Source organism: Amblyomma maculatum, chromosome 1, assembly GCF_055883805.1.
Source record: "Amblyomma maculatum isolate TAMU_Amacu chromosome 1, ASM5588380v1, whole genome shotgun sequence".
NCBI classification, from domain to species: Eukaryota; Metazoa; Arthropoda; class Arachnida; order Ixodida; family Ixodidae; genus Amblyomma; species Amblyomma maculatum.
In genome coordinates, this window is record NC_139344.1 from 211,277,088 (window position 1) to 211,349,176 (window position 72,089).

Below are 72,089 nucleotides of genomic sequence, written 5' to 3' on the forward strand. Positions count from 1 at the left end.
CAACCAGTTAGCTCAGCACAAGACGGAGCAGTTCCACTTCGTCGTCGTTTCCCAATCGCCCGTTCAATTCTCCGTCTTCTTTGAATGGCATGTGTCAATATTACAAACAGCGATGGAGTAAGAAAACTGCTAATGCCATATACAGGGTATTTCATGGAAGGCATTAAATAACTTTTAGATATGGTAGATTCAAAATAGAAAAAAAAAAAAAAACATTTTCACGAACTAACTCTCTGCCCCGGCGGGCATGATATGCTGCGAAACTCCTCTAATTGTTCATGTAATAAACAAAAACCCACTAAATAATTTTTTAACTACTGTAGTTGGCTGGTTAGTCCCAATGGGTAGTTTAACGCCGTGACCGAGGCGATATCATATCAGTTTTGGAAACGAAGAAAAACTAATTTTCTAGAGAAACCCGACGCTTTTTTCCGCGCGCAACTGTAACTGAGCGCACGAGGAGCGCCGGGAGTATATGGCGAAAGCGCAACGTCGGCTGGTGACGTGTCGTAATAAATGCAGCGCCCAGTTCGAAACCCGTGTGCTATTTTCCCTGGCTAGGGATCGCCAAGCTTAGACCGCGACCGGCGTTTATTGTCTGCTTCGTCGCTCGGCGTAAGAGAAAGAATTGACGATGTCACCTACGGGAAATTCGCTTTCAGGAACACTGATAAGCACTGGCCCAGTTCTCTGCCTGTCCGGTTACCTCCTGAAAGAGTTTTATTATTATTTTTTTTTTTTTTCAATTTCGTGGCTATCTTTGTGAAATGAATAACGCCACGCTTCTGTGACAGCGTGCAGATGGCTGTTTAACGCTAAACGCGGCCAGTATACAGGATGTCCAAGCTAACTTTTGCCAAGATTTAAAAAATGAAACGTTTGAGATAGGCCAGAGAAACCACCTGTATACAGCTGCCAGCCATCTGGTGCACCACAGGCAATGTTTTATTTTGCAATTAACGAATTAGTAATTAAGATACTTTTTCTAATTTACTAACTATTGCCTTTAGACAACAAATGTGATTTGCAGAGTTGGAGAGCATCATCTAAAACCCCTATTCCATCTATTTCCGATAAAGAACGCCTCACGTGTATCGTTTTTCCAAGCCTTAAAGAAAGCCCGAGAAATACAAAAAATATCACGTGACTGACGCATTTGTGAGCCACGATTGTGCTGCTCTCAACCTGGCTTTCACTGAACGAAGGCTCTACTTGTTATTTTAGGTTAATTTTTATTGTATTTTATTTTTATTAATTTATTTCTTCTCGTTTTAAAATATAATTTAGCCACAAATTTATACTTTGTAAATTTATTTTTACGCAATATTGAAAGCATATTTTACCCCTAAAGAAGAATGAGGCTATGAATAGTTATCAAATATGCCCTTCTTAGACACTATCGCACCTTCATACTTCTACAATACTAATTACAATACTCACTCAATATTACCAACATAATGCAAGTTCAAGCAATTCGAAAAGTTGGTTTGAGAGTTCATAGTTCACAGATAAAAACAACGGATGTACGAATATACAAATATAAAACTGCAGGGAGCCAACAAAATGCTGTTTAAAGGTCCCAACAACTTGCCTTCAGATTCTTGCAAGATGAAAGTGTTATGTTGGGTCAAGGGTGCCCATATTCTTACAATCTGTCAATTTTCACCTCCACTGAAGATACCAGGGCGAAAGGTACTGGTATTGTTTTGAAGAACTAGAATATATATATATATATATATATATATATATATATATATATATATATATATATATATATATATATATATATATATATATATATATATATATTAGATACTCCCCAGTCGTCTTGTCGCTGTCACGATCACGAGTGCGCCAAACCACCAACTAAAAGTGGCTACTTGCAGTTCACCCCTTTGTCGGGAACGTCAACACCGGCGCTACCCATTACTGAGATGATCGATCTGTCTTGACCACGACCTGGCTGAAGTGCGCGTAGTCGTTTTATTCTAGGGGTTTGTTCCGGCCACGTTGTGTGAAAGGTGTCCTCGCTGATGAGGGTGCACGCCGCTCCGGTCCGGTATATCCATCTCGAACTGCGTCAAATGATGGCTCATGATCAAGTGAGCTCTTACTTGGACCGCGTGCAGAGGTTAGGAACGATGTCAAGGTCATACAGCACTGACGAAGCTGACTGACGTTGTTACGTCCCAAATTGTGTAACTGTGAAGCGTCTGCGCTGTAGCTGCGTAAAATAGCTGCTTTACCTCTCTTCTTTATAGTGATGCAGGCCTTCTCCATGTGTCCACGCTAGTAGCAATTAAAAGGTGCACGTAACTTCTTGAAACCGGCGTGTCTGTGGATTTTGTTCATCACAGCTAGCGCCAACAGCGGTGAACTTTTGTAAATTTTTCGAACTTACCTTCGTGTTGCAGCTCCGGTTGTTCTCATGGCTTGTCTGGTGCACTGTCTTCATGGGTCGCCTCATGCTTTCTAGAACGCGAGGTCTTTTCAAGCGAACCGGCCCACTTTAAAGGCAGCATGACCTCCAATTAGAACATAGTGGGGTTAACAAGCGATAGCGATGAAGCTGCTCCGGCTGACTGTTCGGTGGCTGCTGTGTTCGATCCTATAGGCAGTGTTCCAAAGTTGCAGTCGGCAGCCAGTTTGAAGTTCTTCCTCCAACTAGTATCGTCATCGGAAGCGAGCCGGCTGCTGACTTCGGATGGCCGCGGATTGAAATACTTCTGCAGTGCAGTGTAGATACGATACCGTATACTAGTCTAGTCGACCACGGCAGCTGGCATGCTTGACTGGACAACGGCGCAGACGGTCTCGCTCGTCTCCTTCCCGCACAGCATGAGCAAATTTGGGTTCTTTTCTGGGCGCTCTCCGTGACACAAAAGCCCAAGTAAAGCTATTGAATTCCGGTATCTGTGCGGGAAGCGCGAGCGTAGCCAAGGTGTTGCACGGGCATAGCATAACGCTGGACTTGGATCTGCTTCCTCGTCACCGCTGTTACAGTTCTCTAGAATATTATAGAGCACCATGCCACTGTTTTGTCTGCCGTTGACTTTACAGCAGGCGTTTTTCCGACGCGACAAAACTATTTATTTACATGCGGCTCGACGGAACGGAGAGGAGAAAAGCGCATTCCCCAAGCCGGTTTGGGTCGTCGTGCGGTTGCGGGTGAGGCCGTGCGCGTACAAACTCGACACAACATATCCGCCCTCCCTGCGCCCCTTCGTCTGGGCCCTGGTCCTGCCAAGGAGGCCAGTTGCCGTGCCCTACGGCGGCATGAAGGAAGGCAGTCAGACATGGCAGTAATTGAATTACAGTAATGAAATTACTGTAATTTAATTACTTTGTTCGGTAATTTGTAATGTAATGAATTACTTTTTCAGTTTGGTAATTTAGTAATGTAGTGAATTACTTTTTGGTAGTAATTTCGCAGCAAAGTAATTAATTCCTCTCGAAATTACTTTTACTAAAGTGCGCCATCACTCTTTCAATAGACAGCAAAGTAGAGTGCGCGAAAGCAGGAACGACGTGCTGTAATCCGAAGCCAGCGTAACGGATTGGCAAAAGGAGACAGAATTGAGCAGAACTATAGTCAACTAGAATACTCTGGAGAACAAGTTGTTGTTTTCTTTAATGGCTTTACTTAGTTTTTGCAATTATGGAAACTATAAAGTAATTTCAAAGTAATTGAATTACTCAGTAGAAGTATTTGTAATGTAATTTCATTATTTTTGGGGAGCAGTAATGAGTAATGTAATTTAATTACCTTTCTGCGATTTTCAGCAAAGTAATTAGTAATGTAATTTAATTCCTTTTCAAAAGTAATTTTGCCATGTATGAAGGCAGTGCAAGACATGAGTTCTCGAACACTTGCGCGCGAGCGGCGCAAACTCGTTCACATTTTGTACTTTGTAAATAATGTGCAAAGCTCCCCCTGTCCTTTCTTGATATCGCCCCCCTCTGTACATCTCCTTGGTATCCTCTCCCTATCCCTTTTATTTCCCGCCAGTCGCAGCTCGCGTGCTTAAGATATTAGACAGTAGTTGCCGCGACCAGCAACATTCTTTTTCTTCCTTTATGTTTTGTGTTTTAATGACCCACTACTACCATACAAGCAATATAAGCGCACAACCAATGCCGCTGCTTCAGGAAGCTCTTTGCGGCATATAGTTGCAATGAAGCGTTGCTCCAAAAGCTTTATTCGCGCCTGAAGTCGACGGTGCACCGCTGAAGCAACAGCGCAGAACTGCAAGATCGTGCCAAAACAGCGAAAAACTTCCACAAAAGTCGACCCAGCTCCACAATGGAAGAAGCAAACTAGCGGTCCCTGGCTAAAGCGGCGTACGCTGCATATAAATTTTGAAAGACGCGGATACAGAGGTGTCACGTTTTTTTTTTTTTTTTTTTTGTCATTGTCGACGCTTACACTGAGTACCTAGAGGTGAAACGTTCATTGCAGCGTTCACTGCAGTAACGTTCATTAATTGGCAGGTACGTGTCACTGATGCGCTGAGAGTATTGAGAGCATTCAAACACTTCAGTGGGCAGAGCACAAGACACGCCTGCGCAGCTTGTGCTCTCCCGTGAGTTGTGAATACACATAGTGCTGCAGTTCTTCTGAAGCCTCCGCCTCAAAATAGCCAGCAAGAAGATGGCCTTTCCGCGCTGCCGTGAAATACAAAAGGAACAGCGTTTTCGCGCGTCAGTTCCACGGAGGACAAGCTTTGGCGCCAGCTGTAGTAGTTAGGTGCATTGGGAAGATGTCTTGGTTGTATCTCGTTGATATTTCAGCAAGCTCCGCTCTTCAAAAACGCTGTTAACCACCCCGGCACTTTGGTGTCCGGGCTAAAGACCCCGTAGCGCGGCTTGGGAGTCGGGATGTCTCTGCCGAAGACTCACAGTGCGCGAGCTGCAGCCCTAGTATAAAAGCGCGGAATGCGTTTTCTTTAATCCTCTCCATCTCGCGGAGTCACTTCCCTTCTTCTTCCCATCCCATTTGTCCCTGTCTCAGGGCCGCCGGCCTCCGTCTTTGGATCGGGCCGACAAGTGGTAGCAAACAAGTGCCGCCGATTCAAGTCGAGTGCAAAATAGTTTCCTTGTGTCTGCAAATGCCTTGTTTGAAGTCAACGGCGGATATAACAGAGATGATATTGGTTTTTGCAGACGCTCCTTATATATATATATATTTCGTTTTCCGAGGCTCTAGTTGAAGTAAAGATGTTTTGAAATTCGATGCGTCGAAAGATCGGCTTACTCGCACGCGTAACGTGTGGTGGCCTACCTCCAGGCCTCATTTTTTATTTCTTCGCCTTTTATTGTCCCGCCAAAAGAAGTTGATGAATATTTATCGTCAAACTGATGCATGTACTACTTTGGACATCACTTTCTCTGCCCTGCTAGATCGGGAAAGGGGTCAACGACTTCGCTACAGGGAGAGAAAGTAGGCAGATGACGATGGGCAGCCTTCAGAAGCAGCAAACTTATTTATTTATTTATTTGCTTCTTTTAAATACTTAAAAACGATTAGAGAATATATGCGAGCACGTAATAGCTAGAGCAAGGAAACCAAAAGTAAAAGTATATGAAGCGTGCTCTAATCCGCCAGTTTGCGGTTTACACTTGATAGTCCCCAAGCGCATGTATACCTACGTAAGCCAACTGCTTGACTAGCCTCCAACTGGCCGCTAGCCTCTTACAAAGACAAACTGAGTATTACAAAATAAATTGTTCAACAAACTTATGCTTACCAGTATGCAAAACGCAGGGTATAAAAGCCTACAGGGTGTTTTAAACTATGCTAATCGCCAGTGAATGGATAATGGGTAAGGAAATGAAACGCTTAAAGGGCTTTTAATTGATATGAAATATATATTAAAAAAAAAAAAGAAACGTGAGTCCAAAAAGTATACACGCGAACAATATACACGTGAGCTGAGAAATTTCGCGCACGACCTGTTTCAATCTTCTGGGCTCCGCTCATCAACTGTGGTCAGTCATTCAAAACATTTTTGGGAGAATATTATTTTAGTTCACGCAGTGAAAAAGCTTTCAAACTGGCGGCAGTCCATGCTAGCTCATTTGCAACATATATCTACATTTTTAACATCCTAGAATTTGAGCGCTCATAAAAGTCTGATTTTTAGAGTGAGCGCGGTGGGAAAGCGGGAAGGCTGGGGGTGGAAGAAAAGCTGGGGGGACGACTGCCCCCCCCCCCCCTTTTTTTTTTTTCGGATTTCCTGAGGAATGGCAGTGCCGAAGGTCAAAAAAAAATAAAAAATATGCGGAGGACCTCCGTCATGCTGGAACCGATATTTTTTTTTTTTTAACTCTGAGGCTAATTCAGAGACGGCCCCTTTTAAAACGCAGTCTGCGCACTTTTTTCCCACTAAGGCTTCTGTCGATTAAGAAAGGACCGAAAATGCGGCCGTCATAAATGCCACAACAAACATTTGCTGAACATCTTACTCACGCTGCTTTCGCTGAGGTAGACAATGTGGATTCTTGTCGGATTAATAACGAGCAGTGTGCAAACTGACATTCGAGTCCCTGAGAAATCGGGCCTCGTCTGTACAAAGCACTTTATGCAGAAACGTTTTCATCACATTTAATTAGGCATCATTTGAAAAATCAAGACGTTTCGGAAAGTCATTAGGTGTCAGTTCTTAGGGAAGACGCACATGATGTGGATGGAGCGGCTGTGCCATGAAAGTGACTTCTAAACTGAAGCACTGGCTAATTCGTACGAGTTGGAAATTCCCTGGCCTGACACTTGCTTTCGGCTTGACAGAAACGTACTCGAGCAGTGGCGTAGCCAGACATTTTTTTCGGAGGGGGCTGACATTGCTGCTCAGCCTCCTCCGTATCGAGGTACACATCACCAACCTCACTTTTCAACTGCGCCATAAATTCTGCACGTCGGAAGGCAAAGATTGCATGGAAGAATAGTACCGCCAGGGGCTTTCGTTCCATCTAGTATCCTGCGTATGTATTGTTTCAGACGAAAATCATTCGTTTAACTTAGCTAATGCAGAACTGAAAATACATCATAGCCAGTTTTACAGCCATACATAACCATTAGTTCGAATACGTAGTCTTCTTGACGGACCCACAGATGAAATGGTTGCCTGCATTCTCTCCAGTATGCCTATACCTTTGATTATAATGCAGCTCCTGCACTCTAACAAAGTTGAGTGTTACGAACAAACGAGTACTCTCAGCAGACCACTTCGACAGACTTTCCACCGAATCATACATAGGGGCTAAAAACGCCGATATTCAGTGCGAACAAGAGGCCTGAGAGGGAGAAGAAAGCGCGGCGTCAGAAGATCGAGTTTAGCCTGCGGAGGCTGTGCATGTATCGTCACGCTCCCTCGTAGTTTTTTTTTTTTTATTATTATTTCTCCACGCATTCTATCTCTGCGTGCTTTGTCAGCTGGTCTGATAGGATGGCTTGTCTCTTTTGTATGGTCCGATGAACGATTTCAGAAAACTAAATGCGCCTTTCGCTTTTTTTATTCCCGTCAAAATCTCTTTTTGAGCATGAAAAAAGACATACTGGAGATAAAGTCGAGATTGATTTCCAGTTCAGGTGGCTTCTTTGGTCTGCGGTGTATGGCAGTACACAAAAATTTCGTGGGGGCTGAAGCCCCATAAGCCCTCCCCCTGGTACGCCCCTGTACTCGAGGACATCAATGTCAAAATCCTCGGTTCCACTCCCTTTAATGAACATGGTACTGCAGCAGTATTAAATATCGATATGAATGCGGGACGACTCGGCACACGACAACCAGGATGTTGGGCAGCGTACAGTCTGATGCAGCTCCGCGTCCATTTCTGCATTGATATAAACGATCACAAGGTCCACCTTCTCGGCGGTGGAGTATCGGTGTCGCCACCATTCCCACAGTTCACACGATGTGGAGTGACATTTTAATCCTAGTGGCCCTTTCACACATTCAAGCGATTTGAAACACTGGCACTGCAATGACCTTGTCATATACGTGCACCCCCATAACAAGCACGTCAAATGCAAACGTCTGCGCTTTTTGAGAAACAGGAGCTAACGTTTATAACAGCAAGAACTGTCTGATAGAATACAGCCACTGCCGCGCAAGCCCTCCTTGCCACGCGGACAAAACTTTTCTTTTGCGGACACGGTTCATGACATGCTGGGATTATCGAAAAAAGAATCTCAACTTAGTGAATAATGGAACGCATGATTACGCCTCATATCCAGCCCATCGGGCAGCCCTACCAGAAGTGGCGAATACAAAAAACAAAAAACAAAAAACAATCAACTGCGACCCTCAGGGCTTTCATAGATGACCATTCTTTTTCTTACGCCGAGCGCCGAAGCAGGCGATAACGCCGGCCTCGGTCTAAGGCACGAACCTTGCACCGTGGTCTAAGGTAAACGCGGAGGCTCTCTATTCAGGGAAATGGCACACGGGTTTCGAACTGGGTGCTGTATTCAATACACGTCATCAGCGGATATTGGTTGCACTTGCGTCTGCGCCATACTTCCGGCGCTCCTCGTGCGCTCAGTTTCGGTTGTGTGCGGGGAAAAGCGTCGGATTTCCTTGCGCTGCAAGGCTATAGAAAATGAGTTTTTCTCCGTTCCAAAAACTGACAGTATCGTTTCGTTCAGGGCAACAAATTCCTCATTGGGACTAACCACACGACTAGGGTAAATTAAATGTTAATTAGCAAATTTTTGTTAATTACATGGCAATTAGATGAAATTTTAAGCATATTATGCCCGCTGGGGCAGAGAGTAGTTCCGGCAAATATATGTTTTTTCTTTCTCAAACCATACTTATACTTAAAGTTACTGAAAGCCTTTTCTGAAAGACACTATACGAATCTGATCATTAAGTACAGATCTGCTCAATGAAATCTAATAATAATAATAATAATAATAATAATAATGATAATAATAATAATAATAATAATAATAATAATAATAATAATAATAATAATAATAATAATAATAATAATAATAATAATAATAATAATAATAATAATAAATCATTTTGAGGGCGCTTAAGCTCCACCTTTAAGGATATGACATGAGAGCGTTAATAGCGCGCGTTTTAGCATAGGAGGCCTTATCGGGTAAGGAGATAGGAGAATACAGGGGCGTGAGTGCATATGCGCAGAATGGTATACACTGAAAGCGCTAGAACCCTAGAACATCCTAATGGCTCCCATCTGCTGCTCCCCTTATGAATCTCGTTCACTCTTTTAATCACCAATCTCGACTTACGCACGTCACGCATATTCTTTAGCATACAGTGGTAAGCTACCACCTCATCTGGAAGACCACCCAACATAGGTACTGTAAAGCCTAGCTTTAAACAAGCCGTACTAATGTGCCTGCCTGGTCCACGGGGAGTTTGTCGGGATCCAAGGGTCCCGGATGGTTCGATTTCAATTTCAACCTTCCATCTGAAAGTCGCCGCCCTATAGTTGACAGCTCCTGCCAACTAATGTGGTCTCGTGACGTCGCGCAACCCGACCGCCAATCAGTGCCCGGCAGGGAAGATGTAAGGGGTGCAGACGGTTGCGACGCTAGCCTCCCCCCCCCCCCCCCCCTCTATAAACTCCAAGCGAAAAAAAAAAAAAAAACTGCGTAGGAAAACCATGATGAACCCCCCCCCCCCCCCTTTTTTTTTTAAACCGAATATACCCAAAACATTTCATGGTCATGGTTCAAATGAGACCGTTGCAGTTCGTCGATACCGCAAGCACGATTAGCATGCGAGCATTATGGACCATGTTACATCAAACCTCGATATACGCGCAATGTAGGTGCTGTCAAAAGTAAATGGAAGGTAATCTTACCGAAAAATGCTAATTTTGTTCCTCCATTTCATGCATCCTTGAATGGGTATATTCAGACTAATTTTCATTGCACGAATTACGCACTGCACTAATAAATCTAATAAATTCCGACCATTAAACTCTATGCTGGTCATATATGCATATAAACACAGTATTGTGCGTCTTTGTCATGGAAAGTTTCACAACGGTACTTACCTGGTTACCCGGTTGTGCCGTGAATGATGCAAAAACATAATCGTCTACGTCGAGATCGGCGAACCAAAACCCGATTCAGTTCTCAGTCGTACAGCGAGAAAACTATCTAAAGGGTGGTTTGCTTGCTATACGACTGAGAACTGAATAAGTACGTCGGACGTATACTTCCTTAAAAAATGGCCTGCTTAACCTCCAACGCGAAGACGCTGGATGACAACGCAAAACGGGCCTACGAGCCCCTCCCTTATAATGTCGCATAATTGTTGTATGGGTAAAATGATAACAGCAGCCATGTCTACTTATATAGGCGGACGATCGGGCCTACCCGCGCACCGCACCGCAAAGGAACGGATGAAGGAGGTAGAAAAAGTCACCGTAGCTGAGCGCTCCAGCGGTCGAGCTCCGATCACATCACAAAAATTGTCATAAACCAATCAGCAAGTCCCACGCCTATTGGTCGATTCTGACCGGCGAACCTGTCGTCCAATAGGAGCGGGGTCTGATTGACAGGCTTGTGACCGTTTTGAAGCGAAAGCTTCGATCACTACGCCACCTCGGGTCAAGGCCAGCGGGGGCTTTCATTTGACCTTCAAAGAGTAGGAGGACAAACTGTTGCTATGTCGTTTAGGTGTCCACGGAGAAAAATGACATATTCTGTGCCTTTCGATCCTTTTCTATGAACCATATCACACAATGTCAGAGTGGGTTAGTCCATGGCCTTCAAGGAGCCACGGGACAATTGCGGCTATAAATATACTGCGCCTTCATTCTTCCAAATATCCGGCCACTTGACCTTCAAAGAGGTGGTGTGACCTTCACCTGATTATAAGTGTAGGTATCCACCCAAAACTGCGCCTTCCTTTCCCCAAAACCTAGCTTATAGAAAAAAATATGTGCCCACCGCGGTGGCTAAAACGACCAACTACTGTTTTCCAAGGAGAGGCAACGGAGAGGCGTCGTCCGACGTGCTGTGCGATGTCAGTGCATGTTAAAGATCCCCAGGTGGTCGAAATTACTCCGCAGCCCCCCACTACACGTATTTCTCTCTCTTTCACTAACACCTTCCTTCTCCTACAGCGCGGTTCAGGTACCCACAGAAGTGTGACAGATACTGCGCCTTTCTAATGCTGCGTTTATAAAAAAAAAATGTATAAAAAACGCGAATATCGCGTCTACTCTCACAGCTTTCACTCGTATTAAATGCAAGCCAAGTTTAACCCCAACAATTTCTTTTGCGATCAGATCGGAGCGCAATTCGGCCCCTGGCAGGTTAGTTTCGATCACCTGGGGTTCTTTACCATGCTGCGATATCTTACAGTACACGGGCGGGGGCCGCCTCGAATGTTGCGCCACGGCCGGTCTCGAGGGAGAGCGCGCGCGTTGCGCTTACCGCGTGCACAACCACTACAGAACTGCAGAGCCTGGAGCCAGTTTCGAACGGAAGGGCGGAAGGTGTCGCCACTGCTGCTTCCTGCTTTCTGTGCGCCAACGTTTGTTATCATCCGCGACGCGGTTTTTTTTGCGCTTGTTTCTGCGGTGTTCAGCGTATGCTGTCGTGTGCAAGTAGGGACACTGTGCGAAGCGTTTCATGGAACACTTTAGTATCCGATCAAGCTCATAGGGTTCAAGCCGTATGCAGCCTTCCTTGTAACCCTTTGTTTTGAACTTGCCCTCTTCGTGCGAACAAGTAAGTATGAACCGGTTTTATTAAGTGACACAGAATGCGGTTCCCGTCCGCTGTCATCTGGGACTGCATTCCTTCCTGCACGTCGAGATGTTGTTCGTATTCTGTCCCTGTCGATGCAATTAATGCTCGCGGTAGCGACGCGGAAGTGCTGAGTGGCCATGTGCAGAGGAGAGTTGCGTGTCGCAGCGCTGGTTCTCTTGTGAATAAGGATGGCATAAATTCGTCGTCTAGGTGTCGTGAAAGAGTTGTTATAGCTTGTCGATCCAATTTTCCAGGGATGACAGTTCCAACGGCACAAGGAGAACGAGTTCCGCGGACTGTTTACATAATATTTGTATACCTGGTCATTGATCTTTTGGCGTTCACCGTGATCCTCCCGCTCTTGCCATCTATATTGGATTACTACAGTCACAATGACGAGGTGAGTGTCAATATCTAGCGCCGACTGATCAACTTTCTTTTTGCCGTTGTTTTCGTTCACTCCCGGCGCAAAAAAAAAAAAAAAAAAAAAAAAAAAACGTGTATCATTTCGAGCGTGCTCCTGTACTGAGACAGTGTATAATATATTATCTTGGGTTCGCAGTAAATCGGGATTCGCGAATTTTCGCTATTGTTGTTCTGGAGCTCTCTCTTTTCTTACTTGTGCGTTTAATGTGTCAATGCTCTTGCTAAATGGCCTTGTGATCTTTGTGCTGCTGCATGAAATTAATGTCTTTGGTACTGTGTCAGTGACAGTTGTCATTTGTAGTTTTTGCATTTCACATACTGTTATAATGCACTTAGCTACAAGAAAGAGTGAGAAGCATCCCCTCATAAAAGCCTTGAATTTGCAGCAAATATTTTTTTTCTTACCTTTGGTTAAAAATTTACTGTCATGCCATCTGAACTAACTACTTGCCCAACTAACAGCAGCAGCACTATATACTGCTGTTGCAAGATAGCTTGCAAAATAAAAATTAAAAAAAGTAGGATAATACTGTTGCTAAGTGCATTTACAATTTTGGTCCACTTGGCTTCACTTGCATTGCTTCTGTGGGAAACCTGAATGGTTGAAATTATGTCAGCATCCTATATAATTAAAGTGCATGAACAGAAGAAATGTTTGGCAACCTTGCTTTAAATGTATGCTTTAATAGTTTGTGGCGTGCATCTCAGAGTGATGTAATCATTCTTGTCGAAGTGGTAATCCTTGGCTGTCTCTAAGCTTTTTAAAAATCTCCAAGACCACAATTTTGTGAGGGGAGACAGTGATTACTTTCTTGTATTAATAGCTTGTATTCATGTAGCAAAAGGCTATCAGAGTGCTTTTGGTTACATTTCATTGCAAGTCTGTGGAGACAGACTGTTAATTGCCACATCTTAAAAAAAAAAATGTTCAGTAGAAATGTGACATTACCGTAACGAGAAAAAAGAAAACAAAAAAAATTGCATGCACTGTAAATTTAGCTTCAAAGTACTTATAAAATGCTTGGCATCATAAATGGAAAAGGATGTGTGAAATTTTTTTTTCAAAGATGCTCTCATCGTAGGTCTACTCCTTAGCATTCAAAACACATTTTTCTTTATCAGCATTTATGCCTGTTTCTCTGGTCTGGGTGAAGCTCTCCAAAGTTTGTATGTTACAGCTCAAGCACAGCGCTTTGTTGCTGACCATAGGGCTTGCACACATACCAAGAGCAAGACAGAGTAAAAGATAGCTTTTCACAAGTAATTCTCAGTTCAGATGGATTAATTTGGACACTGCCTGGTGCTGACCACAGTGTATATATACACTGTGCCTTTGGTTGCTTCCGTTGTAACGTTACAAAACAGGGCCACCCCCTCACTTTTAAGTGGAAATTTACTGTTCATGAAGGCAGAAGCACATGCAGCTGGTAAAAATATGTTCACCCATTTTGCACTTGCACCAATAAACATGCAGCGAATACAAAACTTAAGTGTATTGCATGGAGCAGCAAAATAATGTGCACCGTAAGCACTACTCTTTAATTACCTTGAGTGGGTGTTGAACGACTGAAGAGAAAATATGTCTGATAGTTATTTCTAAAGAGCCCATGTGGGTTCTAAGAGTGTGCCATCAACTTTTGCTATAGACAGTACTCAACTGTTTGGAATAGACAGCCATGCAATCTCACAGAAACGACATCATATAGCACAGTGTCAATTGAACTGTGCTTGAAAGTACTATATGCGATGCATCTAGATTTGAGAGGATAAAAGTCGGTCATTACAAATTACTTGTTTTATTAGAAGTGTTCTTTCTAATTTCACAATGATTTGAGTGGCAAGAACTGTTCCTTGCCCACTCCTAGTACTTGCTACAGCAGCAGATGATGAAGTACAAGTAATTCTCATAATAATTCAGTTTTGTATAAATTATAAACAATTCTTGCATTTGTTATGTTCAATTTACACTGGCTGCCAATAAAACAAGTTTGTTGCATTCACATGAAAGCAGAGAAAAATAGTGACACATACTACTGAGGCTTTGATAAGCTGAATTCCTGTCATAATTTTGTCTTAGTACTTTGGAATTGTAATTGTGAGTCTTGTGTAATTTCTTAAACTTGGCTTCAGGCAGAAGCAAGATATTTTGCTAGTGTACTTAAACATGTGCATGTATTCCAGTAAGGACAAGAGTGCAAGTTAATATATGAACTTTTGCTTTTTTTTTTCTTTTTTTTTAAACACCTCAAAGAAGGAAAATGGTAAATAGAGACTTGTATGTCTAAGAGCATTCTATGGGATCTTTTACACTGTCATTGACGATGCTGAGCCTTATAGCTTTTGTTGTTGCCTTGTTTTGCTTGTCAGGATGGCCTCTATACATGGCTTGAAGGATGCATCAAATATCTTCAGAGTTTTATTGGGGCACCAAGCAACCTCAACAAGGTCCTTTTTGGAGGTATTTATCACCTATCATGAAATTATTACAAAAATGTTTTTCACTCTGCAAATGTTGCATCATTGTGTGTTGAGAGACGATTTCATTTCCACATCGTAATGGCTGCATTACATCACCTTCATAAAAATATAAGTTCATAGTCTCTGTAGTCCATACAAAATCAGTGATACATTGAAATAAAATTGCCATAGAAAAGAGCCTTCTGATCGAGCAATGTGTGAAAAAGCTTAGTGAAACAAAAAGACTTGTTTATTCAACAGATATTTTGGAGTGTTGAGAGGCATATATGTTAATTGCTACGTATAATGGGAAAGGAAACATGTCAAGCAAATCATGAGAGAACTGCAGGTTTGTGCATGATTGTATTGTTGGCTTTAGGTAGTATGTGGATGGCATACTCGAGTGTTTGCATAATGTTCTTTTGATGCTGTATGATTGTAATGTATATACAGTAAAATTTTGTTACAAGAGACACTCGTTTATAACAGACACTTGAAAAGGGTTTGGTTGGTTTTCCTATGTTTTCCATGTTAACAACATTGCATACAAGAGACATGGTTACAAGAGACAGTCTGTTACTAAAGACAACTTTTGCAGGTCCCTAAAGTAACCTCTTCACCGTTTATAAGAGACACAATTAACCCAGGACGCTCATGCAACGCAGCTGACTCGTACCAACTCATATGTGCGGCAGTTTAGATTCCCTTAATTAAATTCTGTTTCATATAAGTGTCCTGTTTTGTTGCAGTATGTCAGGAACCAAGAAGGAGTGCCTCCTTTTGACTAGGAAGTCAAAATGTCCCTGTTGTTTCAGACACACAGGAATGTGATGACAGTGGCTGAAACAAGGACATTTTGACTTCCCAGTCAAAAAGAGGCACTCCATCTTGGTTCCTGCCATATTGCAACAAAGCAGGACACTGATACGAAACAGAATTTAGATAAGAGAATCTAAACTGCCACACATACAAGTTGATAGGAATTTTCAGTTACAAGAGACACCTTTTTGGGGTGTCTTGAGTGTCTCTTGTAACGAGGTTTTACTGTATATGTAAAGCAGTCAGTAGTGCAAAGATAAGGCTGTCGAAGGACGAAAGAAGGGGGCAACTTTATTCATGGCTAGCGGTTGCACCAATTTAATGGTTATTAACATCCCAATGTGGCTTGGGCTTTGAGAGACGCTGTAGTGGAGGGCTCTGAAAAGTTCTGACCGCCTGGGGTTTTTTAACGAGCACTGACATCGCTCAGTACCCGAGTGCCTTGCATTTCAGATGTGGACCCCAGTTTGCCTGGCTCAGCAGTTGAATGCCTTAAACACTGAGCTAATTTTTTATAGCAGTACTAATATTAATACAGTAATGCTTGAGCAAGGCAACAAACAAAATTGTTTGGTGACCATAGACTAGCCATGAGCTGTTTGGCGGAAAACTGGCATAATTAAAAGGAAGTAACAGGGCGATCTCACTTTTAATGGACATTTTTGTGGATATGCACTAGATAGAATATGACAGGATGGCACACACTGGATGGACAGCTGTGGAAGTCTGTGACCTGGAACATTTATGTCCTCTGTCTCTCTGCAGCGGCTTGCATGCCCCACAGGCCTGATTTATCTTGTGTTCAAAACTTTTTTTCTTGTTTTACAGGTTGCATCGGTTCCTTGTACTCATTTCTACAGTTTCTTACTGCTCCTCTGATTGGCTCACTGTCAGATGTCTACGGACGAAAGTGGATGCTCACACTGACAACCGTACGTATCGGTGAACTAGTACAATGGTCATTATACTTTACCATCACCGGACCCTTTTATCGCTTTTATTGGTACAAGATTTGCGCAGAAAATGAATGAGTATTGAAATGTTCAGCTTAAGTGCTATTTACACTCCAAGACACAAGGATGGCAATGTCATTACCAATTCAGCAGAGTTTGCTGAGGATTTGCACTGTTAGGAGGACAGTGTGGCAGTTTGAATGTGTCATCGCTGAAGCGTGACACTGCAGATATGTATTCAGTAGCCAAAATAATGAATGTGCTAATGAAATAGGCAGTGGTGAGATATGGCACATTCTGTCACTAAGAAAAATGAAGTAGAGAAAGAAAGAAAAACGTAATGCAAAAAGGGCTTTTAAAGTGGATAGTGAGGATCTGGTAAGAGCAGATCTTTTGAAGGACGTTGTAGAGATGATGCTTGGAAATGTGGCCACCCTGTATATGCAGTGTCTTGTGATGCCGTGTACTGGGATCGTGGTGGAATGTTAACATCATCTGAATCCATAAAACACGGGAAGTGAGAGGCTTGAGAAATTACTCAGCTTACTATCTTTTGTTTACAAGGTTTACAGTCGAATTAGACCATCCTTGGATTTAGTCAACCAAAGGATCTGGCTGACTTTTGGTAAGGCTACTCAACAGTAGACCATATTCATATCATTAGTCAGGTGATACAGAAAAATCCAGAGCATATTTGTCCTCTCTCTCTCTCTTTCTCTCTCTCTCTCTATATATATATACAGTGTAGACCGCTTATAACGTAAGTCGTGGGAGTTGCGAAAATCTGCGCTATAAGCGGTACCGCGTTATAACCAAAACATCGCGTTTTTAGGCTGTTACGCATGTGAAATCGAGCAGCCTACCTTTTAAGCACAATTTATTGCACATTTCACACACACACACACACACACACACACACACACACACACACACACACACACACACACACACACACACACACACACACACACACACACACACACACACACACACACACAAAACATTGCAACTCAGCAGGAACGATGTTTGTCACAAGTGAATTATCTGCAGAAGAATGCGGTGATCTTCGTCTGGCGGCATTTTTTCACTGCACTCCGAACGATCTCGTCTTCAACAAAGCTTGAGCACTGAAGCGCCTTATCGCTCAAGCTGTTTTTCGCGCAGTAAATTTTAACTTTGTTCAGAAATTCGAGCGCGTCCTTGCAAGGCACATCAGGCATCGGGTCTACATCGTCGTCGTCAGATTCATCTTCGGTCGCAAGCTCCACGCCACTGCGCACCGCTTCGACAATCGCATCGTCCGTGCTCACTTCCTCGCAGACAGCCAGCTCATTTTCGTCAGCATCGACATATTCTTTAAAAGTGTCTGTCGCGGAAACAAAGTTGCTCTCAATGAGGCCGGACCACACGTCGTCAGCGTCGACTGCCTCATCGACAACGTCGCCCTGCTCCTCAGCTTCAAGAGCCTCGGCATTGCGCATGAAGCCAGCCTTCTGAAAGCATTTGCTTATCGTTGTGGCCTTCAACTGCCACCACGAAGCAGCAACCATATCAATTGCGCCCCTTAGATGCACCTTGAGGGGCTGCTGCTGCTGTATGTTCAGCAGAACTCTCTCGCAAAGGCGTTTCTTGTACAGCCGCCCTGATATTTAACAATATAGCGCGAGCGTTGACCAAACTGCTGCTTAGCGCCTTATAACGGCGATAAGCGTGCAACACGGCGAGAGTTCGCGCACGCGCACGAAGAGAGAGCGTCTTCTGCTATGCTGTTCGGATCACAAAGACACACGCCCTGCCACAATATCTGTTTGCGACGTTCCGCATTCTTGCGCATGCACGAACTCTCGCCGTGTTGCACGCTTATCGCCGTTGTAAGGTGCTGACCAGCAGTTTGGTCGATGCTCGCGCTATATTGTTAAAAATCAGGGCGGCTGTACAGTGCCTTTACAGTGGCGATGACGCCCTGGTCAAGGGGCTGACTTTTAGCGGTAGTGTTAGCAGGCAAAAATTTCAAGTTGACTGCAGTCAACTTTGGCTGGATGTTATGAGCTGTGCAATTGTCAAGGATAAGCACAACCCGCTGCTTCTCTGCCACCATATCTTCATCAAACTTGCAGAGCCAGCTTCTAAAAAGCTCTTGCGTCATCCACGCTTTTTTGTTCGCTTTGTATGTCACTGGCAGGTACTCACTCTTTTTGAAGCAATGCGGCCTCGCCGATTTGCCAATTACGAACAAGCGACGCTTATCGGTGCCGTCCATATTTGTGTAAAACAACACTTTGATATGCTCCTTCGAAGCCTTGAGGCCAGAGCAGGGTTCGCCTCTCAGCGCGAGCTGCGGTTGGGCAGGAGGTTGTAAAATAAGCCAGCTTCGTCAGCATTGTAGATGTCCCTGTCCGCATACGACGAGAACATAGGTTCCAAATTTAAACGGAGCCAGGCTGCGATGGACTCGTCGTTCACTTCGCTGCTTTCGCCGCAAACAACTTTGCAGTTGATGCCATGGCGGTCTTTGAAACGTTGGATCCACCCATTAAGTGGATTAAAGTCGTCGTGGCCTAGAAGAGCACCGAGGCAACTAGCTTTTTGTTGGAGCAGGGGTCCACTTACTGGTATGCTCTGAGCCCTCACTTCTCGAAACCATCTGAAAAGTGCTGCGTCCACGTCCTCATACTTCGACGCACGAATTCTCTTTCGCGACAGCGAAGAAGAATCTTGCTGCAGTTGCTGCCGCACCTTCTCCCGATTCTTGTAAATAGTCGACACGGTTGTGTCGGATATGCCATACTTTGCCGCCACCGACACTTTCTTCAACCCGCTCTCGACGTCCTTTATAATGCATTCCTTCGTTTCGAGCGATAAAGCATGCCGCTTTTTCACGCCGCTTGAAGGCGCAGACGCTGACGCCATGACAGCAGAATCGACAGCACAAGTAGCACAGTTCACGACGACGGACACAAAGAAAAGACTGGCGGGCCGGAAAAAAAAAAAAAGGCTGCGCTACTGCTTCTACCCCGCACTCCATGCCGCGCACGCTCGGATTGGGCGCTGCCAGCATGACGTACATGCTCCATGGTTACCATGGTGATGTACGCACCTGCCTTTCGTTGGGTGCTTCGGGGTTGCCTTCTCCCTCTCTGTTTTAGTCGCGCGCGTCCGCCCAACAGCCACTGCGGCCATTGCTCTCCACCGCGGACTGCGCTCCCTCGAAGGGCGCGGAGTGCGCCCTTCAACCTCCCAAATACCGCGCTATAACCGGTATTCTGGTTCGCGCGCCTGCATATTATGCGGTCTGCCTATACATTGAGTTCTATGGTGCGAATACAGGGAGTCAGAAAAACCCGCGTTATAAGCGGTTCCGCGCTAAAAGCGGTTACGTTATAAGTGGTCTCCACTGTATATATATATATATACACATATATATTACACCAGGTGTTCAGGGAAGGGGATATCAGTAATATTTAAAAATAGGGTCTTTGAAGTAAAGAGAAGCTTTTTGCGGCATAGTATTATCAGTGTTGGCTAGTAAAGTATTTAATTAAATTCTGATAGTTAACTTTTTAACTATTGCTGATAGGCGCCCACTTGCAATTGGTGATTTGTAGCCGGCCGTTTGTAATAACCATATCAGCTTTTAGAATTTTGAAAACGCAATTACCCTCGCCGCTGTCGCTCAACTATTTCGGGCCATTTCTGGCACCATTCGAAAACCGCGCGCCGGTGGCAGGGCTTAAAGCGACGTCAATCAAATCGAGTCACTTTGTCACGGGGTCTGCATTGTCTCGCCCTGGCTGGAACACCGTGACAGTGCGTGCATCTGCTCTGCTGGCGCTGCGCCGATGAAAAGTGATAAGGTGCTCCGACGGCACCCGCGGCTAGCATATGCTTTGCTAATGCATGGCAAGAGTGATGACCTTGAAATGCCGACAGCACATGCAACGCATCATAAAGCGGCGCAAAGTATTCTGAAATAAAACAAGAATGAAAGCAGCAGAGACAGCTTGGGAAATGTGTTGGAGTGGTCACCTTGTGAGCAGACTGTCTTCGCGTCGTTTGAGCACTGACATGGCCGCAACTGTTGGAGGCCACTTTTCGACCACTGAAATGGTTAACATTGTTACCGCATACATGCGCGCGCAGAAGAATGCCACTTTAGCGGCACGGTTGTATGAAGGTGCGCATCCTGGTTGCCATGTGCCCTCTCTCTGCACTTTCACAAGAGTCTTCAGTCTTGCGAGAACAGGGTTGGTGCACCATCAACATCAGAGATGTGAGTTTTAAACTGCCGTCTTGGCCTGTGTGAACGTCAACCCATAGGCCAGCATGAGAGGAATCGCTAATGCATTGGGGTGCAGTTTCTGTTCTGTTTGGAGAGTTTTCAATATGCACAACATGTATCCGTACAAAGTATGCCTGCACCAAGCAGTGGGGTCTGATTTTCACTGCTGGCTCGATTTCTGTAACTGATGCCTAAACAAATGCAAAGAGAGCACTGAATTTTTAGACAGCGCGATGCAGACTGATGAAGCACACTTCTTCAGAAATTCCACGGTAAATCTGCACAACGCCCATTATTGGTCGGCCGCCAACCCACATCGGGTATGAGGACAAGGACATCAGGTTTGGTGGTCCGCAAATGTATCATGAGGGATATTTCAAGGACGCATTGTAGGCCCCTACATTATTGATGGGAACCTCATTGGCAGGAAATATACAGAGCACACCCTAAATAATGCGGTCGTGAACTTCGCCTCAGAACTTCCGCTTAACATGCTGAAGTTGATGTGGTTTCGGCATGATGGGGCTCCGCCACACTCATTCTCTCATGCTGTGGACGTTTTGGACACGAACTTTTCCAGGCAGTGGACTAGGCACAGTGGACCGACTGCTTAGCCTCCGAGGTCACCAGACTTATCTCCACTGGACTTTCTTCTCTGGGGATATTTGAAGATAAGGTTTCTAGGACGCAGCCCTCCAGCCTTGATGACCTGAAGCATAGAATTACTGTGGCCTTGACAAGTTCCGCAGGACATGATTGAGCGCTTTGTCTGCGCGATGAAAGATCGTTTTTTGCTGTTCATTGCCATGGAAAGAAATGTAAACAAAGCAGAGCCTAGATGCTTTGTTATTCGTATTTCTTTTTATCGCGCTTTTACTTCGCTGGTAGCAGAAATACACTAGATTCTTCCGTGATGCATTCTAGGACACCTCTAAAGTCTTTTTCTTACCACCCAGGTAAAAGCGGGATGAAAAGAAATTCGAACTGCAAAGAGCATAGGCGCCGCATTGTTTGCGTTTCTTTCCATCGCGATAGTACACGCAGCATAATTGCTGACTGAGACACACATTTTTTTTCTTCCACAAGCGCAAATTTTCTGCTGTCTAATAAATAGATTTTTATTCCTCTTGGTTGCGCTGCCAAATATGTCGGACAACATTTTTAAAGGCTCAACATTAATTTAGTCCACTTTAGCATCATTACCATCCGCTTAATGTTACTAACATATGTTACTGCAATTTAGCCTTGTAAAGGTGACCTGCGTAGCTTGGAAACGAAATCCATAAACTCGTGTCGGCATACTGTTAGGTCCATGTTTTTCTTTCCTTTTTATCGCTTGGAAAAAGACATCAGCACAGAACTCTTTATACGTGTCATTTACTGACTCACGTTTTGTTGAATACGAACGAGTCACTGCCTTGCTAATTATAATGTAAAACCAATTAACCCTGCTCATGTCCTTACATACTTGTGCTATTGTTGTGATTGCCATAGTTTTTGAGCAGTCAGGGCAGAGGCTTTAACAAATTTCAATGCCTGTGAAAAACTATCAAAAAATACAAAAAATAAATGGGAAAGAAAAGGAAAGGCAATGAAGAGCAGGTGGTGCAAGAAAAACCTTTCGAGCAAAATCAAAATTAGAAACATGCTGATAATTTACTGCTTTTAAATTGACAATGCAAGGAAAACAACCATTGAGCGCGCATTTCTTGCCTCAAAGTTACCTGCACAGCAAAAATGGAAAAAAAAAAAAAAAACATTTCGCGCGTAGCTTTATTTTACATCTACCGGAAGAACTTGACCTGCCGATGCTTTGCTTGCAAAAAGGTCGGTGATGCTAGTTCATGCTCTTGGTATGTTGGAATGGGCAGGATAAAACTGATACACAGATAAACAGAAATTGCAAGATGCAAACAGTTCAGCACTGTAACCAGTCCAAGCCGCAAGCCGTGTATTCAAGCCAAGAAACTTGTTCGCCAAGTGCGGCAGCCAGTGACTCAGCTTTGCTTAGCAAACAGGGCAGCACTGTAAGACACGTGACTGCCCCTTTGGGGGACGCGAGCTTGTGGGTGTGGTTGTATACCCGCACCGGCGACGCGATTTGAGTTTACGCGCCGTAGAGACTCAGAGTATCTTGCCACGTAGCAACAAGCAGATTCGCATTTTTGAAATTCTAAAAACGGATATGGTTATTACTAACAGTCGGCTACAAATCAGGCGCCTATCAGCAATAGTTAGTAGTTAACTATCAGAATTTAGTTAAAAACTTTACTAGTTAACTAGTAACTAGTACAGTTAACTAGTAACGAATAACTAGTTACCAGTTATTCGCCAGTTTTTTGATGTCTGCCAGCACTGTAATTATTATGCCACAAATCACTTCTCTTTGCCTCAAAAACCCTATATTTAAAAATTAGTGATCACCTTCCCTGAAACAACCAATATATATAAAGATATGCCTCTGCTGAAACCTCAGCAGTTGTGCTGCCATTTCGTAGCCAAAGTGTAGAAGAGGCATGCCTAGAGGTTCTGGAAAATATCTATCGCTGTTGCACAGTGACCATAGTCTCACAGAGAAAGTGATACAAAACTGATCAGGAAAGGTATCGAGCAAGGAAACATGCTCTCTTTGGTGCTATTAATTGCGTGCTTATTGGGAATATTCGGAGACCTTGATTGGGAAGAACTGGAGATAAAAATTTGTTCTGACTACCTTAGTCGTATTCATTTTACTGACTGCATTGCCTTGCTAAGTAGCCTAAGAGAGGGACCTGCAATGGGCGCGGCTGGCCTCAGTGGCTCATGCTGACCAGCTGGCACTGTCTGCTTAGCGGAAGAGCATTTACAAAGTCTTTTTTTTTTGACCTTTAATAAAGTATTTTTCATTTCTCCTACAAAGCATGATTGAGGACCTAGACAGGCCGAGCAGAGCAGTGGGCCTAAGAAATTGTACGCAGTAAACCCAAGTAAAGTTCAGCATTCTTGGAAAGAAACAGCGTTTATGATAGGCAATTAAGCATTAGCCTGTGAAGAGGCCTTTGTCCTGTAGTGGACATAGCCTGCTGCTGATGCTAAAGGCTTCACACTTCATCCGTTGTAGGCCCACTGCAGTGGCTCAGTGGTCAGGGTGCTCGTTTATTGAAGCCAGTGATGCGGTGTCAAATCCCAGCCACGGCAGCTGCTTTTCGATGCAGCCGAAAAACAATGTGATTGTATATTGTGCAATGTCAGTGCTCTTAAAGAACCCCAAGTAGTCGAAATTTTTGTAGTCCTCCATTACAGTGTCTCTTATAGCCTGAATCACTCTGAAACGTTAAACCCTATAAACCATAAGCCAAACATTTTTCCTTGCAAGATATTTTTCTTTTGCTCATACACAATATCAAAAATAAAAGTTGTGTGTATGTTTAATTTGGTTAAAAACTGGGATGTGTTGCTGAGTGGGAGCAACGTTGTTATTAGTAAAAAGCATGATTAAATAATTTATAGGATTTTGGCTAGACTTCCACAACGTTGCAGATATTCTTAGCGCATAAGGTTTGGGGTTCAAAAGATCACTTTCACAAACCCTTTGGTTGGTAAACAAATGACCTGCGCCTCTGGGGCCCTGCATTGCATGCTGGTCTAGTGTAAAGGCCGCACCACGTCGGAGCCACTAAGTGCGCCCATTACACGAGTATATACAGTATGAAGGCTGGGCTCACGTGGCTTTTGGTTGTCTCATCTCTGTGACACGCATAGTGAGCTTTCATTATATACCTCAGTCACATGGGCAAGCTTAATGCCATTTCGTCTTGTGAAGTGTCTCTTCAGCAGCACAGTGCTACATGGCAAAGCAAAGTGTCACTTAGTACTAATTTTGGCGACTGTAGTTGAAGTAAACACGAATATCTGTTCATAACACTGTGCTCACAAGTTTTCAAAATATGCGCTTTAATAATAAAAGGGGTTCTGGAACGTATATTTAACAAATGAAATTATTTAGCACTGCTTTATCAGTGAATGCAGTATAGAAACCGAGGCAAATTTAAGCATTTCTAGCACCTGAGCAAGCAGAATAATGGAATGTGTTTAGTGCTTGTAGCTAACTTTAGAAACGCTTTTAATAGCATGATCTAACAGCTCATTTATTAATATACCTGCATTCTTGTTTTTAATCAAATTTATTTAATACTTAAAGCAGTGGTATAGAGACTATTCTTGTAAAGAGTACAAAGTGTGTTGAGACCAAGCAAATTAAGTTTTACAAAACTCACTTTAAGGTGAATGTGTTCTTGAGCTAGCACTGAGTGACATTCACACATAGGGCACTTCACTTTACAATCTGACAGGTGTATTGTATTGAAGAAAAGGATATGTGCAAGGAGTTGCCTAATTGAAGGCATACTGCAGGGTAGTAGTATGGTGGTCGTTGTCAGATATTGGAAACTAAAGGATATGAAGTTCTCCGTAACTGTGATAGCTTTTATAATGCATGCGCTTCAAACATATGCCCCTAATTACATATATGCCTTTTTCTTTCCTTTTTTCTCTTTTTCCAGTGTGGAATAGCATTGTCCTATGCCGTGTGGGCAGTGTCTAACAACTTTGCACTGTTTGTGCTGTCACGCATAATTGGCGGCATCAGCAAAGGTAACATAAGCCTAAGCACAGCTGTCATTACAGACGTCTGCAACTCGAAACTTCGAGGAAAGGGGATGGTAAGTAGAACTTACAGTTTTATAGCATCTCCTGTTGTGCTAGAATTTGTGTGGCAGTGCCAAGCTGTGAATGGCAGCTATATGGGCTTTCTTGTCATGTTTTGGGATTTGGCCAACCAAATGTGTCGCTGTATCTTTAGATATGGCTGCCAAACATGCATGCTTCTCATCACAGTCACAACATTAAAGCGTAGACTTTGTGGTTAGTATTGGGAGAGAACACAAAGAAAATAGAACTTTTTATTATGGCTAGTGTTAGCTCCCTTCATAAATTGAGCCAGCACTGGGTAGATGAAACATTGGGAAAACATTTTTTATGTGTAAAGTTTGACATGTCGAAATGCTTCATAAGCAAATGTAAGGTCATATGTGTGAAGTGCAATTTGTTTGACCAAAAACATTAATTAGCCTGTAACAAGGGCAGCATAGAGCATGCTTTTGGCAGGCCAGATTCCTTTGCTATTTGTTTGCCGCGAACTGCGAGTACCTTAAGCTCAGGTTAATGTAATGCTACGTTAGTCTGCCAAGGCATTAGGGCCCTGTAGGGAGGATGTGCGAGCCCTTTTTAGTAAGTAGCAATAATTAGATCATCAAGGTTGACCTGGGTTCATTGCTTTGTGCAGCGGGGAAGGCTTAATGTAATCAGTGGTGCAGGACACATGTGTCTCTAGTGATATTTTTAGATTGGTATTTTCATGTTTAGGGCCTTGCAATGATTTGTTTCTAATTTTGAGAGTGCACTCTTACCCTTATGATTTGTTTGCAGGCTCTCATCGGGGTTGCCTTCTCTGTTGGATTTATTGTGGGCCCACTCATTGGGGCGCAGTTTGCGGCGGCAAGCAAAGGTTCTGCTGAGTTCTACGTTGGTCCGGCATTGTTCGCCCTTTTGCTCGCCCTTCTGGATGTCGTGTTCTTGAGCCTCATGTTTACTGAGTCGTTGCCTCAGGAGAAGCGTGTAAGTTTGCACAATATTTCTTAGTCTGCTGTTTGTCCACTCATTCTTGTTTATGCTTGTCTCATTCCTGGTTTGCTTAACAGAGCTTATGTGCTGCAGTATCCTGCCATATTTGCCTTCTGTGTGCACGTCATTCTGTGTGCAGAGTCATTGCCACAAGACAGATGTGCAAATCTGCATGCTGACACAAATAAAGGTTAAAGAATTCAGATTAACCTCTTTCTTTGATGTGTATATATGCTGTATATTGCCTTTTATAAATGGACTCCGATTATAAATCAACCCCCAACTCACGAAATTTCCTTAGAAAAAAAAAAGGTAGATCCCGAATATAGGTCCACACTAAATCGCACTCCAGCCACAGCTCGCCAATAGGTTTTTCAGAAAACTGAGTCATTCAAAGAAGCTTATTTATACACAAGACGCCTGTTGTGAATCTTTGTCGTCTTTCGTGAGAACAGCGCAGTCGCGGTAACTTGAGGCACTGCTGCTAATGGCTGTCGGAAGTGGTGATGAGATGCCACACGTTGAAAACGCCCCATAGACCATATTGTTTGGCGATCCATACCATGCGTGGTTGACAAAAACGAATGTTTTGCTCTCATGTCATTCATGTAGTGCAAAAATGCGCTCTGTTTCTCTTCGTATGTAGGCAACTTTTGGTATACTATAGTCATGCGTCTCTTAGGCTCAGGCCATTCTGCCTCACAAAATTCGTTGTCCATTTCCCATTTTTTGGATGCTTTCAAGTCAGTTCATGGGAAGCACATTTTCGTGACAGCATGTACCTTTGCTTCAGTGCCTTTGTAGCAAACTCGGCCTCTTGCTCGTTTGGTCGTGAACCCAGTCTCGAACTGCATCTTCAATGGCCCACGGTTTATCTATAAAATGTTTCTGTTATATGAAAACAAAAACTGGGGGCGTATCTTTTGATAAATTCTTGTTCTTTAAGCAGCCTACTTTCAACTATGTCTGACAACTGTTGTGGGATTATGCGGGAACATGCGTGATATTACTTGCAGCTCGGCCAAAACTTCTTTTGACCCTGCATATGAGTCGAATTGACGACTCCGCGTATAGGTAAATTCCAATTCTAAGTGAACCCCCAAACTTAGGAAGGTCACTTTTCGCAAGAAAGGTCAACTTATAACCGACAATATACAGTATGTCGCCAAACATTTTTGCTGATACCACAGTGTGAGAACTTCGACTCAGATAAAATGAGATGGATATGCCGATGTACGAAAGTGTCAGGGACAGGTTTGTTCCTGCATAATGCTTTGTCAAATTCAGTGTTACAGAAACATGCTCCGCTGCTGTTATCTTTCATTCTTCGTGGTTGCCATTGGCATTCACTGCTATTTTGTACATCTGCAACATTGGTTTTGTGTTTGCTCTGTGCAATCTGATCTAACACTGTCAGTCGTGATGCTTTTTTGGCTATTCATGCCACTTAGTAGTAACATGTTTAAGTTTTAGTGTTCTTTCCTGAAATAGGTTAAATATTAAGTGTGATAATATGATGGCTCATTTGACTAAAATAGAACTGGTGGGTTTTTGTTATGGCCTATAGTTTTGTTTATGCAGTGACACTAGGAAAATAATGAAAGCTATCATTTCTCACAAAATCTTGTGTCTATTTCATGACGCTCTTGCTTAACTTGAAAGCCGCCTTTTACTTGGGCTTGGAAGTACCTTTCGTGCGAGAAAGAATAAAGACTGGATATATCTGTTATGGACCTTTAACGTTGGTCTACTCTTGCTTGTTTTTCGTTTTGGCTTACCAGCTCGAAGCAACATTATTTTGTCCATCATAATGCTACATGATTCTTTTTCATTTCATTCTGTTCCCATTGATTTGTAATATGCTCTTCCTTCATTTCTTTCACATACCATGCATTCTTTCTGTGCTCTTCTCTTCATCTGCTTTACTCCTGACATTCCAACGTTCAGTAAACAGCAGCAGTCAATTTTCTCACACCAGAAAGCACTTCATAATCTGGGATTTTGCTGCTCTGGGAAAGAAAGAGTGGAATAAACTTTCTTAATTTTCGAGCCTTCACAAATGATATGGATAAATTTTTGTTACAACATGTATTACAATAGATAGTAATGTCTTGCCAAAGCATCAGGAGCTGTCTACTACACTTGCTGGACATACAGTCGATCCTGGATATAACGAGTCCGGATATTTCAAATTATTGCTTTCATTAAACTGTTAATACCCCTTTGATAAATCCTATGAAAAAAGTAGCAGCATTGCTCGCATTTAATGAACTCTCCTAAAGAGGAATGTTTGATATAACGAACTGTGTGCCGTACCCCTGCAAATGGCACTTCTCCTGATGACGCTCCCACAATCGTTTTTGGTTTGGTTTGGTTTGGTTTATGGGCTTGAGCATTCCAAAGTGGCTCAGGCTATAAGGGACACTGTAGTGGAGAGCTCAAGGGAATTTTGATTACCTAGGGTTCTTTAGCGTGCACTGACATCGCACAGCATACGGGTGCCTTGAGCTCCAAGCTGGGTTGGCAGCATGGCCTTGGGCACCTACTAGCATTGCTAATGCTGTAAAGCTGCATGATGAGGTGTTTAATGTGGGTTGTGCTTGAGGTTGGCCTTCAGTCTGGCATGCTTATTTTCAATGCAACAGTGCTGTCATGCGAGAAGGTCGGCTTTGACCACTACTAGTTGTCGTGCTAGGAAGTCAGCCTGGCTGACTTGAAGGCTTGCGGTGGCTCTCACGTGGCTTTCTTTACTGCTGAAGGCGATGTAGAAATTTGGTCCCGAATTTAAATAAAAATATTATTGCATTTATAGTGTACCTTTAACAAAATAAGAATCGTTGGTTGATGGTGACATCTGCCGATGCACCGCCTGCTGCGGCTTTAGCACTGATAACTAGCGAGACCCATCTAGTGGGCCGCTAGCATGGATGGACCTTATTCACGCTTCTGGGTTATAGATAAGCTTATGTGCTGGTTCTAGTGGGTTATCAAATTATCGGAATATTTTGTGATTCCTACAAATTGGATATATCTAATATAAGGTGCATTTCCTCATGATGCTCAAAATTGTGTTTGAGGGTATGATGCTTATCTCAGTGGGAAAATGATGTTTATTGCACTTCTTGGAGTGAGTACACAGTCTTTTTTATACGTGCTTCCAGGTTTGTCTAGTCTCCCTAGGAGTTCGCATTTCGCGGAGTTCGGCTGATCTGGACTGTCTGTTCTTTGCTTAGCATCTGTATATATAGCCTTCAGTAACTTCATTCTTATTTAACCCTTTTGCCAAACATTTTGCACTCTAAGGAGAGGTTGGGGGAGGGGAAGGGGGAGGGGGAGAATCCTGTTTCAATTGGAATTAAGTTTGTGATTTGTTGTCTGGTATTGCAGGCACACTCTGTTGCTTCTAGTCTTTCTGGGGCCCTCTCCTACGTCAACCCAGCTTCGCTGTTCACATTTCAGCCAGTTCAGAAGCTTCCACTTAAAGGTAACACATTCATTTTCATTATGGACTACTATGTGTTGCCTTTGCAGCCCTTCTTTTTAACACCTTGATACAGTTCAGTGCTACATGTCATTCATTTGTAAACACCATCTTGGCCAAGAAAAATGACTCGCTCAGATTATTTTTTGCATCTCTTTTACCTTTTGTGCCCTGTTGACCTACTGTATGGTTTCAGCCAGTCTCTGCTGTTTTCCAGTGCTAGCAGTAAGTAAAGGTATGCAGATTAGATATTTCAGTATGTCAGACATGTGGTGTTCTTAGTGCTGAAAGCTGATAGTAGGGTGTCGTCTGCATCTCACAGTTAAGCTGTGAAAAAATATAATTTATTCCCAAGTATGCTTCTAATTAGCTCAAGTCAGTTAGCTAGTTAGCTTAAGTCAGCGTAGTTACGACTTACGAGCACTGGTTTTAGGGCTGAGCACTAGAACCCCCATTCACAGATTTCGCTAACGTCTGTTTGTTTGTGTGAAACCATTGGCAGGAGCTGCCAACAATGGGCAGCGCTTTTGAGATGGGAATCGAACCCACCGGGACCCTTGGGTCCCGAGTTGGACACACTACTCTTAGGCATGGAATTGGCAGATTTTGACCCTCACATTGTGACCCAAAGTCATCCTCCTCACCACCACTATCTCTACTGCTGGTAGTTGGCAGGTGACATGACGAGGCACTGACTGGTCATGTCAGTTTGTGACATCGCAGGACATGGGCCAAGTTGGCAAGAGCTGCCAACTTGAGCACCGCTGTTAAGGTGTGAATCCAATCCATCAGGGCCCTTTGATCCCGAGTCATACTACTCCTAAGCCACGCAGGCGCGTTCATACAGCTTGCTTAAACCAGGATTTTATATCCATCAAGGGGTCTTTCACATAATCAGGTACTGAGTATGTGCAAACCGAAAGTGAAGTGCGAGCGCACCTTATTTTGCATTCGGCCTAACGCTAATTGAGACATCTTTTCTCTTTTGTTATTAAATTTTACTAGCAAACATGCAATGCCTTCGTGTGTGTTGCATTTCTTGCCCTCAGAGGATGTGATGACAGTGAAGTAATCATGACAGTGTAAAGCATGCACGTTTTCCATATGGTCTAGATTATTTAACATCGAAGGCTTGTTTTTTGGCTTAGATGGCCCATTTTCTCTATTTACTTGTCATTTTCAGTGTGCGCATCAAAAGCAAAAGCTGGAAAAGCAGCCACCTCTTTTCTGAAATGACACAGTCACTGTTGTATTTCTGCTTAACTCACAGAAGTGAGAGAAATCCACTAATAGCAGACAACTGTTTGCTAAGCAGCAGCGTTGGCCATCCTTCGTTTATTTAACTTAACTGCGCACTTTGTCTTAGATGCATTAGAAAGGTCCATGTTGTTCTATCATGGCCGAAGTCATGTGTCTGAGTTGGCTTGCGGTTCAATACGACTGTGACAGAGGCGTCCATGAAGGTGTTTCAGTGGAATGCAACAGAGACAGATGTATCCAAACAGGCATGCAGTACCAGAAAGAATGATGTTGAATTGTCACTGAATGCACCTCTTATACAGGTTGCTTTAGCAGTGCTCTGCATCACAGTGACATGCTTGTTGTTCCCTTGGAACAGACCATTTGTTACCACGCTTACTACTCTCACTCATGCATGTCATAGCTGCTGTGCCTGCAGATATAGTGAACTTAGCCTAATCATTTTTGACGTTAAAATTTTGTAGTTTCTTTCGATGCAATGGGCATTCTTGTTTACATGAAATAGGGGACAGATTTTTTTTTTTTTTTTTTTGCAGTTAAGTTTTGTGCTTTTATGCTCTTTTAGCAACATCACTATAACTTGTAAAAATTTGTTCGCACCTTCTTGATTTTATATGTATTGTGCCAGTGAAGTCCACTTGAGCTGCTAATATTCCTAGCAGTTCTTGCCATATTTACACTAATATTACAGGAGTTTTCTTTCCCTCAGGTTGCCAGTTTTGAAGTGCATTTCTTGTTATGTATGGAGTTATGAATATTCCTTTCACAGCTCCTCAAAGTAGCTACAGGGACCTTCACTGTTATACTCCCGAGCTACCAGGAGGAGCCAAGTTTTTGATAAACTGTAGGCCACGTGGTGTGCATGGGCAAAGTAACATGGAATGAAGGTGGCATGAGCCACTGAGAAACGAAAGGCACTAAACGAATTGAGTATAATTGAGCACTGCTGCCCTTACTGCTCTTGTATTACATCGATGTATCTGTCACCTTTATGTTTTGTCATGCTGTCTGCGTTTATTTATTTATTTTTCGTGCCTGGATGTATTGGCTTGAACAGGCTAAGATTGTGTTACAATCGTTACAAGGTGATGTAGTTGAGGGTTCGACGGCATACCGTCTGGTCAGGAATCGTGGTTTGTTGATCGATTCACTGCTCACTGTCAATCGATCAACATGCACAAGATGACTTCTTTAACATTTACAGTTGTTTATTTTAATACCGGCTAGGGATATGTGGGTGTAGTCTGCACATGTCGATTGTGCAGCATGGCCGACATTTTTTACGTTACAGAGCTTAATGATTAGACGAATTAGCTAATCTCATCTAGTGATCTTTCTATTTTTTTACTTTACAAGGCAAGATTATATTGTGGAATTGAAGGCTCTCAACATCGAAGCTAAATCCAGTTTCTATACAGTAATCATCAATTTGGTTGGAATTATCAAACGTCAATAATACACATTTAAAAGTTTGTTGAGTTGCCTTTTTCACATTGACTATTTATAAGATGGTTTCGCTTGATTTTGGCCATGAATTCACATGCAGCAATGCCGTTTTATAGATGTGCACTGTGGGAAAGCCAACTCTGCAAGCTTTCAGGCGTGCATTTTCGATGCTCAAATCACATTGCCGACTAAGAAACTTTAAAAACTGAGATTACCATTGATGTTGATGGTGTTCAATATAGTCCTGCCCTCGAAGTTAGAAATTAAAAAAATGAGTTACTTTTTAGTTAGTTAAAAATATAATCATTGAAGGGGTCATGACAGCTGACATTTGAGCAGCATAAACTGATTGTTGCGTTTCACTCCGCACATGTAAAATTATAATTCCTGGAAATTTGAGCTCATTCGGTGCAGTAGATACTTTTAAAAAGAATTTTTTTCTTATTATTTCAAAAGCAGCGTGCTGGTCTGGCCACCATTGGTCAATGACATCACAGTGGCTTATCATGCCCATGTCTTCTGCTATTCGCGGTGTCTGCGGCACTCTTGCATGCATGCCCTGGACGGTGGTCGCTGAGAGTTCTTTTTTTTCTTCAGCCAAATATTTTATTTACATATCCTCATTTTTCTTTGAGAAGCCTTCACTGTAATATGCGATTTTTGGAGAACTGGGGGGGGGGGGGGGGGGGGGGGGGGGACTTGTTTTGGGTTTCCGTCTAGAGATTGTCGAGCATATGAAAGTTAGCTTGTTTTAGTAACAAGCGCACTCCCTCATATAAAAAGCGACATGTCCAATATTTCTTTCCGCCGTGTGCGCCGCAAAATGGGGGAGGGGTTAGCGCTGTGTTGCTGATTTCTGGGTTATTGCCCATTGCTATAGCTCCTCTCCTCTTGTTTGAGTTTTGCTCTTAGGTTTTGGACCCAAGGTCCAAAAACTAAGAGCAAAACCCAAACAATCATACGTTGACACGAGAGCGCACCTTGCGACATTAGGGGAGCAGACAGAACATTTGAACAAACTTTTGAGATGTTGTTACATGCGCGTGTGAGTCAAACTTAATTAATTTCGCCTAGCCTTTGTGCAAAACTATTTTCAGTCTGGTCGTGGCCAGCGCACGAAAGCATGCGCTGCCACCGCTTCAGTACCATCATCGTAAAACCCAACGCAAATCGAATGCGCTTCACTGCCCACACAGAACAAGAGCCCCACAACTACCACCGTCCTCATCTCGCCTCTCCGCACGTGACTGCGACCAACTCCCGAGCCTAACCTTGCTTTTTTCTGGTGCTTGTTCAGCAAATGAGTAGCGAGTGCTTCAATGTAAACGTACCCCATTTAGTTTTTAGTGCATATTACTGAATTTATACTGCTCGTTCGCACAGCATAAAATGCAAGCTGAGTTAGCAATACTAAAAATATTCTTTTCACACAAGTTGCACCTTTATTTGTTTACAAACTACAACAGCGCTGCAAGAAGCGCCGAGGATGCTATGTCCCCTTGCCTGCGCCGGGTACCCACAAGCGGTGCCGACAGCTGCCGGCTGCTCGCCAGTCAGTGTCACATCGACAATTCCCGCTCAATGTGCACGCATTTTGTGATGTCCGCAGTCGCCAACTTGTGGTCACTATTGCCAGAACTACACTTGATGGCCGCATGCAACCACTAAAGCTTGTGAATGCGCGCTCCACAATCGCCGAAATTGCAGACCTGAACCCCACATATTCGTGCTAGGCCTACTCGTCACAGAACGGGCCGGCAGTTTGACGCCGACTGACATTTCTGGCCAAGGTCATTGCTGGCATTCACATAAAGTGTAGCTGCTTAATTTCCTTTTTCTAATACAGTTAAGCTACAGACAGGCGCAGCTGTTCAGGCCGTTTACTTATCGGGCGTCAAGTTCTTGCTTGGCCTCCGATCTGACCAAAACAGATCGGACGACCGTCCGCTGATCAGTTCCATCGACGTTGCGGGGCCGAGAACCTTGCACTGCAATGATAGGCAATCGTTGGTCGTGCTGGTGTCATCACCGGTGTAATGCGACTGATCAGTGCATCTAAAAGCTAAGGAACCTAACCGCACAGCCCACTGACTGTGACCGTGCCTTAACTATGCCGAAGAAAACATACCACACTCTATATAGTTTTTGCATGCGCAGTAACATGCTTATCAAGCACTTCTGCATGAGGGATGACCACTGTGTCAATTGTCCACTAAAGAAAAAAAGATACGTCCTTGGACCTTTCATATTGCAGCCTGCATTGCAGACGACGCTTCGCCGTCTATTCTCTTGTGACGTCACACGAGCATTTCAAAATGTTGGTTGCCCTATCGCATTTTTTGTAATATGCACTGCGTGCTAGGCACTAAAACTTTGCGAGTAGAATAACAAACTTGTATATCATTCACAGAAGTATAAAAGGGCAATACATCGAACGATCCTGTCATCGCCTGTTTAAGTTCCGTCACATGCATGTTTGCCTTACTGTACAATCCTGCAGACAGCACATATGTCTCTCTCACTGCTTTTCAAGTAAATGTTTAAAAAAAAAAATAACCTAACTTATATTATTCATTTCAGTCGTGCTTCAAACTCTGGCATATATTTGTATAAATATGGTATTTTCACCAGTGCACGGCCCTAGGCCACTATGACATCCTCAACCTGAGTTTAACCCCCTTTGAAAGTTGTAGGTTTTGACACATAACGAGATTGCAATGTAGAACGTGTTCTTCAAATATTGTATATGACTCATGCAAAATTCTACACTTGAACGTTGCCAGCGTGCACTTGCTTGCAACCAATGTGACATTTTTTTTCATTAGTTACATGATTATCACTGAGACGGTGTCACTTTTTTGCATATTGCAGATCACCAGGTGCTACGTCAGTGCGGCCTTGCATACTTTTCATACCTGTTGTTCTACTCTGGCTTGGAGTATTCCCTGTCTTTTCTGACGCACAGTAGGTTTCAGTACACTCGGTAAGTACTTCGTAGATGAAAAAAAAAAACAAAAAAGCTTGTATAGTTGCCGGCTTTATTTATTTTGATACAGTTGCCATATAAACCTTTGACTGTCGAATATTCCGAAAAAAACTCACCCCCAGTGTCGAAGTTTTTTAAACGCTATGCATTAGCATAGTACCCATACGGAAAAAACGCCGTAGAACGGAATGCGGCGGTAGTGCCCGTACGGCAAGAACAGTCAAAGGGTTAAACCTTGTCCAAATCAGACGGCCTTTGGAATCATTTTCAGGGTGTCTAAAGATATTTTTGCCCCACTGGCATATACAGTCAATACTGGAAATATCGAACTCTCAGAATATGCCCTTGAAAATCCTATGCAAATGTATAGAAGTGGTGTTTGCCTTTATCAAAGACCCGTTCAGGGGAATGTTTTATATATTGGTGTGCACGCTGTGCCCCTGCAAGGTGCACTTTTCCTAATGGCTCCAAATGGTCACTTTTCGCACACGGAGCCGTCCCAGCTGCGCAGCCTTGGCCACCTGCTGACAACTAATTTAATGGTGTAAAACCGCTGTATGAGGGGGACATCACGTCCAATATAAAGTGCCCTTTGGTCTGGCATATGTAGGGAAGCTTGGGTTCGGTGCGCTGATTTTTGTGCAGTGAAGCCAGTCTTGCTGACCGAAGGCTTGTGGTGGCTCTCGCGGGGCCTGCTTCGCTGCGGAATGAGAAGATATTGTTATGTTTGTAGTCTACCAGTAACAAAATTGGGGCTTTTCCCCAAGCACCATCTGTAGCAGCCTTATTGCCAATCCCAACCCCAAAGGCATTTCGGCCACATGGTGCAAAATGCGAGCCCTGACACCCCTGTTTTTATGAAATACTGAGAGGTCGCACTTGCACCCACGAACTGGCACGAAGAGATGCGCCCCTCTTTTTAATGCCTGTTGCAAAGTGACTCCTTTCACGCAGGAGTGCGCGCGTGTACCTCGCGAGAAGCTGCACTTGCGGTGAGTGGGAGGCTGCCAGTATGTCGGTGGGCCATGTATTGCAACAGGAAGCGTGCTGCTAGCGTGGGCATACCATGTGCACGCTTCTGGGTTACAAATAGCTAATTTGTTGGCATGTTTTTTATATTGGATTACTTCGCAACCCTTTTCGAGTTTTATATATTCAAGATCACCTGTACCACATTCTAAATATATAGTATTGTACCATGCTATGCTACTGGGCACAAGCGCCATCACTGGTACGAACGGCAGGTGGGATCACGTGGCTCCTCTTACTGCTGCTAGTGCATATGCTGTATTGAATTTGTGCGTCTTAAACGCTAATAGTCGTGTTTATTTCTGTAGTTTTGCTTGATAATGAGTGCCCGCATTGCACATTTTGATCTTGCATCGTTGTTGAGGTTGCTGCAGTTTATTTAAGCTGTTGCCGCAGTCTGTTGCTGCTCTGTACCCGGGCATACGCGACGGAACCCAGCACAAGCTCCCATTGCTACAAAAAGAAAGAAAAAGCTTATGGAATCTTTTTTAACCAAGATTTCAGCAAGTGGTCGTTTTTATGTATGCAGCAGCCATTTCAACGAGCAAGGTTTCGTCCATGGAGTTAACGTTAAACAATTCGGCGAATAGCGGCAGGGAATGGCACGCGCATTTTAATTTTCACTTACCACTTGCAGAGCTACTGAGCAAAACACGCAATGGCATGCACGCTTTTTTTTTTTCTTAGCAGTGCTGAAAAGATTAATGGAGGGGTGAGCAGTCCAGCCAACATAGACAGCGCGGTTCCAAACGAGTGACGGTGAAAGCACAGAGCAGTAAGCACGGCTTGCTTGCTTACTTTTTTTTTTTTTCCTAGCAGTGAGGTTTGGGCTCCTTTAGCCTGAGCGATAGCAGAGGCAGTGTTAAGACTACTTCGGTATGTGCCCACTGGGTTCAATCAGCCACTTTTGTACTTTAAGTTACGCCTCTTATGTGAAACAACTATAGGGACAGAAAATTGTCCCTCCATAAGCTAAGCAACATTTTGTATAATTTCACAGCTCAACTCCAAATGTCAGTGTTTAAGCACCGTTAGAAGGTGCTCTCAGCCTTGACAGTTATATCTTTTCCGCCACTACAAAACTGCATGCGTGTGGCGCACGTGTGTCACATATAACTCATGCACAGGTCCTCAATATATTTGCATCCCGGTATATGGTCAGTATCTTGAACGTTTGCATTACAACAAGTAAAGCAAATGCACAATCCCTGCAGCGCACTGCGAGCAGACTCGCGACTCCGAGCCCCTCCGTCGCTTCGCATACCAGCCGCCGTGCCAAACCACCGAAAGAAAAAGAACGAAAGAAAAAAATTGCAAACGCACAGAATCGGCACTCACTCTACATTCTCCTGCATCACACCATTTGACTGAGCAGCACACCTCTCCAAAAAAAAAACGCGCATTTTGTGTATGTGACCTCTAGGCTACGTCACCCATATGTGTCACGTGATTGCGGACCCAGGACCTGCAAACATATTCTCCCTCCGATCACTTTTGCGGCCGAGGTGGCCGAGGCATGGTGACAACGATTTCCGCCTCCCTCCCGCGTGGACGGTTAACCACTCGTAGCACTGGAGGGTGGTTCAAGGTCATTCTGCCCGCTCGCCACATTGTTTCCTGCTCGCGGGCAACGGTGGCGGCCGCTTTAGTAGGAACGGGGTGCTTTGAGTTGAAGGTTACGGCACCCTTCGCAAATGCTCCTTGTTAGAGCGGGCTTTCTCTTGCATTCCTTCTCCATTTTCTTTCTGAAAAATTTTACCACCTGGGGTTCTTTAACAAGCACTGACATTGCACAGTACATGAGCACCTTGCTTTTTGTCTCCATCAAAAAGTGGTCACCACAACCGGGATTGAACCTGCATCCTTAGGTTCACTGTTCGAGTGCCTTGATCACTGAACTATTATGGCGGGGCCAAGGCTTAGACCTAGACCTAGGTTGCAGCCTGTGTGTCTGCAGACAGCATGCTCTGCAGAAAGTGTACTGCTAGCTTAGGTGCATTATATTCATGCATTTGCAAGCTCATCTGTTACCATGTTTTATATATCAAATTATCTATACAGTCATGCCTCATGAATATGGACACTTTGGTTCCCTAGCAAAGCTGTGCATAAAATGATTCATCCATAATAACTGTAAATAAAAAAAAATCAAGCCATGATAAAAGCTTGCCTTTTTGCATCGTGGGGGCCAATAATGAAGTTTATATTGTACAGTAGTTTTTGGATGTAAAAGTCTATTACCATGGATGTGATGAAAATAATGTCATGCAGCTTGTCTCATCTAGTGATCTATGGTAGGCTAATGATGCATCATGGATAAATGATCTATGGTAGGCTAATGATGCATCATGGATAAATGAGTTAACCCATACAAGGACTGTTTACGTACATGACATTGGCATTCAGTCGGCTGAAAATGAATGTAGCTGTCTGCTTTGCACAAGCTGCAGGAAGAGTTTTTCACAACCATTCATGCCATACAGAAAATGGTAAGGTACATCGGCTGAGCAACTTCACGGTGTAAAGCATGAAAACATGAAAAAAAAAAAAAAGAATGATCACTTAGTCATTTGCTATTTTTCTTTGCATTCCTCAACTAACCTCCACTCAAATGGCAGAAAATGGAATGTCTGGGTGGAGAAGCAGAGATGTTTCTTTCATCACTGTCCATATTTATGTAAAAGAAATATATATATGTTAATGGGCAGTCTCTTTCATTCATTGATCATCAGTGGAAAGGATGAGTTCTTATATACATCTGTCTGGCATTTTACCTTGCTGATTTTTCACTGATCATCAAGCCATCTAGATAAAAAATGAGGTTCGGGCTGCTACCAGTTTTTATTGATGCTCAACTTTCCAAAATAGATGTAATAAATGATCAGCAATCTGCAGTTTTTTTCTACATTTAGCTAATGATTCTCAACTGAGATTGCCTTTAACAGATGTGACGCTAGTTGAAAGCCCATAGTTTGATACCCAGGAAAAGTTTGATCTCCAGAAAGATTGGCCATAGCTCCAGGTGTTCGTATTAATGGGAGTCACATAAACGAGGCATGAATGTAATAGACTTATTTTCTCTTGTAAGCTTGTGGAGGTAGTGGCAATATGAAACATAACACATTACGAGCATTAAACCAGTACAGTTACTCCATAGGTATGAGGAATAAGCAGACTGTTTCATTTATGCAAAATATCTTTTTTTCTACATATGGGGGGATTTTGACTCCAGAGCAGGCATAATTTTTTTTTTTTTGTACAGACTGATTATTCACTTTTATTTTGCAATTATATATACTAAGGGTTTATTTCATAGGAGCCTCTATATTGAAATACCCATTTCCTATTAATATCAATTTTTTGTGTGTGTGATTTCTTGCTTTGCTTTGTTGCGCCATCAAAATCACTACAAACGCTCATCTCAGTGGAGCGAGATAACAGCCGGACCCCATGACCCCTCTTGGACCTGTAGGACTTGTCACCATAGCACATGCCATGCCCAAAATCAGTCTTGGCAATCCCTGTTCCCTTGCACTTACCACCGAAGCACTTAGTATTTAGCTTTCTCCTTCCCGGCGTAGGCATATTGGGAGAAGGAAACAGGCCTGTATATTTTGTTTAAGTGATAGCTCTATGGCTTTCTTAAGTTTGTACCTTGTGTAATCTTGTGAATAGGAGCTGTAGATCATGCAAGCTTTGGATTGCACAGTGTCATTTCTGGTGGTGTGGAAGGTTCACAGCTATAGTTGCCAAGCCTTTTCCTCATAGGAGTGTGAGAACGCTAGGAGTATATTTGGCTGTTCCGCTGATCTCAAGGCAATATCTTACCTTATGCATTTCTTTCACTCCAGGATGCAGCAGGGCAAGATGTACTTCATGGTCGGTCTTGTCATGGCTGCGGTCCAAGGCGGCTATGTTCATAGAGTTCCACCAGGAAAGGAGATACGAGTATGTCTTGTTGTAAGTGGAGGAAAGCAGTTGTTTATTTGGTTGATAACTATCGGCAGTTTATGCTAGATCCTTTGTCCAGCACAGTGTGTTGGGCTGTCAAAGCTGATTTATGAAAGCAGAGTCAATTCGGTTGAGTTTTGTAATCTTTTCACGAAGCCTGGCTGCTGTGAAACTAATTGCCTTTGTTTAATTAATGATTTTTCATTTTTCTAACGCATGGTGTTATTAACTGTATCATATACTTTGGAGTATGAAATTGTAATAGTTATGCAATATACTGGAACAGTATGTTGGATAATATTTGTTATGTCATACAGCTAAACAATTTAGGAAAAATATAATAAAAATGTGAAGTTTATTGTGACAATGCCAGATGGTCGAAATTAAGCCAGTGCCTTTCTCTATGGTTCCCTTTATAGCCCATGAGTTGCTTCAGGATGTTGAACCCCATACACAAAATGTCGTGTACTTAGGCAGTGCACATTCTAAATGGCTGCATCACCTGTCAGCAGGCCCATGAAGCGTAGGCAGGCTGTGCCTGCCGCGTCTCTCTGCCTATTCCTGCACGTTTTGGCAACATTTGTCATGTGTGGTATTGATTGGTCGCTTTGTATGCTTTTGCATTGTTAGCAGCCCGAAAACAATTGAACTCTCAAAGAGCACACTCTTGCCCTGCGCCTTCAATCACAAACAGCAAAGAGGCTGTTCAACAAGCAAGAAAAATATATATATAGTATTCACATTGTGGGCCATTTTAAAACTGGAGTGCTTATCGGCTTTCTTTTTGTCACTCTCAGCATTCAGTGCTCGTTTTCATGTGTCGTCGCCTTTTTTTATGGTCCACAAAGTGTACGCAAGAGTGCAGTATGCAAAGGTAACAGGTCATCCACATTTCGATGTAGGTGTGCTTATAAACAAAAAAGTTGGTGCGAAAAGCCTTATTTGAGGATGTGGAGCCCAATTGCCACAGGTCACCGCTTCTGTATTCATTTTGAAGGAGGCTGGCTATCAGAATGCAGGTGTCTGCTAGAAAGAATGCGTCACATCGCTTATGTGCACATCTGTCGAAAATCGCTGGCTGCAGCTTCTGTTTTAAAATGCACCAAAATGCAACTTGTCATTTCAGAATTATCTAGGAATGCTGGCCTAGTAGATTATCAGCAGGTTTGCCATTTAAAATTATTAGTGCACTTGCACGCAGGATATTCAACAGTTTGATGGTTTGCCAAGCTGGCTAAGCTTTTTAATATGCGTGCATTTGCAAGAGCATGAGCGCTCTGTAGTACGACTTCATGGTAGTCCAAGGAGCTGGAGCTTTGGAGCCAAAGTGTCAGTAAGCATCGTGGAATGTCATGCTGCCACCCTCAAGTGTTTTGCACTCCATGATCAGCATTGCAAGCTTTGTTTGGTTTATTACTGTTTGGTGATGTTGCTGGACTCTGCTTGTAATGGTAATGGTTGCATACGAGATGGGACAGAACGAGCAGTGCTGTACGAGATTTCCCAGGCTTTTCTAGGGTTAGGTATAGTCGAGATATTCACCCTAAGCCACATAAAGAAAATGTACATGTCATTTAAATTATGAATAAACAGTGCTACAGACTAGCATGGAGGTAAGAACAAACAGGACGGGTGCTGTTGCTCCGTCCTAGTCTGAAGCGCTGTTTATTCATCATGTCACCGTACCAACTCGCCCAGATGTCTCTTCATTTAAATGCAGGCATTGAAAAAAGGAAGTTAATCTACCCTGGTCAGTTGAGCATGTTTTCTGCAGTGAGCATTTCTCATATGATCTCAATCGTGTGTGCCGAAAAAAGAGGGGGAGGCATCCACTTGACTCTTCTATTCTAATGAGCACACACTTAAAGTGCATTCATGGCAGGTAGGAGGGAAGCATCTGGACAAATAAAAGAGATTTTTTTTGTCAGGATCTGGTATGTGCTTTTTGACTGACCGTGCTATTCATCAGTGACAAGTTACTCTGTTGCAAAGAATTTGACAGTTCAAGTTAATTCTAGTTAGCAAGCTACACACTGCACGACAAGCCTCGCATCCTCTAAAATACTCTTTACAAACATTTAAGCAAAAAAAAAAAAAATTTTATCAACCGTGCATATTGGCAATTAAAATCACTTGTGCATTTTAAGTTCATTTGTTTTTCCCAGTTTAATTATCACTGGTTTAATAATCACTGGCTTTTCACAGGCCTGCATCTACATCAGTTATCGCAATCCCACGCAACTGCCGCAACACACGGATGTTCTACACTTGCAGTAGTTAGCATTATAACCAAATGAGGTGTAATATTTGTTGACTAAGCACTTATTAGCATCCGTATACAGTAAAAATGCAAAGGGGCTATTATAACTGGCTTCTCGACTTGTTAAGGCTCTGCGATGCTTGTATGTGGCAAGCACTTAGCTCGTAGAGACAGGATTTCGCACTTGCGAGTTGTTGGGACGGCTACATGTACATCATGTACATCATGTACACCCTCATGCAGTGTGGTTCCCTTGCACATGCTTTTGCTAAAAAATTAGGTGATGGGACGTGCACGAACTGACAACCATATAAATGTGAGCGCCGATTTTTTGGGTGATGTTTGGGCTCACATTAAGAATGTAGCATTGAGCGCACTGATTGACCGTATCACACCACTAATTTAACAGCATGCTAAGAAAAGACTTACAGGATTGATTTGTTATGTTTTTTGCAGGGGATTATGATGATCATTCCATCTTTCATAATCATTGGTGTGTCCTGGAGCCCATATGTCTTATACACTGGGCTTCTTTTATATGCCTTTTGTAAGTACCACCTCTAATACCTTTCTCAAAATAATGCCAGTGTTTTTTGAAAGTATTATAATTAATAATAGTTAGAAATTAGCTTTTTCGTTTTTATTTATTCGTGTTTTTTTTTTTTTTTTTTTAATTGGCAGCTTTTTTACATTTTTCTCAGTGTAACTACTACTCAACAGTCAGTCACCTTTCCCAAACATACTGACCTTTCTTGGTTAAAATTGATTTTTAGAATTTGAATTCAGCCTACTTTTATTGGTTTCTGTCATCTTAAAATGAAAAGTCTGATCTCTGCTTGTCATTGTCATATGTAACTGCTGTCTAGATGGTTATAGGGTACTGTCAGTATGCATGTGTTTTTATATATACAGGCGAATTATACTTACAACATATTCTACACGTGGACAGCAGTTTGAGCAGCTGCCTTGCTGGTCACTGCAAACACTGCATCAGTGCACCAAAGTTGAAGGATAGATGTTTCTCGTAAACGCAAGATTAAAAACTGAGAAATAATTGAAGCTCCTTTCATAGAAAAAAAAAAGAGGGTAATGTTTGAGCACGGCAGGTCTGTGCACGATTGCTCTGTAATTGTTTTCTCACTGCATGAGAATATTTGCTTACAAATGACATTTACCTTATGTGGTTTGGCCACTGACTAGTGCTGAAAGTTAGGGCTTGCCTATTTTGTATTGTGTGCATCTTTATGCTCCTGTCCTCTTTGGCGCCATGTCTGATGGAACATTGTTTTATACCCCTGTCACACGGTCATTTTCAAAGGTGATTGAGTCGATAACCTTCGAGATTTTCAATCGCCATTGAACTTGAAGGAGTTGTGCCGCTGCTAAATGGCAAAACTCAAAGGCTGCCGAATAGTTCTGGTGTTTGGCTTCAAACTTTTGTGGCGCCACTGTCGTTGCTTTCGGTTTTGCTTAAAAACTAAAATCTGTCTATAAATACAAAATAATATATAACTATTACCTTTCTTTAGTAACTGTAGGTTTTTGGTTAATTGTTATTAAAAGACAGCTTTGTTTTTTTTGTTTTTTTTAAACGCGTTGACGTTCATACGGCTGTGCTTTTCATTGTGTTTGCTTCTCTCGGCGGCTCAGGTTACAGTAGTAGAGAGTGATGAGTTAATACGCCTTGCAAAAGAGCGATGCTATTTTTTAATTATTACGCACACCAATATTTTACTGCGTAAAATAAAGATATATAATAGCAACGCTTGTTTATGTTTTTGTATCGTAAACACGCTGTGCACGAGGGTACGCATAGCGCTCCTCGGGTCAGCGCTAGCAACCTTGCGCGCCGTTTGAAGGCCTTCGAGATCTCGATAGAGTTCTGAGCTGTTCCGTTGACTCGATAGACTATAGACTCAACGGCCATTGAAAACGCCCATGTGGCAGTGTTCGAAGGCCTTCGAGTCGATAGACAGTCGGTTCGAGGGCATTCGAAATGCTCGTGTGACAGCGGTATTACACTTTACGGTGGATATTCTCCCTGTCAGATGACTTCAGTTTGGGCTTGTGCCACAAAAATCGTGAGTGCTGTTGAGGCTATGTCACCTGTCGTGCTGTCTTTTTGGGCTTAGGAGTGAGTGCTTCTGTGGAGCTTGGGAGTAATGAGAGTTATTATTTTTGCTTTGTCAGCATTGTGTCTGCAGCAATATGGCAGCAGGCAGTGCCAGGCACTGACCTCTTATGTGGTGCATATAAGAACAGTCGGGTGTTACCTGAAAAGGCAATTCTACAATAGGTGGCTTGGTCCCAACCGTGCAGGCTAGTTGGTAAGGACTGCGGTGGATCTCGTGTGCAGTATTGCATTGTGTTGTACTGCAACAGAGCCACATCGGCTGCCATTGTCTCAATAAATGAATGCTGCCTCTTTCTTTCGTTATTTCTGGTGCAGCTTCGGGAACCGTAGTACCATGCCTGACAACACTAGTCTCCAAGTATGGCGCGCCTACTCAGAAGGGGACCATCCTGGGCATCTTTCGCTCTCTGGGTGCACTGGCTCGTGCTTTGGGTCCTATGCTGTCAGCCACTGGTGAGTTACAGATTGTGTGAACCTTGTGGTACCTGATGCACCACGCAGCAGAGTAGGCGACGAGACACAGGAGTGGCACACAATACACACATACACATAAACAAGGACAATGTGTGTCGTCGCCTACTCTGCTGCGTGGTGCATCATGTCGTCTGACCAACTAGCTCGACTTTCAACGGTAGTATCTTGTGGTACCTGTTTGTAAACTCTGTTCTTTAGCCTTTATGTAAAGTGTACCCATACAAAGACGAAATAATCAGTTTGCCTCGCAGTGTACATCCCGCTTGACAATAGGGTTGCACCTTTGTATGCAGGGGTAATGGCACGCCTCCAAGAAAGCTATATATTTTGTTTCTCTAATATCACAAGCTGCCTCAGAGTGTTCAGGAAATTGCTACATTTATTATTTTTTTTTATGCCATTGAAATCCTTCCCAGAACCGTGTTTGTTAACGTAAGGAATGTAGCTGTAAGGCAGTTTTTCCAACTGCTAACTCTGTACACATTTAATTTATTAGTTCAGTAGCGTTAAAGGCCCCGTTCAGAAGAAAGTGTGGCATTGTCAGCATCAGCATTGTGAATAAAAGCTTATAGACATGTTTGTGGCTGGTGGTAGTCAGTAGGCGACATGGTCAGGCACTGACTGGTTGGCAGGCTGTGTGACGTCATGAAACCACATGACATGGCAGCAGGAGCTGCCAACTCGGGTAGCTCCTTTGAGCTGGGAGAGTGAGCTGAGGATTGAACCCAAGACTCTTGGATCCAAAGTGAGACAAGCTACCCCTAGGCCAAACATGCACATTCCTACGGCTTATCTAAAGCAGGGCTTTATATCTATGTCAGGTGAACGGCCTCACACATAATGCGCAAGATCACGTAAGAGATGTCGCAGGCATTTGGTCAGCAAGGCTGGCTTCACGCATGGCAGCAGTGTCTTGATGAAAGCAAGCTTGCCAGACTAAAGGCTACCTTCTGTCGGACTTGACATTTACCTTGTCGAGTGGTTTTACAGCATTAACCCTGCGCAACCAACCTGGCTTCGCACACGAAAAGTGATCATCGGGTGCAATTAGGAGAAGTTCACAGGGGCATGGCACGCAGTCGATATATTGTATGTTCCGCTCAATGGGAGTTTGATCAGCACAAGCACCACTGCTCTACTTTTGCAAAGTATTTTCAAGGGACTGTTCAGAGCATTTGATATGAATAATACTTCGGTATATCCGGATTCGATATATTTGTGATCGACTGTAGTAATTGAGTGAGTAGAGTGTGTGTACGTGAACGAGGATCTGCAAGGGAAGCTACAGATGGGACCTCTTAATTGCTGTCACATCATGCCCTTAAAGGCAATCCATAAGTGTCCCCCAAAGATTTTGGCACCTAAGCCCCCCTTTCCTTCTTACACATCAGTTTAGTGAGCTGCGCATAAACTTGAAGCCAGCACTGGCCATTGAAGTAGCTTGCATGTCAGACATCAGGTAAGTTCTTGTGATGCTAGCATCTTTGGTACAAAACCTGTAGGTTAGAGGGACCAACAACTAAATCTTAAGGAGCTAACTTTCTTTTTATTTTTCTTCTTTTCTTTTTTCCTTTAGTGCCCAGGAATACTTGGTGTCCAAACCACTCAGTTCGAAAACAGTTTCATTGAAATACCACCAAAGATATCTATGAGTAAATTCTCAGTCAAATTAATGAGCTCAGTTTTATTTATCTTGATGCTTGAAATCGGGATCACATGGTGCAGTTGGCACTGTTTGTGATTTATTCTTGTCTGGCAATACTTGATGTTTTGTAGTGTTATTGTTCATAAACATCAGCACAAAATTAAAACCTAGTGCTTTCTGTAAACAGCTGAATCGAGTTAATGAAGCTACTTTTCTCTTTCAGTCTACTGGTCTGCTGGTCCTGTGGCTTGCTACTGTATTGGCGGCTGCCTGTTTGTCTTTCCACTGCTCATTCTCAGGAACTTGCACCGAACAGTCAGGGACATGGTCAAATGAGATTAGTTCTATTAGATAGTCAGCAGAGACAAGCATAGTGATTGTGCACTGTGTCTGATGAGTTTCTTTTCATTGGCACAGCTGCATGTGTGCTCTTTGCTTAGATTGTTTAAGTGCTGTGCAGTTTTCAGAAATGCCACTCAATGTGTGATTACCTTGTTGCCATTCTGCATAATAACAGGCTAATTGTTCTTTAAAGATTGTTTTCTTGTATTTGGAGTTGCTTCCTGCTTACTGTTTTATGCCATTTTCAAAAAGTAGCCTTAGTAGAAATTTTTATGACATTTATCTGCTAGTAAACTGATTTTTCTTCTGTTGAAATAAGCTAAAAGATTTTGTGCTTTGCGTGATAGTGCTAAATGACGTGAAGCTGCCTGTAAGTGTTTACTTGATTTATATTACGGCCTGCCGTCACTTTCTTGTCACCATTGGGTACTATTGGACAGCTGTATGCACAATGGGGTCTTATTTAACTAGGACTGGAAGATACAAAAATCAGCTAATAGAAGTTTAATTGCAAACAAACTATGCAGAATTTTAAATCTGTGACCTCAAATTGCAAACAAGCTATGCAGAATTTTGAATCTGTGACCTCAAATTGCAAACAAACTATGCAGAATTTTGAATCTGTGACCTCATTTAAAGATCACCTGGTGCTGCTAATGTGATACATAAAGACAAGCAGATAGCATTAACATGACATTTATGAACCTATTTTGTTAAGCCTGTTAAGATTGTATGTGAGGAGATCCACTGTATATATATTGCAACTATTGTGCATTTATGATGAATGAAAGATAGTGCTGACCACTCTTTTACTTAAGATTAGTTATCATAATTTTTATTACGAGAATTCACACCACTGGGATCTAGTTGGTGATTAAGCAATGCAAGATATTTATTGTAGCTAAAAGCATTTGGTAATGCCCCATATTTTCTTGCCTATTTTTTTTATACACCTTAGTAACGTTTAAATGTATGCATTGTGCGCAGTTTCTTTCCAAAGAAGTTATATTCGTGTACAAGTCTGTGACTGTATTCCATACATTTGTTTTTATGTCTCTGGCTGTTTAAGCGTTGTATTATGTGATTCAGAAGCTCACTGAAATGACTATTCAAAGAATTTGTAACATGCTACCTTTGCGGCAGCAGCAAGAAAGAAAATATTATTGAAGACACAAAAATAGAGCCTGTATATGCAGAAAAGTTGGATTGAAGTTAGAATTATCATTGGATTCCAAAGAAAGAAAAGCGCTTGTAAACTGTGATTATAATTCCTGAATCCTTTTGCAACACAGTGTACAGTCAGAAAGCCGCACCAAGTCGAGCAAATAGAAAAAACCTACACAGGGCTTCAAAAATTAGTTTGGATCCCTGTCTTCTTTTTTTGTTTGTGTTTTGATAAATAGTGTGAGATCCAGCAAGTGAGTGCATTGCGCTGTGGCACAAATGTACAGATGCATTTTTGTTGTGCATTTGTTTTCAATTATTATGTGGTCAACATGTTTTTTTTTTTTTTTTTTTTTTACCTTTTATGTTTGTTAAATACAGTTCAGCCCATTTTCGTATAAATTTTGCAGTCTTTGATTTTTGTGGAATTTCTAATATTCTCTAGGTCCTCGTCTTAGTCATCATTATGTTGAGTCCTACCTTACTGTAACATTGCTGTGCTTTATCTGTGTGCTCGGGGGCCAGCCAGCCTTTGTCAGTCAAGGGTAAGGGCTGCTTTGCAAATACAAAGTAAGTCCCTTTTCACGGTCCAGTGATAAGGGAGGTTATTGTGACTGTATTCCATGCATTTGTTTTTATGTGTCTGGCTGTTTAAGTGTTGTATAATGTGATTCAGAAGCTCACTGAAATGACTATTCAAAGAATTTGTAACATGCTACCTTTGCGGCAGCAGCGAGAAAAAAAATATTATTGAAGGCACAAAAATAGAGCCTGTATATGCAGAAAAGTTGGATTGAAGTTAGAATTGTCATTGGATTCCAAAGAAAGAAAAGCGCTTGTAAACTGTGATTTTAATTCCTGAATCCTTTTGCAACACAATGTACAGTCAGAAAGCCGCACCAAGTCGAGCAAATAGAAAACCTACACAGGGCTTCGAAAATTAGTTTGGATCTCTGTCTTCTTTTTTTGTTTGTGTGTTTTGAGAAATAGTGTGGGATCCAGCAAGTGTGTGCATTGCGCTGTGGCACAAATGTACAGATGCATTTTTGTTGTGCATTTGTTTTCAATTATTATGTGGTCAACATGTTTTTTTTTTTTTTTTTTTTTACCTTTTGTGTTTGTGTAATACAGTTCAGCCCATTTTCGTATAAATTTTGCAGTCTTTGATTTTTGTGGAATTTCTAATATTCTCTAGGTCCTCGTCTGAGTCATCATTGTGTTGAGTCCTACTTTACTGTAACATTGCTGTGCTTTATCTGTGTGCTCGGGGGCCAGCCAGCCTTTGTCAGTCAAGGGTGAGGGCTGCTATGCAAATACAAAGTGACAGTCTCTTTTCACGGTGCAGTGATAAGTGAGGTTATTGCTCATTCTATGTCGCAAGGACCTTCTATTGCTTTATGTGGCATCAGTGCCAGTGCTGACTCATATTGTCTGCATCCTGGTTCTCTAGCCAGCCAAGACTGCTGCCTTATTTGCAGACTTATTTGCCTTGCCACCTGCTAGCGCCACCAATTATTACCTTTTTTTTTTATAAAAGCTGTTGTTCTTGATAAGTTTGGCATTCAAATTAAGTAACTGCCTTTCACTTCTATCTTATGTGATTTATAAGTGATGTTAATCATGCCTTACTATTTAGTTACAACTGTCTAACCATCATGGCAGCCGCAGCTAAAAAATTAATTTATGTAGTTGCCCAACATGACAAAGGAGCATGTGAGTGTATGCGCAATTGCAGACCATACAACACAGGCACTGACTAGCAACTGACATTTATTTACAAACAGAAGGAATTCCTTCTGTTCATAAATAAATGTCAGTTGCTAGTCAGTGCCTGTATTATGTGGTCTCGTGTTCGTTTTTGCGCTGTTTTTTCATTAACCTCTATTATGCCCTGTAATGCCACTCCCAACAAGTCTGATTAGAAGGTGATCATATGGTTCATAGGAAGGACCAATTGTCAATATAGGCGGAGTAGTGACTTTTTACTGTGATTGCAGACCAGAGCTTTCAGCTGCACTGGAAAGAGTTCTGTATGTGTACTGCGACGTAAACATAAATGGTGGCTCAGTGGTTACAAGGGCACACCTTTGTAAAATGTATTATTCAGTTCACTCCAGCATAGCAGTACTGTATTGTTGTAGTTCTGCAGAACCTCTACAGGATGCTTACTGAGGATATTGTTATAGTACTGCCAGCGAAGTGAATGCATGAAAGCAGGTTCAGACGCAAGACAGTTGCATTTGCACTGTATAGCGATACAGCAGTGTTGCTTAATAGGCATTTGTTTGCTAATAATTATTTTTCATGTGTGTAGGTTTTCCCTACCCCCACCCCCACTCTTTTTGTTACCCCATACACCAAACCAAACCAACTGACAAATGGAGCAAGCCTTGAACCTTTGCATGAGACCTCTAGTCGCCACAAGCCGAGCATCCCTCAGCAGCAGTAGCAGATGATGTGTGACAAAAGTGGCAGCAGATGATGCGCTGCATGCAAGGCCCTTTACACATGTCGGACCTGTGTGCCGCTCTTCCCTGGCCATTGGCAGTTGATGCAAGTGGCAGTGCTATAGGAAGTGAGCAAGTGACAGGAAAAAAGTTTAACAACTCTGATAGATTCTATCAGGGAAGCTGAGTTTAACTCCCTGTATTACACTTAAAAGCAGTTTACTTTGCAGTAGTGTCAGTTATTCTCTGGCTGTGGCTGTGGACATTGGCTGTGGCATGCACTCATAATTTAGTTGATGTAATCCTGAAGATTATGTTATCCTTCTATTCTAGACACAGTTCATTAATTCAGTAATGGAAATGATATGCTAATTTACACTACATTGTTTCACTGAGTGTGCTGCGAGTATCTGTGAGTGGAAGATTTTTGGTTATACTGCCGCAGTGCCAAATACAGTTCCAACCACCAAAAAAAGTTGACCTGTGCTTGGTGACAGGGCATCGTTGTGGTGTAAGGGGCCCGGAGTAAATGGACCAGCTAAAGAAAGAACAGATAAAGACTCACATGAGCGTATTCAGAACAGATGTATGGCACTGTTCTTGCACTCTGTCAAGTTGTGCTGGTCCAAGTCTGCTTTTTGAACTTGTCAAATTTTCTCTTTGCTCTCTTCTGGTTATTCTTGTGCCTCGCAGTCTGTTATTTTTTATTTTTTCCAGTGACACCTCGTTCCTGATGCTGTGCTTTTTCTCAGGCTTTGCACTCTTGCTATTTTACCTCCATGCATGTCGGTCTTGCACCCTAGCATTCTGTGAGCACTATGCCACTGCTGGTGCAAATTGTTCTTGCTGCGTACCCCTTTCTGTACAATGCCTTCAAAGCCTTGTAGTACCATATTTTGGTTACTGCCTCAGACTTCTGATGTATTTGTTTTGGGTATTGCGCCACTTTTCTGCTTAAGCGCGGTGTTAGTGCCGTTACCTGCATATGTCACCTCACATGTCAAGGAAGGTCCACTGTCGCCCTATATTATCCCTGGCAGGCTCAGGTAACTTCGGCTTGGCCTTGATCATATGAGAGCATCTTCACCTCACACCTCTTCTGCCTCTTTGCTTGTGGTCATATTTTTTTTTAATATGCATGCACTGAAAGCCAGGTATATGTAAAGATATTCACATAGACATTATCATGCTTGAAAGATAGGGTACTAATGTGCAATGCAAGCCTACCAGTGTATGCACGGGCATGGAAAAAAAAGCAAGGTTAAGAACATTCAAGTAATATTTGCTAAAACTGAGCAGACAAAGGGGCTGCAGTTGTATTTTGTAAGCTGCATACAAAAGAAATATGATCAATATAACTTTACTGGCCTGGCATCTTCTGCCTAGCTTTTTTTTTTTTTTCTTCCAGATACTTAATAGGTAGCTTTAGAATAATGTAAGCATGCTCATACGCTAAGTGCAAGTGTTTTGCAAGGCGTTAAGCTGTTTGTTGCATCTGCACATTTGTTCAGTGTTTGCAAACAAGCATCCGACGATAATGTTACTCTGGCGGCCTGATTTCATTACTTGAATGGGAACCATTTTATCGACAATCCAACTCTTCCCTATAGGCCTAAGAGCAGCACACTCATTACTTGAAGTAAAAAGATGAAGCAAATTTAGGACTCATATGTTATTTATACAGGTTAAACGAGTGAAAGCCTGGTGCCTCACTTATGGCCTGTAAACGTGCTAGAAAATGCAGCAACTACGACATATTCACTCCAAAGCGAGCAGCCCTGCTTCAAAGCGTGCCGCGATGTTGGAAGTGCTACTTTAACGCATGCAAGAGCTGCACACGCAAAACTCTGGAAATAGTGTACGTAGAGCGAGCGTACAGTAAGGCTGGGTTTGAAATAGCATTTGGCGCATGTGCATTACAAGCCACATTATTTTTCAGCTTACGCTATCCCTTTGCTTATGTCTGTCTGCATACACTATTCTAAAGCTGCCTGACGTCCTTGTAGTGTCTGTCTACCTGTGAGCTCCCTGCTTCGCATATATGCACTGTGGCATATTTGGGAATTTTGCTTCTACTTAAGGCATAGTTTGTATATATGAGTATAAATTTGTACATTTGCCTTATTCCTTGGGACTAATATTCTTCTACCAAACATCAGAGAAGTACTTCAAATTCACATTTTATGTGATAGAAGACGGCTGAAAAATTCTCATAGCCATACCATGACTGGAGCTTACGCCATTTACTTTACATATTATATTTGTGTGTAGAGTTTAGTGTATTGTGCTTGAAAGGACAGTTTTTGGCCGCATGTGCTACCACGCAGTGAAAAATGGAGTTTGTAGTGCTGGAAAAAATTTGCTTTAACGTTAGTCTTTTTTTTTTTTTTTTTTTAGCACAATCTTGTCACACCCCCCACACTGCGCAAAGGCGTTTTTGCATTCATAGCCAGATGTTTATATATAATGGCAGTATATAATTAGGAACTTTGATTAACTTGCTAATTTAGTTGGTACGGGGTCGTCCCTGTTAGCTCGAACACAGTCAGTGTCATTGTGTCACCTCATCATAATCTTGCACCCAGAGCTTATAGTACTGCTGGGGGTATTGCTACAGTGTAATGGCTGCAGCACTCAAATTTGTTTATTTCATGACCTTGGTGTGCCAATAGTCAGCATGTTTCTGATGCGAAGCGGGGGTTAGTTTAGTTGCAGGCACATCCTAAATTTCTAATATTAATGCATTCATGGCATGTAATGCTCCTGGAGAAGATTTGTGTTGCTTATTTTCTTCGCAATTGCAAAAGACAAGCATGAAGTCTGTAAGAGAGATTTTGCACTGAGCTTCTTAAGACCACTGCTTTTCTTATATCATAACTACACAATTATTCAAAAAGTTTGGCCACTGATATCAGTTGAAATGGCAGAATTTTAAGTGGGCTGCACTGTATCCTTTTTTATAGAGCATAGGCATGTTCATTGGTAGAGAGGGTGTCAAGCAGGTAGGCCACAAGCTTACCCTTCAAGGTTAAAGAAGCGCACAGGAACTTACTTATGCTTTAGAGGTTGTACAATATTATAGTATCGCATCTTGTGAATTGTGATACCGAACATGACTAAGGTGTTCACATTACTTAATTCTGTTTACAGATGCACAAAACTGCTATGCTTTTAAGTTAAGTCGTTATTTAACAATCGTAGGGCTTATGTCAAGGTATGATTGTCTCTTTTTGTTCTTTTTCACATATAAGGAGGGATTCCTTCTTGTTTTCTGTGTACACTGTATGATGTGCTAATCAGGAGTTGATGAAACCCATGTTATAATTTACTTTTTTTTTTTTGAGCAGCTTTTTTTTTTATTTCAAGAGAGGGAAGAGAAAGGGAGCCATGAAAGCAGCATGCTCAAACATACAATGAAGACTGATACTTATAGCCATGCTTCCTTAAACGTTTTGCAGTAATAGCTGCATACAAGGAGCAGCCAAGGCAAACCTTTTGTCATTACTGGCACCTCTCAAATGATGGCCTAGAAGCATGAGATTCCTTTTGAGTTGTTTGTGACTGGTATTCAGGGCTTTTGCAGAATCTTGATCATTTTCATTCATATTGCCTTTATTGAAGGAATCAAGAAATATCTGTAATATTTAACTGATATCCGTCCATCTTCTAATCGTGTAAGGCTGATCGTGTTATGGCTGGCTCACAGCTTTCTCGGGAAAAGTGAATGTTTGTGGCGTAGAATGTATGAGCTTCTGTCCTGCCGAAGCAGGTACAAAGTTTAGTTCAGTTCTATTCTCTTGAAGACCTTTGTCTCTGGGGTATTATAACATGAAGTTAGGATGGCATAATGGTGCATTGTTTTATTCTTAAATCAGTTGTGTTATTCCTATACAGAGTGTTCAAAGACAGGTGATTGCTGGAACCTGTATAGAAGGCCAGTATATGTAGATGCTGTTTAATAAAACTGAGTCTGAGAAGGGAATCTCGAACCTTTCTAGAATTTCGCAGGGTTTAATTCATTACGTTGAGCAAATCATAACAGAAGAGAGTTGTTTTGCTTCATGAATTGCAGTAGGTAAAACATTCTTGGCTGTACGATAGCTGTTGCATTCGCATGTGCTCAGTGACAGTATGGCTGTGCAGAAGTCTGTCTTTTTCATGTTTTTTATTCATTTTGGGGAGCTTGTACCAAAATTATTAATGTCAGGAGTGACCTTTTGAAGGATTTCTTTTTTGTTTAATCATCTTGATCTTCAAAATTTCCCAATTACTTTCAACAGACTGGCTATGAACAGCCTTTGAAAAATGGAAAAAGATAGTTGGTTGCTTATAATTGCCTCATAGTTCTCTATTCTGTAAAGGAAAATAGGTGTTTGCATTAATTACCTAGCGATTGCTTATTTCTTGAATATGAGCAAGTAGAGGTTCGGCTTAAGGTTGGTTTGTCAGTGCAATATTTGAGATGTTGCAAAGCCTTGGGCAGCATTTGTTGGCTCCGCAATCAGTTGCACATGAAGTTAAGACAGACCTTTGGTAAAATTCCTTGATTGATTGTCAAATTCATGGATAGTTGCTTTCGATTTGATTATCCCTAAGTGGCCTGAGTTACCAACATGTGGACAGTGGTACTGGTACTTACATAGTGCATGGCTTGATGAGGCTTCCAAATGTGTAGTCAGCAGAGTCTCAAATACATTGGCGATGGCAGTGGTGCGCACCTGGTATTCAACCACTGGACCAGGTTACAGTGTTATAGTAAAACCACAGAGTTTGCAGGGTGTTGCAGTGTAAAGGAGCTGCTTATGTTTTACGTCAGTCATTCTGATTATAAGAAAGCACTTACATTGCAAGGCATGAATGAGCAGGGGCAAGAAAAGGTAACCTGACTGTGCTTTCTTTTGGTTATTTGCAAAATACCATCCAACACTGAAATATTATTGCAGGGGTATATGGGGCACACAGATGAATAGTCGTAACTGCACAACTACCAATAATGCAAGAAGGAAAGGGAACAGTAGCTGTGTCACAGCTCCTTAAATAACCTAAGAAAAACACAAATAAGTGCTTTCAAAGCTAATTGCTGTGAATGATTCCATTCGCTTTGTCATACTATTACTTAGTTGGTGTTAAAAGTATCATTTCACAAACTTTTGGTTGGCTCCTTTCTTGTTCGGGTCCGTATTTACCTTTTCGAGAAATATTTAGTGTGGATATCATTGTTAACGGTGATATTGTGGTTATTCCTCCGTGTGTGGGTTTTTGTTGCATTTTTGCAAGAATTGTCTTTTGTCTTTTTAGTGGTGACCAGTGGTAACAAGTGGGAACACGTTTTAACCATGTGATTTTGGTACCAATGCAAATGTTGCCAACTTTCAAGATGTTGAGGATGTGGTGCTCAAAGGACTATAAGTAAGAATAGCAAAGCAGAGGGCAATGTTCGCGAAAGTTAAAAGTAATAGCTCATACATGATTTTAGACTCACTCGGTGTGTTACATATTGCATGATATTTAAAGGAGGCACATTAGGGTTGTTCTGTCTTGATAAAAGGGGGCAGGAAATTCAAAAAATTGTAGTCGTATCTGTGATTGCTGGTCAAGGCTATTGGAGGAGTGCATATGCTTATCCTTATCCCATAATCCCTCCTGTTTGCAGTGCTAAGCACATTCAGGCTCGGACATGGACACGCAGTTGGCACGTTGCTTGACATTTACCACGCATTTCTGCGTTTCATAGCCTCATCCATCTCCGAACACAGAGCACAACTGAAGAAATAAAAGGCTTAATGTGGCTGTTATGGCTCTTTGCCTGTGCTCCTAGCCTCCTCTTCCTGACCACCATAAGCACAATTGCAATGTAGTGCCCAAGTGCTGTCCTGTTTTTCCTTTCCTGAAAGCTTGTTTAGAATTGCCATACTTTTTCCTCCTCCTCACAGTGCCAAGTGCAACCGAGCTGAAGCGGCCTGGTGCTACCACACCATTTTTCTCTAATTTTCTCCTCCCCGCAATGCTTCACTTACCAGTTTTACAGAGGACAGACTCTACAGACACTTGAGCCTTGGAATGTAGATATTGAAATATGCACGGGTATCAAAAACTGTACAGCCTAATTGTTCTCTGCATGAGGATTTTCAGTGACAAGAAGCGCTCGTAATCTTGCAGTGTAAATTTGGATCTGTACAGAAGGCTAACACTCATAGCCTGATGAATTATTTTTTTTTACCAATGTTTGCTTCTCTCAACACCTGCAGAAATATAGACGGAGGTTTAAAGGGCTAGCCATGAGCCACACTGTGAACAGGGCTCTTGGCTACATTCCGTCTCTTTGGGGCAGAAAGTTGCTCCCAAAGCTTTCTGCTGTTTCTCTTGTGCTGTGAACAGATATAACTGTACAGTAGGCAAAATCCTCAAATGCTCAGTGATATCTTCATTTAACAAGCGTTTAACAATGTACTATCATTCCTTATGTACTACCATAGCATTGCCAGCGGTAGACATCGTTGTCTTCCAGGGCCAAGCATGTACAGGTGATGGTGCTGTGCCTTAACTGTTATGAGGTTGGCAGTTCATGTGTGCTTTCATGTACTCATATCTCTTGCATTTGTCATACCACATGCTAGTCCACGTTTGTTGATAGCCTGTGGCAGCATGGTTAGGAAGACTGTTTACCACGCCTTGCGGCAATGCATTTTAAACTAGAGTGCTCTGTAATGCATAGTGTTGCATACAGCATTCAAGTGTGCTTGTTTACTACTATTGCAAAGTTTGTATTTACATGCTCAAAGAAATACTGCAATAAAGACAGGAGATCATATTGTGCGTGTTGTCATGAGCTCTGGGCACAATTGAGGCGAGCTCTTTGTGGCCTCAGGTAAACGAGAGGGGCGGGGGGGGGCGGTATAAGTAACTGTTCAGATGAGCAGAAAGATTATGTTGCCAGGGAATGGAACAAGTTACCAATATTCATATTCTCACATGATCAGGAGGACATTGTAATGATAGTGTATCATTACAAGCTGGAAAGTATACTGGTAACAGGGGTGAAAGTGCTGTTCCATTCTGCTCCAGACTGCTTTTCCTGCTCTCAGTTCAGTTCAGGCGTTCAGTCATGTCCGACTCTTCGTGACCCTATGGACCATGTCACGCCACGCTTTCCGGTCTCTATCTTCTTAACATCACATAGCTTCATCTGCAATGCCTCGAGAATGCCATCTAACCATCGAGTTCGCTGCCTACCCCTTCTCCGGCGACCATCAACCTTTCCCAACATCAAATCTTTCTCCAGCGACTCCTCTCTTCTCATCAGATGACCAAAGTAGCTGAGCTTTAACTTTAGAATTTGACCCTCCAATGAGCAGTCAGGGTTTATGGTCGACAATATCGACTGATTTGATCTTCTGGCAGTCCAAGGAACTCTTAGTCTTCGCCAGCACCACAATTCAAACGCGTCAATTCTTCGGCGGTCAGCCTTTTTCACAGTCCAACTCTCGCATCCATACATCACAACTGGAAAGACCATAGCACGGGTTATACGGATCTTGGTTGGCAGACTAATGTCTCTGCTCTTTACTAGGGGGTCAAGGCTAACCATTGCTCTCTTTCCCAGAAGCAGGCGTCTCCTAATTTCATGGCTGCAGTCTCCTTCCGAGGTAATCTTGGCGCCCAAGAACAGAAAATCTGTCACAGCTTCCACTTCTTGTCCATTGATGCTCCAGGACTTGATAGGGCAAGACGCCATGATCTTCGTCTTTTGAATGTTCAGTTTAAGCCCAAACTTCTCACTCTCTTCTTGTACGCGCATCAGAAGTCTCTTGAGTTCCACTTCACTTTCTGCCATTAAAGTGGTATCATCCGCATATCTAAGGTTGTTGATACGTTTTCCAGCAATCTTCACTCCAGCTGAAGACTCGTCCAGACCGGCCTTCCTCATGATGCACTCTGCATATAGGTTAAATAGGCAGGGCGACAGTATGCAGCCTTGCCTCACCCCTTTCTCAATCGGAAACCAATCAGTAAGACCATGTCCAGTTCTGACTGTGGCCTCTTGCCCTTCATAAAGGTTCCTGAGGAGACAGATGAGGTGAATTGGAACTCCCATCTCTTGGAGAGCTTGCCACAATCTGCTGTGATCTACGCAGTCAAACGCTTTCGCATAATCAATAAAGCAGAAGTAAATGGGTTTCTGGAACTCTCTTGCTTTTTCCATGATCCAGCGAAGGTTGGCAATTTGGTCTCTAGTTCCTCTGCCCTTGCGAAACCCAGCTTGCACGTCCGGAAGCTCCCGATCCACATACTGCTGCAGCCTACCTTGCAGGATTTTTAACATCACCTTGCTAGCATGCGAAATAAGCGCGATCATGCGGTAGTTGGAACAATCTTTGGCACTGCCTTTCTTTGGAATGGGGATGTAAACTGACCTCCTCCAATCCTGTGGCCACTGCAGGGTTGTCCAAATCTTTTGACATAATGTATGCAGTGTGTTAACAGCGTCGTGGTTGAGGTTTTGAAGCAACTCAGCTGGAATACCATCAATTCCGCTAGCTTTGTTCTTAGCAAGGCTGGCTAAGGCCCATTCAACTTCACTCTTCAGGATGCCCGGCTCGAGATCAGTAATCACAACCGTCCAAAACAATATTGCTCAAAAACTGCTCCAAAATGCAATATTGCTCAAAAACTGCTCCAAACACCCGCCTGCCTCAACGTCTAGCCATCAAATTTTGCAGAGCATTCATTTTAGTCTCGTATTAGGCCAATAATGGTATTGCCTGAAAAAAATGTGGTCCAGCCCAATCTGATCAAGTAACCATGAGGAGTACAACAGGTTGCTGGCCTGTTGTGAGTTGCGTGTCAACATTATAGCGGCTGCCACAGTTGTAATGATGGTAGCATACTAGTGGGGGAGGTATGATGCATATCGCCCTGGAGTTAATACAATAAAATTTTATTTAATAAGAGAAGCATGAAGCATAATTGTTTGGAAGTAAATTTAAAATGAGCCACTTCCATTGGAGGGGATTATGAAAAAAACATTCTGTATACATAACACAGTACCTTCTCCCAGCCTTTTCAATCACTGGTGTTGATCAGCAAGCGAAGCACACACTGCAAACTGTGTTGGGAACTTATCCAGCTACAGAGCTACATGGGTTGTAGTGCTTTTGCTGTGAAAACAAGCAGCTAGGTACTTCACCATAGAGCTTTTGTCGATAACAAGCATGTGAAACCTACAAAGGTATACTTGAAGCGTTGGGGGGGTGATGTCACAAAGGTGCCAATTACTAAAAATGTTCTGTTAGTAAGCCACACGACCTATTGCCGGCGTGTTGAAACTAGGGAAGCTCCAACGTTGGGAGCCATTGGCAGTAGACAATGAAGTAAGGAAACAGAAGGAGGAAAGGGCTATCCCTTCAGTGCCACCCATCCTTTCTTAAGACATTATATTCAGCTGTGTCCAGAAATTTATCGATACAGGCATAGGACAAAAAAGATGTGCACATGATAGCAAAAATGTGCTGCTCATTGATGTGAACTCCAAACCAGTGGTGGTGCTCGAGCACATCAAAGTGGTAGGCTTCACATTTGTAATTATGAAGTCAAAATTAATAGTCGAAAGCTTTTGGTCTAGCAAGCCCAGTTATGAAATATAGAAGCAAGCATTCCATTTCCTGCTAGTCTGTTCCAAATTGCTACTCATATCGGCTGGGGTTATTTTAGATGTCTGTACATATTTTGGTGGTTTGTCTCGTCTTGTTAGAGATGCGTATGCAGTCAGAAAACCATTGAATGTTGAATAAAAAGGAAGCAAAATGGACTTTTTTTTGTTAAGGATAGAAAATTGCAGTTATTGAAAGCGTTTGATCCTAGAAACATGAACCAAGAGTTTTTTTTATTGATCTGAACCTGCTTCAAAATGGCATTATTACTGCACCCTGAGCTACTCCAAAATGCTCCAGGCTGCTTCCACCCCTGTGGTAATGACTTAATTGTTTTGACAAAATACTAACACGTCATTATTTACTCTCGTCAGACTTCACTCAGTTATCTACTTCTGATCAACTGTTGACTCAGAAATTTTTGTAGTGTATAGAAGTGGTACACATGGTGGCACATTTTGGATGTTTTTGTCTTGACTGCAGTATTCCTCATTTCAAGAGGGCTGTTAGCATTCTGCCGCAAATATGGTTGCATAGCTGTTCTGCCCATTGTAGTATCAACCTCTAACTACTACATTTTTGGCGAATATTAGCCATGGTTATGTCAAAGTACCACTTATAGCGAGTCTTTTGATGCCCCTTCAGCTTCATTAAGCTAGATTCAGCTGGAATGCAACTTGCGGATTATCATCGTTCATCATAACAAAATTCTGCAATTTGAACGAAACGACCATGAGTTGTCGGATCACCAGCCTTCGAAGAACTGCTAGTAGACTGCACAGGCAATTTTTCTGGTAGTATTCTTTGTAAAATTACCGCTAATATGGTTCTTGATGGCACAACATGCCCTGAGATAGTCACTGACCTCTTCATTAAAAGGAATCTGGCAACCTTTTCTAAAAAATTATTTTGTTCAAGTACATGTTCCAGGAAGCCTCGGGAACCTATGAGCTTACTCTAGAGACAGATTTATGGGTCACTTCTAGAGGGACAGTTGAGGAGGGGGGGGGGGCTCATTTAAACCGTATATTTTTTGGGCAGTGCTATAATAATAAGTCCCCATCGAACAATTGCTACCAGAAATGGCTTGGTTTCTCTATGTAAAATTCCTCGCTTGGGAAGTGGGAGGGGAGAAGGGAGAAGGACTGCCCCTTACCCATAAGATCTGGTCACAGCTTAATTATGCAGTTCCTCGCGCCTTCCAGAACTGAATTGCTTTTGTAGCGAAAGCTACACTAGGATAGTCACCGGCGCATTTCAGGTAAGCGTCACTAGTCACTACGGCGCATGTGCCATAACCATAGCAACTAGTTGCTCCAAGCCAAAGAAGGGAAGAGAGGAGTAGAAGTCGGTCAAATGGAGCAAGAAAATCAGAAGACGTGCATTTGCTCATACCCTAGTACCACATACAAACGGAACTTCATTCTGGCTCTAATTCAGTTAGGTTTCATTTTATGGGGTTTAACGTCCCAAAACGACTCAGACGATAAAAGGGCATCATGATGGAGGGCTCTGGATAATTTTGACCATCTGGAGTTCTTCAGCATGCACTGACATCGCACAGTCATGGCCGCTTGCTTTCGAGCGGCCATGGCACAGTACCCGGGTTACCTGGGTGCCTTGCATTTCGCCTCCATCGGAAAGCTGCCGCCGCGGCCAGATTCGATCCCAGCCGCTGTTCATTGGTTCGCTTCAGGTGGGCACCTGAACCGCGTGTATGTACAGTGAACAAAACGTATGGGGGCCTCTTAAGCACTTTTATTAGGTAATGCATATCGAAGGTCGACTGCCGTCATGTATACCTTAAAGTTCTTTATGTTCTTTATATTCATTACCCCTAATAACTATTAACTCTGATCTACTTTTCCTTCTGCGGGGGACATTCCCTTTAATTTTGGGAGGATCCCGAATATTCCAGTGGATATAGCCTCGGTGTGATGGTCAAAAAAGTAGAGTAATTGTCAAATTTGTGGTGCTGCAAGTATATAGTTTTCTGACCAATTTCTGTGGTCCAAAGTTCTGAAGAAAAAGAATGTCCGTCTGCATACGTTTGAAGCCTCAATGCATTGAAAAATCACGAGCTTGACAGGGAGCAAAGGAATGTCTCAGACACAAGGATATGATGATCCCATTGAACTCGAAATCTTCACCTGAAAAGCCGGCGAATACTGGAGATCCATCTCACATGGTCTTGATATTACCTTTTCAATTGCCACAGCAGATGATCCAGAAACGAGCACTAATGACTAATGTCTCTGTCATTTCTTTGAATAGGCAATGGCATAATAATGTAGCCTGCTTTATAAAAGTAACGCTCATATATGCCACAAGAATCTTATTAATCTGAGAATTTTTTTTTTTTTTTTTTTTTTTTTTTGAGGTTCACACAGAATATTTAGGGTTCCCCATCAGAATAATTGGGGTCAATTTTAGGGGCGTGTACTTTGCTTATCACTCAGTTTTGGAAGGGTCACGAACATTCCAGTAGGTGCGACCTTGGCGTGATTGTCAAATTTTGGGCTTTGGGCCAACTGATAAATTTTCTTGAGGTGCGATATCATATTGTTTTCAGAGCAATATTTCGGGAGTCCATTTTTAACATAGCAGTGTTAAATTTAAGACCCATGTTCCACAGTAAATTCGGCGTTGGCGCTTTTAGCGAAGGATCACGAGCATGGGTCTGGTGGGTGGTAGTTTGGTGTGTGTGTGTGTGTGTGTATGTGACGTCAGGAGACCGCACGACACCGGGAGCCGCCAACTCTGACTTACGTGCCATCTGCACGCATTCCGCTGGCGCCACGTTAAAACCAGCACCATGTACCTGAAACGCCATATCGCACAACGACATTCGGAGATATATGTCGTAACTTGCCCGATGACTCATCCAACGCGCCTGCCTGGAACCAACCGGCTGACCTCCTTGCCAGCAACCTAAAGCAGGGCACGGCCAGTCTCGAGCACGGTGCGTAGTCTCGAGGGAGAGCGCGCTTGCGCTCTCCCCCGAGACCGGCCGTGAGCAGGGGACACATGCGCCAAAGCTTTTGTCGAGCTTTAAGCAACAGCGCCACACGCGCGCGCGCCGAACGACGAACTGCGCAGCCGGTTTCGCATCAGAGCATGGAGGAAGGAAACAACTTAGGAGAGGCCCTTGCCATTCCCAATGCATTGGAGAAAGTGTGGCGGAAGTGACGTCAAAATTTAGGGTTAGCCAAGTCGGGCCATTAGCAACGGCGACGCTGTTGCTATGAAAACTCGGGCCACTAGCAACAGCGTTGCTAAGGGCCCTAGGTAAGTGAGCGTCGCGGAAAAAGAGAATGCGGAGGGTAGAGGAGGAGGAGAGACGTTGCAGCGTCCGGTCGCGGCGCGGCCGCGCCGGCTTCAAAAGAATGACGTCAGGGCCTCTCCTAAGTTCTTTCCATCCTCCATGCATCAGAGCCAGCTGCGGACGGCGCTTAATTCGGAACTGGCCATCGCTGTAATAAATGTTCGAATTTTGTCCCTGCTATACTACAAAAACCTATCTAATAACAAAATAAAGATAAGGTCGATTCGTGCGACTCCTTCAGCAGCGGAGCTAGCAATCGCGTGGCTGTGTGAAAAAGACTCGCTTGTTTCGCATGCAGTTATCACTTAATTGTAACAGCACTTCATTATTTGCCAACGATCTTCACAGTTTATACTGTCGAGCGTCAGCCCCCGATAGCAGTAGTTCCCCGTGTACACCGCGCGATGCAAGGTGAACGGCAGCGACGAAAGCTTTTGAAGTGTTCTAAGTCGAGGTTAGAATGAGCTAGGAGGCCCGTATATGACAAAAGAGAGATGCACGTGCTTGGAAGGGGTCCGATAATTGTGGGTCGCCCGAAAGGCGAAGCTAGGTCACTGACGGTGCAGATTTTGGGAGAACCGGTGAGCCAAGACGACGACCACATTATCGCAGTATGCGGCACCAAAGGTCTATGAGAAGGATGCGTCGAAATGACATCACCAATTTGACGTTCACAACCGGCGAACGTTGAAGTGACAAGGTGCAATGTCGCGCGCGTATATATATACATGTGATACGGTGTGAAGGGAAAAGTTGTGTCTTATGGTTATTTACTTATTTTCCCTCTCTTTGTAAGAGACGGGACCACGTACAGGTTAATATTGGGTCAAGGCCAGAATTTATAGGTCACTTCCGTTTGCATGTTTTTACTTTTTATATGCATGCTTTTTTCTTGCACGTGTACGTTAATTGGACAGCGTGGCAATTACCATCAATAAATTTGAAGGGGTGTTGTAGGCAGCAAGTAACGAATCAGGTTATTTGCTGCGATTGGCTATGATACGAAGGTTGGGCCCCGCGGTGCATCAAAAGTGCATCAACGACGTGATGGCATGACGATGAAATATGCTTTAATGGCCAGCGGGCCTGGTGCGAGCGCTCCGCCCCGCGCTACTGCCCGCTTCGTCATCTTCGTAGCATTAATTATGAACTGTGCTACATGCTGGCCGGAAAAAAAACACAAAGTATAACACAGCATAATTTCATACAAGCAAACACAAGTACGCGTATTACAGCAGTGCAGTGAACATTTCATTAGATTTTGAAGAAACGACTTCTTGGGGCAACTTATTCCATTCATTTATGGTTTTAGGAAAAAATGACATTTCTGTTCTGCACTTTATTTCTTTTACTTTGTAAGTGTGGTCCCTTCTTGCTGATATATAGTCTGGCGGCAATAAATAACGGTCACGGTCAATACATGTTTTAGAATGAAATATGTTTGGAAGAATTTCAGCAATGTATCTACATTCCTATAGTGAAACCCATCCTAACGATTTCTGCGCAGCTGACACACTGAAATTCTGGCTGTAATTATTTAAAACAAAACGGACAGCTAGGTTCTGGACATTATCTAATTTATCAATATCATTTTTAGATTTAAGGTCCCATACTGTATACGCGTACTATAGTTGTGTACAATAATTATTTAGTTTTTAAAGGATAACACTTGGCATTCCTGCGTAGGAAACCTAAAACACGACCTGCTTTCGCAGTGATGCAATTAATGTGCCTATGCCAACAGAGATCATAGTTAAATAAACACCAAGATGTTTGTAGTCAGTGACAGGCAACGAATGTACTGAATTAATACTATGGCTTTTTTTTTTCTTTAAATTTCTTTAAATTTAGTTGGAGGCCAGCTGCAGAATGCATTCCAAGAAATGTTTTAATCGGGCGAGATGCGTCAAGAAATCCGGCGAGAAAACAATGTCGTCCAAATAGCACAACTTGATTGGTTGGTTGGTTTGGTTTGTGGGGTTTAACGTCCCAAAGCGACTCAGGCTATGAGAGACGCCGTAGTGGAGGACTCCGGAAATTTGGACCACCTGGGGTTCTTTAACGTGCACTGACATCGCACAGCACACGGGCGCCTTGCTTTTCGCCTCCATCGAAAAGCAGCCGCCGAGGCCGGGATTCGATCCCGCGTCCTTGGGCACAGTAGTCGGGCGCCGTAACCACTGCACCACCCCGGCGGGCACAACTTGAGGCCTCACAATATGGTGTCCATCATACGCTCGAACGTGGCAGGCGCATTAAACAGTCCGAACGGCATGACGTTAAATTCGTATAGTCCGTCTGGGGTCACGAAAGCTGTCTTGGCACGCGCGCGTCTGGATCGGTCAGCGGGACTTGCCAGTAGTGCAGGAATGCAAACTGCTGGGCTAGTTGGTTCATATTGCATAGAAAGGGAACCAGCGAAAACAGACGCAGGACAAGAACAAAGAAGGCACACACCACAACGCTGGACTTACAACTGATTTACTCTGATGAAGAATTGCTCATTTTCAAATAACTTCCTGCCTGCGCACACACCTTACAGACAATACACTTCGCACACCACATGGTGAAATGGCTACTATAATGATAAAAACTTGCGCTCCTTTACGGTGACAATCACGGACGGCTCACTGACGCATTTCTGCTTATTCTTTCTGATCGGGAATGCTTCCAATAGCTCACGCTTACGTTTAGATTTCCCCCGACCGATAATGCTGGCAGTGTGAAAACTATAGGAGAATATTTGCAGTTCTTGACATGCAAGGCTAAATTGCTGCCTGTGCCAGAGCCCAAAGTTGTGCGATGTTGACTCAGGCGCTCATTCAAGCATGATCCGGTTTGGCCTATATCTAGATTTTCCCGCATGACAATGGGATTGAATACACCACGCCCACTACGCATGTGGTGAACATAGTCTGGTGTTTCGTCTTGCAAACACCAGTTTTGCGCAGGTCTGCAGAGATTTGGGCGCACAAACCGGACAGTTTGCAGGGAGCAGAAAAGACCATAGTGACACCGAACTTCTGAGCCACTTTTTTTAGACCATGTGAAGTCTTGTGGAAGTAAGGAATGACTTCCAACTTTCTTGTTTCCACTTCTACTGGCCTGCCAGCCTTTGAAGGTAACTTCAGTTTTTTCCCCAAGGAACGGAACGGAGTATGCGGAACGTACTCGGAACGCCAGTACCCGGAACGGAGGTCCAAAGATGAGAAAAATTCGGCTCCTTGCAAACAGTCAAGAGCGTCGTCAATTCGAGGCAAGGGATAGATACACGTCCTTACGGGTGATTTTGTTCAAACGTTGATAGTCAACGCAAAAGCGAATGGAGCTGTCGTTTTTTGGTGACGAGAACGACGGGGGAGGCCCAAGGACTGTGCGAAGGTTGTTAACATATCACATATCACCACTTGTTCGTCGATTATTTGACGTTCGGTCGCGGAAACGCGGTAAGGTCGTTGACGCATGGGCAAATGGGTACCGGTGTCGATGTCTAACAACCGAGGTGCGACCTAATCTATGATGTGACAAATCAAAGGAGGCACGGAACTGGTCAAGCAGAGCAAGAAGCTGTGTCCGTTGCGTCGGCGTGAGCTCAATAGAGCTGGCGAAGATGTATACTGGATATGAATCAGCAGAAGTAGCAGTAAGCGCAGCGGCCGGTATATGGCAAGTGTTATCATCGCAGTTGTCGCATTCCAGCATCGAGGCAAAAGGCGGGACTTGTCCCAGACACTCGCCACGAAGAAAAGAGACTGGCCAATTGAACGGATTTATGACAGCCATGGAGCTGCAGCCATCTTCAACAGTAAGCACGGCAAACGACAGGGGTAGACAGTGGCGATACGTGGAGCCGTCGGAAGGCGTGGAAGAGGACAGACCCGTCGGAAAGAGAGTCGTATAAAACAGACAGAAGAACCGCAGAACATGGCGGGATTGGAACGTCGTCAGCCACAGTGAGTTTGGCGCGCGTGGTAGAGGTGTCGGTCGTCGTGGCATCAGAGGGGAAACAGCGCTACTTCAACACGAGTGCAGTCGATAACGGCCTGATGCCGGGATAGAAAGTCCCATCCCGAGATGACGTCGTGAGAGCATGATGAAAGGACGATGAAGTCAATGATGTAGAGAGCGCCCTGAATACGAACTCTCGCTGTACAGGCGGCCGCAGGGTAGATGAGCTGAGAATTGGCGGCACGAAGCGAAAAACCATATAGCGACGTCGTCACTTTGCGCATCTGGCGGCACAATTTTTCGCTTAGCACCGACACAGCAGCACCGGTGTCAACATGCAAGGGCAAGAACATCGATGCCCTCCTCGGAAACATTTATCAAATTCTGCGGCGAAAAATGAGGGCTCTTCCGTCGAAAACGCAGTTCTTGCCTCCGTAACTGCGATCACTAGTTTTCTGCGGCGGGGTTGAACGACGGTGTATGGGATGAGAGACACCGAGCGGCGACGGGGTTCTGGTAAAATGCCGAGGAGGGTCGTAAGCGTATGCTCGCTGGTCGAATTCATCAAAAGAGGTCATGACGCGGCGGCAGCAGTGACGCATCACGTGTCCAGCGATGCCACAGGCGTCGCAAATAGGCAAGTTGTCTGGTGTTCGCCATGGTTGGAAATGTTGGGGGCGCGGCCGATATAGCAGGAGCAGGAATTATTCGAGGGGGAGATCGAAAAGGAGGAAACACTGGCGGCGGCTGTCCAGCTATTTCAGCGTATGTAAGCGGCGGTGCAACAGGATGCACAGCAACAGGAGGCGCTGCACCGGGTGACAAACTATAACGCCATGGCTTCGGACACTTGCTCCCGGATCAGGTGTTGAAGTGTCGGTGCCAGTTATTTGATGGTGGGTTCGGAACAGAGGGAAGCAGCGACAGCTGCCGGGAGACCTCCTCACGGACAAACTGCTGAATTTGGAGCATGAGAGAACTGTTGACGTGTCTCGTTAGGTCGACGTTATTGAGTCGCGGCCTGTGTTGAGGGCAACCGAGCGAAGACGCCTTCGGCGCAGTTCGTCGTAACTCTGGCACAGGTTGATGATCTCGCTGACAGAGGTGGGGATTTTGGCTGCAAGCATGTGAAAGGCGTCTTGTAGGCGCTTGTAGGTCCTCGCTCGAACAGCTGGTGCTCGCGTCCCGTGCAGGCGCGCATGGTGCCAGGTCATCTTCTTCTTTACACTATAAACAAATTTACAAGGCGACTTTTTTTAGTGAAACACATATAGACAATTTTCCAGAGATTAATCGTCATGCCCATGCATTTATCACACCAGCCAGCGATTTCGTCAAGGTCACACTGCAGAGCGTCATGGTCAGCAGGATTAGCAACAGTTAAAACACGATCAGCGAATAGTCCCAGTGTAGACGATATACCAGTGAAAAAAATTAGTTGTGTTTTAGCTCGTTAACCCTAGTTGAACTGCGATAGCAACGGCGGAAGCTTCTTTTGCCTGCTACATTATTCCCCTATCACGCCCTATCAGTGTAAGGTGATACATTATTGGGGACACTTAAGCTCATCCTTTAAGGGTATGACGCGAGAGCGCAAGCTACCAGCCCATACATAAAGTCACGCTTCAACCAAACCGTATGGACGTGCCTGCGTGTCGTAGGGGTAACGAGAATGCAAACGGTTCTGACAGGCTGATTCTGATATCATCCTCCCATATCAAAGGAGCGACCCGAGTTGGCAACTCCTGCCCGTGGCATAGGGGTAAGGTGAATTCAAATGTCATGGCAGGCGGATTTTTTTATGAGGAGACCGTAGCTACGCCTCTTCACGGCGTAGCTGCGGCCACTCGAGGTCTCGCTTTGGCTGTCATAGAATTGTTTTCGCAATAAAATGTCATTTATAAAAATTACAAACGAACGTGGTCCTAAAACTGACCCTTGCGGGACAACTGAGGTGACAGCAACTTCTTCCGTGATTTCACCACTAACTACCGCCCTTTGTTTTCTTAAATGAAGGTACGCTTTGATTCATGCCATCACTTTACTGCTAATGTTATACAATGATAATTTTGTTTTTAACAAATTATGCGGTACATCGTCAAAAGCTTTCGTTAAATATAGAAGGACGCAGTCAACAGAAACCCCTTTATCTAAAGAACAAGCAATATCGTGTACGAATTCGGTTAACTGCATGATACGTGAAAATCCACTGCGAAAGCCATGTTGATTATTATTGATGAGGAAAAACTTAAGGTGATGCACAATATTGGTAAAAAGTACATGCTCAAAGGGCGATAATTTGAGGCCAGATTGTGCGGCCCAGATTTATTAATGGGCCTTGGGATATTGTAAAGTTTTGTGTATTGTGGGGGATTCTCCACTGGGCTGCGGCTCCGTTCTGAGAACCGAGGCCACACCGCTAGCTCTGACCACAGCCGTGAAGAACGTCACACCGAGGCAAACATAGCCAGCGGGCCAAGTTGTTTATTGGGAACGCCCAATGTTCTTCCTCGGTGTCATAGCAGCATCCGCGCGCTACGGCGTCGCGGCGTCGTCTCCCTGGGTGCTGTCCGCTGAGATGAGAGGGGAGGGGAAGGAGAGGCCGTTCTCTCACCCCTGTGCTCTCCGCCACAGCACCGGAGGAAAGAGGACAGAAGGGAAAAGATGAGGGCTCCCCGAGATAGAGAGAGAGGGTGTTCGCCGCGTCGTGCGGACGAGGGAAATGTTGAATTCCCACAGCCACAGTATAAACTTCAGTTCATCTCTTAGCTCTCATCAAATGATCGCGTCTTCCATATATCATCACCTCCTAACCACTTTCCGGGAAGAACCACCAGAACAAGAAAATTCACACACGTGATGCAACAAAGATTATAGGGGTGCACTTGATAAGTCTACTTACGTGCAGAAATGCGAAAGCATTGCCAGTTCCGCTTTGAGTCTGCGTTTTGTTCCTTATAGCAACGTTGCTTAGCTGCCGTTTCGAGTTGGTCAAATTCGGATGAAGTCAAATGTTTTTGGTCAGCGGAACAAATTTTGGGGGTTGCCCACCCAAATTTGGAAGTCACCACTGTATTGGCCATACTCGAATTAGATTAGGCGTCCATTTTGGTACAATTGTGACGAGGTGAAATTTTAGGGGTCCAGGGGACCAAATATTGGGGGTGGCCCATACAACTTTGGAGGTCACAGTAGCATCCTCGAATTAGGTTAGACACACTCTGGTGACAATGCACAAGGTACCATACAACTGGTGATTGACAGTTCGTGCGCATGCTTCACAGGCTCTGTGCTCGTCACCCATGCATGGACCAAGAAATGTTCATGCGTTAAAAGCATTTTTCCGATGCAGGTCGCCAACTCGCTATGGCATATTCGCGGCACGGATAACCATGACGTCGGCGCGGTTTTCGAACCCTCCTTGGCCGCCGCCATTCGCCGGTGTGTTTGCTACACGCGGCTCGTCGTTTACATTGTTTGACGCAGGCGACGAGCTGCAATCGGTCGTCAAAAGTTGCGATGCCGTTCGCAACGCCGCGTCACAGAGAATCGCACTTTTTGCACGACGATTGAGCCTCCCCTCCCGTTCATTCGTCCAATGCAAACGGTGTATGCGTGTGTGCATGCGTGTGTGCGTGTATCAGACCCCTCCCCAATCAATTTCTGCCGAGTCATTTGCTCGTACGGCATCACTAATGGACCTCCGTGTGGCGCCAGATTTCCCCTCTTTACTATAAAAATTGTGACGCAACGTTATTAGCGCAGCGCACGGGGTGGCGTCATCTTGCTTCCCATTTAACATCCATCTGGTATTGAAGTTAGAGGCTAGTTTTTGGCAAGGATTCGAACCGACGACATATGTACCTCAAATTTTACCCCGTGCAGTAAATACTGCCCCACTTTGCCAAACTTAGTCTCAGTCTCTCAATGCTAAAGCGCCAAGCAAAACCACGCCACAGTAAAACCGCTGTTATTTTTTTTTTATACCAGGTGTTTCAGGGAAGCCGGCAACTAACTTTCAGAAATAGTCTTTATAAGGTATGGACAGGACTTTCTGCAGCCCGTAGCACCAATGTCAGTGGACGTCAGAAAAAAAAAAAAAGAAGGTAATGTGGTTAGTTTCTGATTATTTGGTTTGGTTATATGGTGTTTTGTGGCGCATAAGCAACTATAGCTATCATGTGCGATTTCTGATAATCAACTTGC

At 43.4% G+C, this 72,089-nt stretch overlaps 1 protein-coding gene across 2 annotated transcripts; it reads left to right on the forward strand.

Annotated features, from left to right (window-relative positions):
* The first annotated feature begins 11,483 nt into the window (after positions 1–11,483).
* Positions 11,484–57,769, forward strand: rtet (major facilitator superfamily domain-containing protein rtet). 2 transcript variants are annotated; one of them, XM_084590231.1, is made up of 12 exons: positions 11,484–11,725; positions 12,001–12,146; positions 14,540–14,630; positions 16,277–16,380; positions 25,222–25,380; positions 26,147–26,335; positions 29,729–29,825; positions 35,400–35,511; positions 40,395–40,491; positions 43,211–43,301; positions 45,204–45,341; positions 47,231–57,769. In XM_084590231.1, the coding sequence occupies exons 2-12, from the start codon at positions 12,003–12,005 to the stop codon at positions 47,341–47,343; spliced, it is 1,335 nt and encodes a 444-aa protein (XP_084446357.1). In that variant the 5' UTR covers positions 11,484–11,725; positions 12,001–12,002; the 3' UTR covers positions 47,344–57,769. The 2 variants fall into 2 exon arrangements, with proteins under 2 accessions (XP_084446357.1, XP_084446356.1); XM_084590230.1 differs by having other exon boundaries at positions 11,485–11,725; positions 40,395–40,503.
* Positions 57,770–72,089: the final 14,320 nt, after the last annotated feature.

Bases quoted from the DNA above. Each gene is read 5' to 3' on its own strand.
- rtet (XM_084590230.1), top strand. From the start codon at position 12,003: ATGACAGTTCCAACGGCACAAGGAGAACGAGTTCCGCGGACTGTTTAC. The intron at 25,381-26,146 runs GTAAGTAGAACT...ATTTGTTTGCAG, and splicing joins AACTTCGAGGAAAGGGGATG to GCTCTCATCGGGGTTGCCTT. The intron at 26,336-29,728 runs GTAAGTTTGCAC...CTGGTATTGCAG, and splicing joins CGTTGCCTCAGGAGAAGCGT to GCACACTCTGTTGCTTCTAG.